At 36.9% G+C, this 60,948-nt stretch overlaps 2 protein-coding genes across 3 annotated transcripts; one reads left to right on the top strand and one right to left on the bottom strand.

Moving 5' to 3' along the window:
- Positions 1 to 1,017: 1,017 nt before the first annotated feature.
- Positions 1,018 to 1,407, bottom strand: LOC129884239 (uncharacterized). Its single transcript, XM_055958569.1, has one exon. The coding sequence runs from the start codon at positions 1,405 to 1,407 to the stop codon at positions 1,018 to 1,020; it is 390 nt and encodes a 129-aa protein (XP_055814544.1).
- A 1,268-nt stretch (positions 1,408 to 2,675) lies between these two features.
- LOC129887405 (alpha N-terminal protein methyltransferase 1) lies at positions 2,676 to 29,791 on the top strand. Of its 2 annotated transcripts, none has more exons than XM_055962486.1 (8): positions 2,676 to 2,955; positions 3,038 to 3,182; positions 4,245 to 4,303; positions 7,410 to 7,529; positions 17,307 to 17,408; positions 28,505 to 28,559; positions 28,852 to 28,949; positions 29,456 to 29,791. In XM_055962486.1, exons 1-8 carry the CDS (start codon positions 2,701 to 2,703, stop codon positions 29,579 to 29,581), a joined length of 960 nt encoding a protein of 319 aa, XP_055818461.1. In that variant the 5' UTR covers positions 2,676 to 2,700; the 3' UTR covers positions 29,582 to 29,791. The 2 variants fall into 2 exon arrangements, with proteins under 2 accessions (XP_055818461.1, XP_055818462.1); XM_055962487.1 differs by having other exon boundaries at positions 28,832 to 28,949; positions 29,456 to 29,594.
- Positions 29,792 to 60,948: the final 31,157 nt, after the last annotated feature.

Raw genomic sequence — 60,948 nt, 5'->3', positions numbered from 1 at the left:
TCAGGCATCTTAGCAGTCTTTAAAATAGCATTAAATAATTTAGTCAACCACTCCAAATCTGCCTTGTCAGTGCTCTTCCAAAAGTCCACCGGAATCTCATCGGGCATTGTCGCTCTCCCCCTCCTCATCCTGCTATCAACACATCTAACCTCCTCAACCTTAAAACACCTGCAGTACCCAAAGTTTCGAAGACTATGAGAGTATGCCAAATCTCCAGTATAATGTCTTTGTCTCCTTTTTGATTTAGAAGTCTGTGGAAGTAAGTTTGCCACTTTTTCTTGATAGAGGTTTCATCCACTAACACTTCACCTTCTACCTCCTTGATGCACTTTACTAGATCCAGATCGCGTGCTTTACTCTCTTTCACTTTGGAGAGCCTATACAATATCTTATCCCCATCTTTTCCCCCTAAATTGACATACACGCATTCAAAAGCTGTCGTTGTAGCACTGGTGACCGCCGACTTCGCTTTCGTCTTTGTCTTCTTATAGATATCTTTAAGCCTATTCTTCTCCTCCTCATCCACACACACCAACCACTCTGTATAGGCAACCTTATTGGTTTTCACTTTGCCTTGTACTTCTCCATTCCACCACCAGTCTCCTTTACGACCAATAAAGATTCCTCTCGATTCCCCCAAAACCTCGATAACTGCTTTTCTAATGCAACCAGCTGTCACGTCCCACATGTTATTCACATCCCCGCTACTACTCCAGGCCCTTAAACCATTTAACTTCTCCCTTATCTCTCGAGAAAAGGCAGGAATTAGGCCCCCATCTAATCCTCGGTCGATCATAAAGGGTCTTCTTTCTCATATCCCTCTTAATCTCCAGTCCATCACCAAAAGCTTATGTTGGGTGGTAATATTTTCACTCGGAATAACCTTCCAATCCTTACAAAGGCCTCTATCACCCTTCCGGAGGAGTAAGTAGTCAATCTGAATCCTAGCTACCGTGCAACTAAAGGTGACCAATTGATTATCCCACTTCAAAAAATACGAATTAGTAATAAACCAACTCAAAGCTTTGGCAAGAGAGAAACCCCTCCGCCATTCCTTTTCCCAAAACCAAAGCCTCCATGGACATCATCAAAACCATTAGAAGTTGTATCAATATGACCATTGAAATCTCCCCCAATAAAAATCTTTTCGGTACTAGGTATACCTCTCACTACTTCATCCAAATTCTCCCAAAAGAGCCTTTTGACTTCTTCATCCAGACTCACATGAGGTGCATACGCACTAACAACGTTCACAAAAAGCCTGCCTATAACTAGCTTAATAAATATCATCCTATCACTGATCCTCTTTACCTCTACCACACACCCCCTCAGGTCCGCGTCGACTAGAATACCTACTCCATTCCTATCCCTTGAGCCTCCTGAGTACCATAATTTAAATCCGTCCATATTCCAAGTTTTGGAACCTACCCATCTAGTCTCCTGAAGACATGCTATATTAATCTTTTTCCTCTTAAGACTCTTCACTAGCTCTATGGACTTTCCTGTAAACGACCCTATGTTCCACAATTCTACTCTCAACTTACGAAAATCCGTCTCCCACTTACCACTATTTCCCCTCCCCTTACCCCCAATTGAGGACATGACCCTAGTCCACCATCAGTAACCAAAATCACTAAAACGATATGAACTACAAAGTGAAAAAAAACTGATAATAGATAAATTAAGAGAATACAAACAACGAGATAATGATTGACAATATAGAATGTATAATAAAGAGACAACACACACTAGCTAATATGCAAATCAACAACCCTAGACACTAAGTGAAGAAGGAAAGTGAATAACAATAACTAAAACGCTAAGGGTAGGAACTAGTAAAGAAGAATAGTAATCGAACTTCAAATAATTAGTTGAGGAGAGGAAAGATAGAACTTGGTCCGGAGATATTTAGTCTCCGGAGAATTCACCGGAAATCACTAGATCTAGGTCTGATCTAAACAGATCTGAAGGTATTTCACCGGAAAACGAAACAAAGAAAGAAAGAAGAAGAAGAAAGGAAGAGAGAGAATTTCGCCGGAAAAGAATCCTGTTGTTTGCAGGATAGCCGGTGAACTTCGCCGGAATAGTGTAGCAGCTGGAGGAGATGGAACACCAACCTCATACAGGTCTTCTCGAGTATTACAGTAAAATAAAGAAATAACACCAACAAAATAAAAATTGTTTCATTGAGATAACTCCTACTTAAATGCATAAAATAGTTTTTACCACATGGCGGCAGCTAAAGGCATCCTCTCACATACAGCCGAATTGTGATTTATTCTCAATTAATAGAAATTTAAATCTTTCACATACAACCGAATTTAAAAAGTATAATAAATATTTGGTTGACCTCTTGAAATTTTAACTTAATAACATATATTGTGACTATCAAAACCAAAACAAGAATATGAGCCTGTTTGGATGGACTTATTTTAAGTAATTTATAAGTTGAAAACTGCTTATAAGTAAAAATAAATAAATAGGTGCAACTCAATTTTTTTTTTTAAACTTATAAGCTGATTAAAATAAGTCCATTCAAATAAATTCAATTATATATTGAAACTTATTTTAAGCATAAAATAATTTTAAGTTAGTTAGCCAAATACTCAAAAAAAAATTTGAATACAACTTATAAATAACTTATATACCAAATCAAATGTCCTCTGTGTAATTTTGTACATTTGAATATAGATTTTCCATATGGGCACAGCAAAAGCCCCTATTGTTCCTACTAGCCGACCAAGCTTTTGTAATATTGGGTCTCAATTTGTAGAGCCGAAATCAGAAGCAAGGAGAGCGTTTCCTTCTCGGCCAGTGACCCAAATGGAAATCGGCGGATTAGACTCAGACGGCCGTACGTTTAAAAACGCGGAGGAGATGTGGAGAGAAGAAGTAGGGGATGGTGACCCCCAGAAGAAGTTCCAGTGGTACAACAAAGGCATCAATTACTGGGAAGTAAGACCCTTTATTTTGCTTCTCTTGTGTTATTTCTACTCGTTTAAAGGTTATATCGAGGGTACTTTGTTGGTATGTGAAGGGCGTGGAAGCCACAGTGGATGGAGTGCTGGGTGGATACGGGCATGTGAATACGCCCGATATAAAGGCAAGTGAGGATTTTCTCAACGTCATTTTGGCCGAAAGGTTCCCTGATACTGGAACAGGCCACCGTCTTGTAGCTCTCGGTACTCCTTCCATTCTCTTTTATCTTTTAATCTCACTGGAAAATTAATGGGAACTCAGTATTTCATGGTATCATTTAAGTGTATTTCTTAGCAAATGCTCCCCAAATTTGGACTTCTACTCTGTTCGGCACAACAGAAAATGTTCCCTAGTAAAATATTTTTTTCAAGGAGAGTGTTTATGCAATATAAGGCTCAAACCTTGCGACACATATAATGTCGTTTGAATATTTACCTCAGAATTTTTTTTCATGGAAGAAATATCTCCACCCTAAAGTACTCAAGACTAGAACTTTATACCATTGCTATCTCTACACCATTACTAAAGGGCAGAGATGAAGTTGTCTCTTTGAGTTAAATTTGTTTCGACAAACTTGCTGCGCCCTTTGTTTCATTTTACGTGAAATGTTTTCCTTTCTAGTCTCTTTAGAAAAGAATAACACCTTTCTAAATTTGGAAAATCTTTAGCTTCAACTTCTCATTCTGCCATTGCTATCTCTAAACCATTGCTAAAGGGCCAAGTGAAGTTGTCTCTGAGTTAGAATGTTTTGACAAATTTCTTCACCCTCTGTTTAATTTTATGTGAAAATCTTCCCTTTTTATTCTATTTCAAAAAGAATAATATCTCTCAGTATTTGGAAAATCTTTAGCTTCAAACATTTCATTTTAGCCTTAATGATATGCTCTTGTAGCCATAGAAAGGTCATGACATATTTAAGATCACAAGTTCTAAGGGTACTATGCTAGGGCCTAGGTGCCAAAAGTCTCTTATTCCTTAAACACCGTGCCCAATCAAAACTTCCATAAATGGAGGTGAGTATCAGACAAATTTTACTCTGCTATAAAGGTTTCTTAAGACAATTCTTAAACTAACTTGTGCAGCCTATCTACACCTTAGTATGCAGTTTAAAAAGAACTTGAGCATTACTGAGGACTTATATGCTGATTTTAATACCTGTGGGAACTCTTTGTTTGCTTAAAATTGCAAAAGTGATAACAATTGTATACCATATTTTCAAGTTTATTGGTTTATAATGTGTGGGTAGTTTGCTTCAATTGGTGCAGATTGTGGATCTGGCATTGGAAGGGTTACTAAGAATCTTCTTATACGATATTTCAATGAGGTATATACTATCTTTTTGTGTTAGTATATTGTGTTTTACAGTCGAAGAAGATATTCTAACATTTTGATTTTCTTGAGAAGATGTTATGTTAAACTATGGTTGAAATAAATTTGGTAAACTTTCTAAGCATTCACCCAACATGAATTAACCTTCTAAAAACTATCTAGGCTGAAAACAACAGCACTATCCTATGGTCTGTGTTGTCTTTGGCTGATAAATGGTAGACTTTTCTCAGTAATTGTATTCGTGGATATAAAGTAATAAAGTCCAGATTAAGCAGAAAACTAGAAGTGCGGTAGGCGGACTCTGCGATTCACCTCAAAAATTCCTTACTATCATCCTTGAAGTGAGGTTCTTTAATGATTAATGCATTTGGTACCTACGGTATTGGGGAGAAATATCCATGATTCACCAATCAGTCGCTGCTAAATGGATTGAACACGTTGGTTGATATTGTAAAACTTGAACTAAGACAACTGATGTATCAAATAATCTTTATTCCTTTCTAAGGTGTAAGTTTATTACATCTAATGTTTTGTGAATGCAATTTTTTTGACGTAGAATTCAATTGTGCATATTATATAAGCATTATACTGCAACAACAACTGTGCCTCAACCCCAAACAAGTAGGGTCGATTATATGAATCCTCATGAACCATGTTGTTTATTTAAACTCATTTCATGCCATAATCATATCAAAGAGGGCCCAATCAAAATTCCAATTAATTCTTTAGAGCCTTTTGTAAAGAACATACGCTTACCAAAAGAGAATTCTGGTTACTCTAATTTCGTCATCTTCGAAGGAGAAGAGAGTTACGATCAAGCTCAAAAGGGTCAGAAAAACAAAGGGGTGATGGGGGTGTTCTGGTTGTCTGTGATAAACAACAACAACAACAATAACAACATACCCAGTGAAATCCCACCAAGTGGGGTCTGCGGAGGGTAGGATGTACGCAGACCTTACCACTACCTCGTGGAGATAGAGAGGACATAGAGAGGCTGTTTCCGAAAGACCCTCGGCCTGGTTGTCTGTGATAACTCAGTGAAATACGTGCAAGGAGAATCAATAGTTTCTGCTGAAGGAACAATATTGCAAGAACAGAGCATAGAGAAGGAGGATTTTTTCGAAGCCCCGGTAGGGATGTGCACTGAGGAATATCCCTCTCCTTTACATATTGATAACAGTGCATTGGAGGAGGATTTGGCGGCAAAGGCATTAGGTTGGGTGCAATCCAACATGATTGAGTTGTATCAACAGCTTGGGGTTGACATCAAAGCGTGCAAAGATGAAGCTTATGCCTTCGTGATGAAATTAGATCAGAGAAGGGAGAGGGAGATGAAGCAGGGGGGGTTGTAAGACCAATGGCAATAACAACAATGTCTCCAAAGAGGTTAGGAATTTATTTTTTGATATGAATTTCAAGGACGGAGAACCAAGATCCACTGGGAGAGCTCTACCATTGGTTATCAATGAAAGTTAAGGTTGTATCTTGGAATGTAAGGGGATTGAATGAGGATATTAAGAGGGAGGCGATCAGGAAACTATTGCATCAACGGGGGGGGGGGGGCAAACATATATGTATTAGTGGAAACAAAAATTGAAGGATCACTGGACAATCAGCTTCAAAGTATTTGGAGCAACATATGGGTGGGGGAAATTCATAAAGAGCAGCGGGGAAGTTTTAATCTTATGGGTAAGAGGTTTTGGAAGGGTGAACTGTTGGGGGTGGGAAGTCAGTGATACACTGGAAAGTTTACGGGGATAAATGAGAACTTAAGCTGGCACTTGAGTGCATTATATGCAGACTGCAATTGAGTAATAAGGAGAACACTATGGCATGAGCTGAAAGATATGAGAAACTCTTTCAATTGGCCTTGGGTAGTATGTGGGGGCTTCAATATCACCAGTTTTCCATATGAGATAACCAATTCCACCAGAAGAAGTGGAGCTATGACTGAATGTTCATCATGCATTGAAGAATTGGAGCTGGTGGATCCTCCTTTATTTGGAGGATATTTTACTTGGAGAAGAGGGGGAGGATCATGAGTGCGTATCCAGAATAGATAGATTTTTTCACTACACTAAGTGGGGAGATGTGTTTTCTCAAATAAAGCAATACAGTCTTCCTAAACTAGCATTAGATCATAATCCCATTCTTTTGACCTGTGGGAACTGGATTGGAAAATGTCCTACTTCAAATTTGAAACCTGGTGGCTTGAAGTGGATGGCTTTAAGGACAAAGTGAAAGAATGGTGGGAGTCTTTCAGGGTGAATGGCAGACCCTGGTTATATTCTTGCTGAGAAGTTTAAAATGCTTAAGGCTAAGATAAAGGAATGGAGCAAATATAACAGGGGAATTGGAAACAGAAAAAGATGATATCCTTAATCAAATATCCTATTGGGAAATTGTCCAAGAACAGAGGCTTCTCACAGATGATGAATTAGTGCAAAAGGCAAACTTGGCATTGGAGTTTGAAGAGGTAGCAGAAAAGGAAGAAATTGCTTGGCAAAGGTCTAGTAGTTGTAACCTAATTCCTTTTTGTTAGTTTGTTTCTCATGAAATATACATTTAGGAACTAGACTGCACATCGTATTTAAATATATAAAGGATTTACACACTCGCATTACATTTGGGGCCTTATCAGATACTGGGTTTCTCAAGGTAGGCATCCTTCTTCTCTATTTGTTTTATTGGAAAAATAATTTCGTAAATGCTATAGCTACTATTCGATGCAGTGAGCATTTGCAATAAGTAAGTTTTGAACTATGTTTTCGTCTATAGCCTCTTCATACTTGATTGCTTTGTCCCTGGTCGCAAAGATGCCATTTTGTAATATTTAGTTTCCTAGAATGTAATCCTTTCGTGAGTATGTGGGCTCTCTTCCACACCCACCCCATAAAGCAGTCACATGGCATATGTAAGCAACATGTATATTCTGCCCACTGTTTTGCATCATAATTTTTTGTTGGCATCTCATCTAGATGGCTGTGGTTTTTTCACAAACATGATAAACAACTTCACCTGCTTAAGAAATTATTATTCCTCTGATTTAACTTCAGTTAATATTCCTTTGAGAAGAGCTGAAATGTTTGTTTTTTTATCAGGTTGACCTCCTAGAGCCTTTATCACATTTTTTGGAATCTGCTCGGGTAAATTTGGCTCCTGAAAATTTAATGTTGTCAGAGTTGCACAAAGCTGCCAACTTTTATTGTGTCCCACTTCAGGTACTGGCTTAAATTTCATAACAGTCAGGTAGATATATCAAGTCAATTCTTACCAAGTTCAATGTGCGTGATCTGTTTTAAAAAGGTCATAGCTTGGTGATGATAAAGTGCCAAAATACAAGAGTGCAACAACATACCCAATATAATCCCACAAGTGGGGTTTGGAGGAGGGTGGTGTATACGCATACATATCCCTGCCTTGTGAAGACAGGGAGGCTATTTCAGAAAGACCCTCGGCTAAAGTAACACAATTCATAGGAGTATTAACAAAATCAAAATATTATTAAATAAAATCCTTCCCACTCAAAAATAAGTAATTTCTAAAATAAGAGATGAATAAAACACAGGTATGTGTTGTAGAAATGAAATTCATAAATAAAAGTGTCCCCTCAACATATTAAGATCTTAGATTTTTTTATATTCAATTACCCAGATTAAAGTCTGGGTCGTGTTGTATTCAGCAAAAAAGGGCAGAGGGGGACGAGCCTAACCTCAATACAACACCGTCAAGCCAAAAAAGGTGGTGATATATCACCGAAAAAACCAGAAAGCACAAAAATTATATCTTTCTGGCTCAACAACTATGTACAGACTCGCTAGTTAATGAAGAAGTTTGCCTTATAAACTTTTGTTCTAATGCTAGGCATTTGGCTCTTGTCGAGTTGAACCAATCCCTTAGCTGGTTGAAGGAGTGGAACATGCTATTCTGCGAAGATGTGGAAGCAAGTTTTGTGAGAAAGTCAACCATTTGGTTTCCCTCTCTATATCAGTGACTCACTTGCACACCATGGAGATATTTCAACTTGACAATTTTCTCTATAATCTGTTTCAGTTTCAAGTTAATGGAGCGTCTATTGTTCACAATGTTGGTAATAACCAGTGAATCAAGTTCCAAAATAAAATCAGTGTCTTTGAAGACAACACCATTTCATTTGCTCATGGTAATTGAGTAGGTAGAGGTCCTAGGTTCAAGCTCACGGCTATCCCTCAACAAAAATATTTCCATGTGCATATCTCATTATGAATTCGATCTCCTCATGAGGGCGCATGTTGTAGACATATAAAAAGAATTTTGCCCTTTTTTTAATATGGTTACATTTCATTAACATCAACAAAAACCAAATACAAATATTTCAAAGCACTATCTATCCAGTGAATTCAGTGCACAATCTGGCAGAACTAGCAGGAATCATGTGTTGCAACATGGGCTCCTTTCCAACAACTTATCTTGGGTTACCTTTAGGTGCAAAATTCAAGGCTACTGAGATCCTGTCGAAAATAATTGAGAAGTTTGAAAAAAGGCTAGCAGCATGGCAAATGCAATATCTTTCTTTTAGCGGAAGAGTAACATTGATTAACAGTTTAATGGATAACATCCCTACTTATCACATGTCCTTTTCCCTATTCCAACAGAAGTTCTCCAAGAGCTTGACAAAATTAGAAGGAATTTTCCATGGGAAGACGACAACAAGAATCATAAGTTCCATTTGGTTAAATGGGCAAAAGTGACAACCAAAATTCCTAGGGGTTCTGGGTATCAAAGATTTTGCAGCTCACAGTAAAAGCATGACGATGAAATGGTTGTGGAGGTTTGGAACTGAAGACATTGGATTGTGGAAAGAGGTGATCAAACCTAAACATGGTGAGCTTACTCACTGGTGCACAAAAACTTCAGCAGCTGCATATGGAGTTAGCCTATGGAAAATAATTATTTAACTTTGGCCTGATTATACTGAGAACATCACATTTAGAGTAACATCTAAAAGAACAAAAACAAATACTAAGATTTGTCGAATCTCTGGAGCATATAGGACGTCAAGCTACATCAAAGATCGGTCACCACGCAAGTCCACTTTGCAAGTGCCTATCCCTTTGACTCTAAGTCTAGCATTATTTCCTACATAGATCCACCTTGATCCAGGTGAAACTCGACGGAACTCTACAAACGCTTCTCGATCACGACTCACATGGTCGGTGGATCCTGAGTCTACAATCCACATAGGATATGATCTAATTGTAAATTAGTGCTAGAAACATATGTAGTACTTAGAGATGTGTTTAGAAATGCTACCTTTTTTTGGCTCGGTACATTCACGAGCAAAATATCCTGGAACTTGGCAACTGTAGCACTTCATTTTGCTCATCTTTCTTCTTGAAAAATCGTTTTCCCTTCTTGGAATTTGACTTGTTCTTTTTCGTAGAGGGTCCTTCTCCAGTTTCTTTTCCCCTTTCGTTCCTTTTCCAATTCTTCTTGTGCTTGAAACCTGAAGACTTTGTACCACTTGATTCTGCCACAAAGGCATTAGAAGCAGCTTTTGCAACACCAAGCCGCTCGTCTTCAAGTTCAACATGACGGACAACATCAGAAAAAGTCTTGATGCTATCATTGTGGGTTAAGTTAACCTTCAAATGTTCCCAACTATTGGAAAGAGACCGAATCACTGCCTGAACTTGTTGTTCATCCGAGTGAATATGACCAACACTTTTGAGTTGAGCCATCATATTTGACATTACCCTAAGGTGTTGTTTGATGTTTTTATCATGACGCTTCTTCTAAATGTCAAACTTGATAGTCAACTGTCTAAGGCGGGTCACAAATGTACCCCTATTTGTTCCTCACAAGTGTGCCCACATTGCATGAGCAGTAGGAAATACCTCACATTCATGAATGAGGTCGTCAACAATAGAGCTCACAACAATTTCATGTGCTGTGCATTAGCCTTTTTCCAAGCTTGTAAGCTTTAAGATCTCTTTTGTATTGTGCAGTTGTACTCTCTTTTGGTTGATTTAAAACATGGTTGATGCCTTCAAGAGTGTTTTGCTCTTCCAGTACATATTTTACGACTCCTGAAGTCGTAATTGTCACCATTTATTTTTCACCCTTATTTAAGTCAGTAATAATGCTCTTAGATGTCATGTCTGTCAATTAAAGCCAATTACGCAAGTACATTTATCAATATGCATGTGACTTACATATCTAAGCAAATCAATTCTTATAAAAGTTTCACATTTAGTGTAAAATCGAAAGGATACATAAGTTTCCAATCATTATCTATGAATTAAATATTTAACCGAAATTAAAATTAATTTCGTAATGTGTAACATATTATATTGAAGACTATAATCACAGATTTTTAAGTCTAAATCATTTTACAATTAAAACACACACACATGCATATACAAGATAATCAAAGTGTGTTCATAACAGAATTCGTAAAATACAAGTTACAAAATACTAGACTATATTTCTATGGGATCATGCTGTCCACCTAGCTCTAGAGCCACTGTGAACCTCCATAATGGTTTATTAGGACCTAAGTTGCGCGGGCTCTTCACTTTCGATGCTTCACCCGTGTTGGATTCTCCAAAAATACATTACTTTTGGAGAATCCTACACACCCGTTGACATTTTTGAAGAGTCCGAGCAACATAGATTAGGACCAAAGGCGTGATAGATATCAGCTAGTTCATTCATCCAATAATCTGGTAAACAACATGCCCAATCCATTCCAATCCTCAACATAAATATAATTATCATATATTTTATTTATTTTAGTGAAAATACAGTTGAGGAAATTTGGTAAATTTTCAATTGTCTGTTTTGATATTCTTAAATTCCTCAAATAATCTCCTTCCTTCTCTTTTACAAACTCTTTTCTCTCTGTTCAGATTTTGCAGCGTCCGTGAGTCATTCCTTATGACTTCAGGCTCAAAGTCTGAATCATTATCGACTCTAGTCCTCTTGCGACACACTCTTCTACAATTTCTTTTTGCTCATCCTTTAGAACCACTCCCACTTGAAGCAATTTGAGCATGTCTCCATTTAGCCATATCTGAAACGGGAACTACAAATCAGAAAAATGGTTAATACCATTTAATGCGACAACATATGTCACAATTCTAGTAGAAGACAAAAATCTATTAAAAGAACGAAAGTTTAAGGAGATAAGAAGGAAGAAAAGTGAAGTATTGAAAGTGATTTTTAGTACAATTTTTTTTGAAAAAATGTGTGTACTAAAGTGGCAGTAGTACCACATCTATATACATAAATATATATTTTGGAAACCTCTAGTACTATGGTAATCGTAATAACCTATTACCATGAACATATTTTTTTTTGAAATAGTGTATGGCTACGACAGTAATATTAATTAATTTTTGAGTGGTCAATATAAATTTTAATTTTGAGTTTAATATTCAATAAGAATATTTTCAAAGCCATGGGTTGTTATATATATATATATATATATAATTTTTTAATAAAAAGAATATTGATCTATTGTTGCGACTTGGCAGTGGGACTAGGGTTTTTATAAGTAGTATTAGAGCTAGTACATCCCCTAGTATAGTGGTGGGGAATAAACTTAGCGAGGATGCTGAGTTCCTGAGGGGAAGGGGCAGTGAACGTAATAACGCAAACCTCTATCAGTTAAACTTGAAAGGGGATTTATTGGGAGCCTTTTTTAGGCAAATCCCACATCAGAACGTGAGGGGAAAGTTAGAGACCATAGTGAGTTCATGATTCACTATTGAGACACATTTCTGATTACACTTAAGAAGAGAAAATCGTGAGACCTCAAAGGTTGAGTCAGAACGGAAAATATCTTAGGCTCGAGCTGTTACACCTATTTTTTACATCCAAGAGTCTACTGGTACATTTACAATTTGTCTTTTTTCAATGAGTGCATTTGGGGAGGTTGAACCGTCACATCCAATGTTTTCTTACATCTGATAGAGAGTACCTTAGCAATAGTGCAACACTCGTGTAGATGCTTCTTGCTACACTCATAGGTTCAAAATTCATAATGTTTGTAACTCATCCTTCCTTGATATGATTGTTACGCAAGGAGCATTTACATTCATTTCAAAATTGCCAGTGGCTTGAAAAGAATGGACTGTCTCCATAGCATTTCGCTCCCGAACTTTGACACCTCTGGAAGATAGCTCAAAGTGAAACCGTATGCACCCCTATTCACAACATAGAGCCTTATCTTGCTTAAAAGTTCCTGCGAAACTCAGCCATTGTGGACCATATAATCACGACTGTTAGAATAGGAATAGGTGTACACAATCCTACTCAGAATAGGAATAAAAATAGGAATAGTTTATAGTATCGTACTTGAAAAAAGATTGTTTTATAGTGTTGATAAATAGGATTTTTGTGTAATATTGTTCTTACACAATTCAATAATATTTCTCCTATATTTCTCATATGGTATCGGAGCATTGGCGAGAGAATTCAAAGGTAGAAACAAGTCACTGTGCGTCAATTTCAGTGACTGTTGGGACTGATTTGTGTCATCTTTTGTTTTGTGGGTGTTGTGCAAAAACCAACACCACCACGAGATTCGAAAGGCTCAGACGACCAAACCCCACTAAAACCACTAGAAAATAGCAACCCATGTGCTCTCAAGCGTTAATCAGAGGTGATAATTTTTCGGCGAGATCTGGCTCACGTGCCGGCGAGTGAGGGCTGTTTCGGTCGATTTTTTTGAGCAATTATTCTTAGTTGTGGTCGTTCAGTCATTCCGACCAGATCTGTACAGTTTTTGACCAGATTCGATCGTCGGAATTAGGGTTCCGGCGAATTCCAGGCCGTTTCTGTAATCAGTGTTTCTTGTTGTTTTCAAGACAAATTTCTCACCATGTCTTTTGGGTGTGATGCTTTTGGTTCCAAAAATATGGGAATTGGAATTTCAACCCCTATAATCACTTCAGAATCATTAATGGGAAGTTCAAATTATTAAGCTTGGGCTTCTTCGGTTGAGTTGTGGTGCAGGAGTCAATGTGTTCAGGATCACTTAACAAATAGTGCTTGTGTGGTAGATGAAAAGGGGAAGGCTAGTAAGGAAGATGCAAAAGGCAAAGCACAATGGGTGAAGGTTGATGCTCAATTATGTAGTATCCTATGGCGATCTATCGATTCCAAGTTAATGCCCTAGTTTCGCCCCTCCTAGACATGTTATTCAGTTTAGGAAAAGACTTGTGCTTTATACACTAATGACATATCTTGATTCTATGATGTGATATCTAGAATGACCAACTTAAAGAAACAAGAATCCAATATGTCTACTTACTTAGGACAGGTACAAGCAGTCATGGAGAAATTTGAAACGTTGATGCTAGTTACTACGAATGTGGAAAAACAATAAGAGCACAAACAAACGTTTCTAGTTCTTACACTTGCTGGACTTCCTACTGACCATGACTCAGTGCGTGATCAGATTTTAGCTAGTCCTGTAGTTCGTACAATTGATAAATTATTCTCTCGTCTACTTCGTCTTGCCGCGCCTCCCAGTCACAAAGTAGCCTCATCACCCACCATTGACTCCTCTGTTCTTGCATCTCAAACCATAGAAAAACGAACATATCAATCTCTGGAGAATCGACGAGGAGGAGGGCGTTTTGGGAAACCTTGATCCCAGTGTAGTCATTGTCATAAACTTGGGCACACTCGTGACGTTTGTTATATTTTGCATGGTCCACCACCCAGTTATGATCCTATTGCTCTAAAGGAATATAATGAGTTCCTTCGAAATCGTGCAAGTAAGCATACATCTCCACAAGTAGCATCTGTGGCTCAGCCTAATCAATCATCCAATAATGTTCGTACAAAATATGATGAGTTCCTCCCGTATCGAGCAAGTAAGCAAACGTCATCACAAGTAGCTTCGGTTGCACAACCTGGTGTTTCTGTTACGGATAATTCTTTTGCTTGTGTTTCACAATCCAGTACTCTTGGATCATGGGTCATGGACTTAGGCGCTTCTAATCATATCTCTGGTAATATATCACTTTTGTCTGATATTGTTTATTCACAATATCTTTCAGCTATTACTTTAGCTAATGGGATCCAAACAAAACCAAAAGGGGTTGGAAAAGCCAAACCCTTATCTTCTGTCACTCTAGACGCTGTTCTTTATGTTCCTGGCTCTCCTTTTAATTTGGCATCCATCAGTCGTTTGACGTGTGCCTTACATTGTAGCATATTTTTTTTGATGATTTTTTCTCATGCAGGACCGCAGTATGGGACAGACGATTGGCAAAGGACATGAATCACAAGGTCTTTACTATCTTACCTCTTCAAATTCCTTCACAACATGCTTCGTTACAAATCCTCCAGACCTAATTCACAAACATTTGGGACATCCGAGTCTATCCAAGCTGTAAAAGATGGTGCCTAGTTTGTCTAGTTTAGACTGTGAGTCGTGTCAACTTGGGAAACACACTCGTGCTACATTTTCACGTAGTAGTGAGGGTCATTTAGAGTCTATTTTTTCCTTAGTTCATTCTGATATCTGGGGTCTTAGTAGAGTTAGTTCACCCTTAGGATTTCGTTATTTTGTTAGTTTCATTGATGATTATTCAAGATGTACTTAGGTTTTCTTAATGAAAGATTGTTCTGAGTTATTTTCTATATTCAAAAGTTTCTTTGCTGAAATACAAAATCAATTTGGTGTTTCTATTCGTATTTTTTGTAGTGATAATGCCTTAGAATACTTATCCTCCCAGTTTCAGGAATTTATGACTCACCATGGAGTTATTTACCAAACATCTTGTCCGTACACCTCTCCACAAAATGGTGTAGCAGAAAGGAAGAATAGGCATCTCATTGAGACCGCTCGCACTCTTCTCATTGAATCTTATGTTCCATTGCGTTTTTAGGGAGATGCAGTCTTTGCATCTTGTTATTTAATTAATAGAATGCCCTCATCCTCTATTCAGAATCAAGTTCCACATTCCATACTGTTTCCTCAGTCATGTCTTTACTCTATCCTCCCTCGGTTCTTTGATAGCACATGCTTTGTTCATAACTTTGCCCTAGGGAAAGATAAATTAGCCCCTCGTGCCCTCAAATGTGTCTTTCCTGGTTACTTTCGAGTTCAAAAAGGGTATCGTTGTTATTCACCTGAACTTCATCGATACCTTATATCCGCCGATGTCAGATCCTTTGAATATCAATCTTACTATACATCTTTTTATCATCCTGATGTATCTGAGGACTTACCCATACCTCAGGTCTTACTTGTACAGACTTTGGAGGAATCTACGGTCTCTCCTACATCTCCAGTTGTAGTGCCACCACTCCTGACTTATCACCGTCGTCCGTGTCCAGTTGTAGTCCCAGATGATTCATGTCATGTGCCGAACCCTGCTTCTACTGCGGACTTGCCTCCTCCTAGCCAACTGATTGCACTTCAAAAAGGTATACGATTCACTCGAAATGTTAACCCACATTGTACTTTCTTGAGTTATCATCGTCTATCCTCACCACATTATGCCTTTGTATCGTCTTTGTCCTTTATTTCCATTCCTAAGACTACAGGTGAAACACTTTCTTATTCTAGATGGAGGTAGGCTATGATTGATGAGATGTCTGCTTTACATACGAGTGGTACTTGGGAGCTTGTTTTCCTTCCTGCGGGTAAATCTACTATTGGTTGCCATTGGGTTTATGCAGTCAAAATTGGCCCAAACGGTCAAGTGGATCGACTGAAGGCTCACCTTGTTGCCAAAGGGTATACTTAGATATTTGGGCTAGATTATAGTGACACTTTCGCTTCCGTGGCTAAAATAGCACCCGTCCGTCTTTTTCTATCTATGGTTGCAGTTTATCATTGGCCTCTTCATCAATTGGACATTAAGAATGCTTTTTTGCATGGTGATCTTGAGGAAGAAGTCTATATGGAGCAACCACCTGGTTTTGTGTAATATTGTTCTTACACAATTCAATAATATTTTTCTCTTATATTTCTCACGACGACCCCATACCCCCCTCCACGTTGTGTGGGAGACGGGATTTATTTCTATTTACTTTTAATTTCTTTTTTCCACTTTTTTCTTGAGTCGTCAAATTGGAAATGTGCTGCTTTCTATATTAATTTTCTTCTTCTTTTTCCCTAAGGGTGCGTAGGCAGCAGGTACACAATTTGCTTTAACAATTCAGCTTTTTGTTTCTCCTCATAATTACTGTTGAAATCAGGTGAAAGAAAGAAAAATTTATGGTAGGAGATATGCTCAATAAGTTTCTCCTGGAACATGGTCGTTTCAAGTAATGAAGTGCTTATTCCAGTAGTTGTCCCTTAATATTTGACACAATGATTTCTGGAAGGAGAAAACAGAGACAATAGTCCGCTGGCTTGTTACTATTGCTGAGAACAAAAATGATTCCCCACTTTGCGCTGTTACGAATGGAAACAAATATTTCCTTTTTAACTCTTCTTTTGTCTTGTTCTCCGAGAAACCATTTTCTGCGGAATTGTATTTTTTAAGAGAGATTCCTCTAGGTTCTTCCATACACATATCTCAAAATCATGTTATTTCTATTCATAGCGTGTCATCATGAGGCATTAAAAACTCATGACTGATCAGTGAGCTTAAAAGCGAATCTTGTTGGCTCACCATACCAACCTTTGGTTATATTATTTTCTCTTATATTCGAACGATCTGATTCAAACAAGCATTGATATTGATTTGGAACATTTTTCATGGTAACTAAACACACACACACACACACACACACACACATATGTATATAGGTTTCAAACTTAAAACTGAAATATTAGCTTAATTCAGTTCATAGTTCTGTCACCTGCTTAATTTTGGGTATTTTAAAGGTCTGTCTAGTGTGTTTAACCGGCTCATTTGTTCTTTAACTTTGTTTCCACATTTTTGAATTGGAAAGATTGCCATAATGTTTGTTAATTTTTTTTTATCTCTGCACTTTTAGGCTGTTGTTTACACATTGTTTTCGTTTTTCTTTTTCTTTTGTTCAAGGAATTCACTCCTGATGCTGAAAGATATGATGTTATTTGGGTTCAGTGGTGCATTGGACATCTTGCAGATGATGACTTCATTGCATTCTTCAAGAGAGCAAAGGTGAAGTGATCTTCTAAAATTGAAGTTTTAGTAGGGCTTGATTGTAATAAGTAGCTATTGGCTTAATCATATGTCCATGATCCAGTATGATATGAATATTTTGCAAGTTTTAATCAGTTTATGAAAATGCGCAGTAGTGCAAAAAAGCGACAACGTCTATGGTGCTTGAATAATAAATCAGAAGCAAAACACATGCTCCTTCAAAGTGAAGTTGACAATTTATAGAAAATTAAAAGCTACAAAGCGTACATGAATCTATTACTATTTTAATCAAATTACAATTAAAAAAGCGACAAGGTCTATGGGGCTTGAATAATAAATCAGAAGCAAAACACATGCTCCTTCAAAGTGAAGTTGACAATTTATAGAAAATTAAAAGCTACAAAGCGTACATGAATCTATTACTATTTTAATCAAATTACAATTAAAATAACAAAACTTTGCATGCCATATATATTAATGCGATGTGGATCCAACTCCATAAGGTTGAGATTAGCAGAACTGAGTGGTTGATGCAAGCTTGCAAAGGAGATGAGCTGGACATTGGGTCGTTAGGCAGTTAGCATGTCAAAGTCTGTTAGCACTGTTCACGGAAGTTAGTCAATACTGGTCCTTACTTCCTTTCAGTTAGTTAGCTCAAAGTTAGTTACTTGATTAGATTCTTTCATTCATTTCAATTGTGTATAAGTACAGGTTGTACTCGTACTCATGCACTCATGTTATGAAATACAAATCTCTCCTCTCTTCTCTATATTTCCTCTCAAGTAACATCTCGGTTTCCCTGAGTGAGTTCCCATCTTCCTGGAGTATTAAGCTCCTGGTTAATTCTCCTAGTCACGATTATCTTGTTGCATCAATTTGTATCAGAGCAACTGATTTTCGGCTTCGATCATGGTGGCCAGCAATAAGAATTCAGACAAATCTTCTGAGGAAGTTGAAGGCAAGCTTCCTCAGGTTCAAGATCAGCTGTAGAAACTTATGGAGGATATGACCTGTATGAATGATAGAAATATTCAGACCGATAAAAAAATGATGGAGATCAAGCAGGCCATTGGTGGGATGAAACAGAAGGATACAGAGGTGGAGCATTGGAGCAGAATTTTCTGTGGGAGGTGACTGTTCGAGGGACACAAGACGGATGAGTCCAGCTAAAGAATTTCAAGCAGGGCATGCTGTGAATGGTAACTATTTCACTCGATATTCTAAGCTAGATTTTCCTCGATTTTCTGTCACGATTTGAGGACATGGTTGTCAAGGTGGATCAATATTTTTTAATGGATGAGATTCCCTTTGACCAAAGAGTGTGGGTAACTTATATTCATTTGGAAGGTGAGACTGTTGCTTGGCACAGATCCTACATTAGGTCTAGGAATTCAGCTGTCGAAAATACTTGGACCGAGTAGGTCTTGGTTTTAAATGAGAGGTTTGGGGATGGGTTTGAAGATGCAATGGAAGCAGTTAGGAATCTACAACAAACTGGTTGTGTGGGGAATTATCAAGCCAAATTTGATAGACTATTAACTGGGGTTAATCTCTCCAATGAGAATGCTAATAGTTGCTTCTTGGGAGGGTTGAAACCTGAACTGAACAAGTCTGTTCGAATCCAAGCACCTAGAACACTAATGCCGACCTACAATATTACGAAGCTGCAAAGAGAAGTCTTTGAAGCACAGGCACAATCTTGGGGAACTAGACCTTCTGGTAAAAACCACAATCCCATTTCACCAAATCCTCCTAAATATCAGAATTATCAAAGACTATTTTCTTTCAACAATTAATTCAAGAAGCCTTTTGAATCATCTCATAACAGACCCAATAAATTCCAAAATGGCAATTCTGGTGGGAAATTGCTCACTGCAGAGATGGATGAGAAAGGGCAAAAGGACTATGTTTTATGTGTGATGAGAATGAGGAAGGTGAAGCTGCATATGAGGAGGAATTTGATCAGACTCAGGTCATGAAGGAACGAACTATCAATTTTGATTCTGTGGATGAGTGTATGACTATATCCTTGCAAGTATTTACTGGTGTTAGTGGATAACAGACTATCAGTCACTGGTTATCATGAGAAACAACCTTTGCAAGTTCTTATTGATACAGGGAGCATGATTAGTCCTATAATGGAGCTATCTCTGACTGTTGCAGATGGAAGGAAAGTGTAAAGTGCTTCAGATTGCAAGAATCTTCAATGGTTGTTACAAGGAGTGACATCCTCTTCTGATTTCCTATTCCTTCATCTGGGAAATGTTGATATAGTCCTAGGAGTGCAATGGCTGAACACATTGGGCATAATCCTTTTTGATTTTAGAAACAGGTATATTGAGTTTATGCGTCAAGGGAAGAAACATGTATTGAGGGGAGCAACTACTCAATTCAAGACAACTAAAGCTAAGGCATTGAGCAACACGCCAGAGGACCAAAGCCAGTTTTATATGATACACTCATCACAACCACAAACATAGACACAGATCTTCAATGTAACAATATTCATGCTGCACAAGGTACTGATTTGTCTCCTGCTCTGGTTGCCTTGATAGAGCAGTACAACTGTATCTTTGAAGTTCCCACTACATTACCTCCCCACAGAGGTCCTTTTTGATCATAGGATCCCATTCATAGATTCTTCCACACCTGTAATTAAAAGACCCTATAGATATTTTGGTGTAAAGAAAGACATAATTGATAAGTTGGTAGATGAGATGTTAGACCAAGGAATGATTGAACATAGCACCAGTCTATATGCTTCACCAGTTGTATTGCTTGGCAAAAAAATGGTAGTTTGGAGACTTTGTATTGATTATTGAGATTTCAATCAGTTAACTATTAAGGATAAATTTCCTATTCCAATTATTGAAGATTTGTTAGATGAGTTGGGAGGGGCAAAATCTTAGAGCTGGATATCACCAATTGAGAATGCTGAATCTGATACACACAAGACAGCCTTTAAGGCTTATGAAGGACACTATGAATTCTTGGTTATGCCCTTTGGGTTAATCAATGCTCCATCATCATTCCAAAGCCTTATGAATTCTGTTTTGAAAACCTCTCCTTAGGAAGTCAGTATTGGTTTTCTTGATGATATACTGATTTACAGTAATGACATGACTGCACACTGGGATCATTTGAAGGCTGTGTTTGTGATTGTGAAGTATCACAGGTTGTATGCCAAGGCTTCTAAGTGTGCTTTTGGTGTACCTGAAGTAGAGTACTTGGGACATTTTATCAGTGCAAAGGGAGTAGCTACCAACCCCAAGAAGATCTCAGCTGTCCAAGCTTGGGCTGTGCTTGCAACCATTACACAATTGAGGGGTTCCTTGGTTTAGCAGGGCATTATAGGAGGTTTATCAAACGCATTGGGTCATCTGCAAGCCACTACATGAGTTACTCAAGAAGGATAATTTTGGCTGGAATGAAGAAGCTACTGCAGCTTTTCTCAAACTCAAGGAGGCATTGGTGACTGCACAAGTCTTGGCTATGCCAAATTATTTTAAGCCATTTATCATTGAGACAGATGCAAGTGGAATGGGTATTGATGTTGTCCTGATGCAGCAAGGGCGTCCTTTTGCTTATATCAGTAAGTCCTTAGCTCCCAGACATCAAGTTATGTGTGTGTATGACGTAGAGCTACTAGCATTAATATTTGCTGTGACAAATGGTCTCATACTTGTTGGGTAGACATTTTGTTATGAGAACTTATCAAAAAGCCTTGAAACATCTGCTTGACCAAAACATACAAACTGTTTTCCAAGTGGCTGGAATTACCAAGCTTATGGGTTTTGACTTTTTCATTGAATTCAAGAAGGCTACTGATACTAAGGCTGCTGATTCCTTGTCTAGAAATCAGGGTGGGGGAGCTATTGGCTATCTCCTTATTGGGTCCTCATGATGCTTTATATGACCAGATTCAACAATCTTGGTTGTCTGATGCCACTTTATATGGGTTGACCACTTAACTCTAGGTGCATACATACAAGTCCTTTACTTGGATCAATTCTCAGTTCAGGTGGAAGGGCAGGCTAATTGTAGGAGCTGATTTCATTTTGAGACTTACTATCCTCCATCTTTGGCATTCTACTCCTCAAGGACATTCAAAAGGTTACACTCTTTTTTCCTGGAAGACTATGGCTCAGGATATCAAGACTCCATTAATAAGTGTGATGTATGTCAGCCACAAATATGATGCAACAACATACTGATCTTATTTAGCCTTTTCCCATTCCTGATGGTGTATGGACTGATATTAGCTTGGACTTTATAGAGGGCCTTCCTAAGTCTAGAAGCAAGGATGTAATCCTTGTAGTGGTCAATGAACTGAGTAAATATGGTCATTTCATGAGCTTGCAACGTCCATATACAACTTAGACAATAGCTCAATGTTTCTTAGATAATGTGTTCAAGTTACATGGTATGCCCTCAACCATGATTAGTGACAAGGGACCCTATATGCTTAAGTTCCTTCTTAGACAATAGCTCAATGTTTCTTAGATAATGTGTTCAAGTTACATGGTATGCCCTCAACCATGATTAGTGACAAGGGACCCTATATGCTTAAGTTCCTTCTGGCAGGTATGGAGTGGTTGACTAAGTTGTTTAATATTATTTTTAAGATGACAAAAATGCTCGACAAATGGAGGTGGAGTTCTATAGTTCCATTGTACAAGAACAAGGGTGATATCCAAAACTGTAACAATTATAGAGGTATCAAATTGCTAAGCCACATTATGAAGGTCTGGGAGAGAGTGGTGGAGTTGAGGGTGAGGAGAGGGGTGTCCATTTTCGAGAATCAATTTAGATTCATGTTGGGGCGATCGACTACTGAAGCAACCCATCTTATGTGGAGACTGGTGGAGAAATATAGGGAAAGAAAGAGGGACCTACATATGGTGTTCATTGATCTTGAAAAGGTGTATGAAAAAGTTCCATCATACATGTCCTTTATCGCCCTAATATAAATCATCGGAACTCCTTTAGCCTCCAGACACGGAGTAGAGAGTGAGGAAAGGGTGGTCCATTTTCGAGAATTAATTTGGATTCACGCCGGGGTGATTGACTATTGAAGCAATTCATCTTATGAGGAGACTGATGGAGAAATATAGAGAAGGAAGAGGGACCTACATATGGTGTTCATTAATCTTGAAAAAGCCAATAATAAAGTTTCGAGGGATGTCCTATGGAGGTGTTTGGTGGCTATAGGTGTTCCGATGATTTATATTAGGACGATAAATGACATGTATGATGGAGTCAAGACTCGAATTAGAACGGTAGGAGGAAACCCAAAGCACTTCCCAGTTGAGATAGAGCGACATCAGGGATCAATTCTTAGCCATTTCCTAGCTTTGGTGATGGATGAGCCGACACGGTCTATTCAGGAGGAGATTCCATGGTGTATGTTATTTGTGGACGACATAATACTTATTGATGAGACACGGAAAAGAGCTAATGATAGATTGAAGGTTTGGAGACAAACTCTAGAGTCCAAAGGTATCAGGTTGAGCAGGAGCAAAATAAAATATTTGGAGTGCAAATTTAGTGTTGCATTGGATGAAGTGGACGTGGAAGAAAGACTTGCCACGCAGACTATTCCCAAGAGTGAGTTTTAAATATCTTGGGTCCGTCATCTAGGGTAGTGGGGACATCGACAATGATGTCATACATCGCATTGGGATGACTTGGATGAAATGGAGGCTTGCCTCTGGAGTCTTGTATGATAAGAAGGTACCACCTAAACTTAAATGTAACTTTTACATGAGTGGTGGTTAGACCGCCCTTGTTATATGGGGTGGAGTGCTGGTCAGTCAAGAACCACATGTTGAGAAGATGCATGGTGTGAAGATGATGATGTTAAGATGGATGTGTGGCATACTAGGAGTGACAAGATCAGGAATGAGGTTATTCGGAAGAAGATGGGAGTGGCCCATATGGCAGACAAGATGAGGTAAGCAAGATTGAGATGGTTTGGACATGTGCAGAGGAGGTGCGCCGACGCCCTAGTGAGGAGGTGCGAGGGGCTAGTTGTAGGGATACCCGGAGGGGCAGGCCAAGTGATTAGACAGGACATGACACAACTTCATGTTATCAAGGATGTGATTTTAGATAGAAAAGATTGGAGGTCGCAAATTAGGGTAGACTGTTGTCTTGCCTTATGTAGGTCTAGTGCCGGTCGTAGGACTAGTTGTACCCTGTAGTTTTTGCCGTATGTAGTTTAGTGTATTTGTTTTTTCTCACTATTTTGATGTTATTATTGTTTTTCTCTTGTAGACTTTACATTGCTTTTCTTATTAATCACTATGCTTTCTTCCATTGTTTTCTTCTACTTTTACTGGAGTTTGATGCACTTGAACTGAGAATCTTTCAAAAACAACCTTCCTACCTCCACAAGGTAGTGGTAAGGTCTGCGTACACTCTATCCTCCCCAGACCCCACTTAGTGGGATTTCACTAGTCATGTTGTTGTCTTCTGAAAGGAGATTTTCTCCTTACAGGGTGTTCAGTTACACAGGTCTACAACATATCACCCTCAGACAACTGGTCAAACTGAGGTGTTGAATAGAACATTGGAGACTTATCTTAGATGCTTTTTTGTGACAATCCATTGGAATAGGCTGCTTATGTGCCACTTGCTGAATGGTGGTACAATACCACTCGTCATTCTGCCATCAAGTGCACCCCTTATGAGGTCTTTTATGAGCAGAAGCCTCCTATTCATCTTCCTTACCTAGCTAGGTAAGCACACAATGAGATGGTTCAAAGAACCTTGGAGGCTAGGGAAGCTTTCATTGAGTTACCAAAGTTTCATTTATCAAGGGCTCAGCAGAGGATGAGGGACATGGCCAATAAGCATAGATCAGACAAGTCATTTGCTGTTGGTGATCGGGTTTACTTGAAGTTACAGCCTTATAGGTAGGTTTCTGTGGCTACTAAACCATTTAACAAATTGGTAGCCAAGTACTTTGGTGCTTATATGATTGTTGCTAAAGTTAGGGCAGTTATGTATAAGCTGTTGTTACCTACTGATATGCTCATGCATCATACATTCCATGTTTCCCAACTCAAAAGGTTTCATGTGGTTCTTGCTGTTATGAATCACCCCCCTCCTTCAAATATCTAGCCTTATTGTCCCTTGACTGATCTGTTTTGGAGAGAAGAATAGTGAAAAGAAGTAATAGGGTTGTGATGGCCCAACCCCTAATGATATTATCTTCTGGGCCTAGACTAAACCTGCATGACTTTAAAATGCGTCACTAGTGTGTAAGACCCACTTATATATATCTAACATCTCTATTGTGTTTTGTCGATGTGGGACTGCTTATTCTAAGTTGGAGTGTCACATAGGTCTAGGCCCAGAATGGACAATATCACTAGCGGGTTGGGCCATTATAGATGGTATCAGAGTCACTCTTGTGTCAATTTTGTCAATGTGGGCCAAAGTTCAACTTAGTTTAGGAAAATCCCAATAAGGTGGGGGCAAACCTCCAGTATTGAGTTTAGGCAAATCCCATACGGTGGGAGAACCTCAGCTAGGACGCTAAGTTCATAAGAGGTGTGTATGTGACAGCCCAACTTGGATAAGAAGTCCAAAGGAGAGATGTTAGGTATATAAGTAAGCAGGCCTTACACACTAATGACGTGTTTTAAAGCCGTGCGAGTCTAGGCCAGAGCAGACAATATCACTTGTGGGTTGGGCTGCTACAAGGGTTGTTTGTCAGGTGTTGGTCAAGTGGCTTGTGTCGATGTTGCTCAGGCAACTTGGGAGTTCCTCTCTTGACTTACAACACAGGTTCCTTGAGGTCAAAGGTGGTCTTCAGTAGGGGTATTGATGCAAGATTGCAAAGGAAATGAGCTGGCCATTTGGTGGTTAGGCAATTAGGCAGCGAAAGTCTGATAGCACCGTTCACGAAAGATAGTTACTATTGTTCCTTTCAGTTAGCTAGCTCAATATCAGTTACTTGATTACAAATTGTAATTGTACTCGTGAGCTCATGTTATGAAATACAAATCTCTCCTCTATATTTCCTCTCAACTAATAGCTCGGTTGCCCTAAGTTAGTTCCCATCTTCCTCCAGTATTAAGCTCCTGGATTCATTCTTTTAGTCGCAATTATCTTGTCGCATCAGCTCTTTATGTTTGGATCACTCTGTGCTTTATTGTTTTAAAAGCACACACTTCTCTGAAGTGCATGGCTGCACTGATGAAGCGATTCAAACCACTAAAAATATTGGCTTTTAATAGCCACTAAATATGAGTTTTCTTTTTGAATTTTGTTCAAACTATGCAACATCTTAGTTTCATTCTTTATAAGAAAACTATTTTGCTGACAAGAAAATTTTCAACCACCCTAACCACTACCAACACTTCCACCATTACAACTACCACCGTCGCTCAACCACCATTGCCAACCATCACTGTTACCACTTGGACAACCACTATCATCATCCGCCACCACGAACCACTACCTTACTACCTAATAATTGTGGAAAATATTATATTTATCAACTTCTTAATAAAGAAATATTATAAACATTCAAATGTTAAAGAATTCAAAGTCAGGTGGTAGAGAATTCAAGTAGTATTCATCATTCAGATCTAAATACATCTTAATAGTCAAATATATATTTAGATTCAGAAATCTTAATAATGTAGGATATATATTCCATGTGATTAAGTTGGGTTTGATAAATAAAGGGGCTAATTAAAGAATATTGGTCAAAACTTATGGGGTAATTTCTAAGGCAATTAAGTAACTTCCTAGTTCCCACTTTGATGGAAAGTGGAGAATTAAGTGGCTATTTTAGTATTGTGGGGTATCCATATATGATAGAGTGGATGAGAATCATTACACGTGTCACGTCATGTGACATGTGTCAAACATGGTGGACATGTGTTACACATGTAAGGTTTTTTTTTGCATGGTTGACACTTGTCAAAGAGGCATAAAGTGGTGGCCACGTATGTTAGACACTTGTCGCACATGTATGAAAGGTCCACACATGTAAAACACGTGGAACACTTGCGTCATGCTTGCATACATCATCCTCCATCTATAAATAGTTCATTGTGACATATCAAGTAAAAGAGTATCTTAGTCAAATATATCTACTCTATACAATTGGAGTATAAATTAGCCTTAAGAAACTGATCCTCTCGCAACTGCAATTCACGGTTATTCCCATCAAATAACATAAGAAAGAGAGCAGTGCAAAAGAGAGGAATCAATTTCTCTTAAAGTTCAATCACTTCCGCCGAAGATAATTTAAGAAAACATTGTGTATTCGGTATGCTTTCTTGATTAAAGCAAATGTTATATGATGTCATGTGAAAAGCATAAAGTCCGTATCCTAAAGTCATGTCGGATTTTTAATTAGATTGTTTATGTTTCACAATCTATAACCGAGAAAATCCTTACATGTGGTATCCAAACGTGGTTTAGGAACTAATAATTTTCCCTTAAATTTTTTTCCAACTTATATGAATTTTGATTGTGAGATTGAGTTGGCTACGACATCATATCATTGATACTGGTGTGGAAAACGACCAATTCATTATTACCGTTTTGCTAGTTTGGATGGATTTCTTTAGAATTGTAATATATGGTTTGTTAACCACCAAAGTGGTCAAATCTTTATGAACAAATAATTCCAAAAATAAGGGGTAGATTTATATTCAATTACCCATAATCCTGATGCTAATAAACAAATTTATTGATAAATTGAAGGTCGTGATTATTATAAGATATTTCTGGAGCGCCAAAGCTTGACTACTTGTTCTTGTAATTGTTGAACATTATGTCGATAATTTAGATGTGCCATTAGTTTTATTTATATATTCAAAGATAATAAATATTACTGATCGACACATTGAAGATTATCAAATCATGTTCTTTCTAAAGCATCATTATGTTTTCTTTCTGAGTCATCATTATATTTAATGTTGAGTCATTATGTTTAATGTTGTAGTTTTTATGTTTCGCCCAAAGAAGCACATCAAGAGTACATAGGTTTCATATATATGTTATGAGCTTTCGATGCCAACCATTTGTTTTTTAGTTGTTTAGTGGACTGGTGTATTTAGTTGGAATATGAAACCAGAATCTTTCTGTAATCATTTATTGTCATAGTTATGCCTGGGATAGAGAATAAAGCGTAGCTTCTTCTGTGTTGCAAACACCATAGATCTGTTATGACAGGCATAATTGACCTGCATCGACATTGAAATGAAAAAACAACTATTCTTTGGCTATAACTTACACTTTTAAGTAATGAAGCTCGTGCTCCTCTCTCTACCTCTTAGTAGAATGTATTTGTTATGTACTATGAAAGCGCTGCTTGATCATATCGGATACCTGATAACTCCCATAGGTTTATCCAATAGCTTGGTTGAACTTCATCTTAAAGATTTTTATCTCAGATATTGGTACTCATCCTTTATAAAGACCAAAATGTGTTATGCAAAAGAGTTGCCCCATTGGAAAAATACAAAGTGAAATACGAAAGAGTTTTACTTGTTATTTTTCTTTATCTTTGGGTGTGTTTTGTATGGAGGAAAAATGTTTTTCAATCTTCCCATGTTTGGTTGGTAAAAATATTTTGTAAATTATTTTCCATAGGAAAACAAACTCCTTAAAAAAAAATGAGGAAAATGACTTTGGAAGTAGCGAAAAAAGTTTCATAAGTAACTTTCAAGTTCATTGCCTCCTCTCCATCCACCCAACGTCCCCAACCCCAATCTCTTGACACCTCACTCCCCACCCCATCCAACCGTCATACTATTTTGCTAGCTTACATATAAGTGTTCTTGGGATATTATTTTTTACTAATTTAACAAACACTGGAAAATAAGTAAGAAACAGACTTGTTTTCTAATAAAATATTTTGTAGGAATACATTTTCCTTCCTACCAAACACACGTCTTTATCTATTTTCTATTTTGGTTGCTTTTTTCTATAGTTGACACATGTGTGTAGGACAGGGATTTTCTGAACTCTAGATTTTAAGAGAATACCTGATATGTTCAGTTGTTCTCTATTAAACAACTTGTGCTTTTATTGTTTCTCCAATAAAGCAGTTAAACATCTTGTGTTTATTCTAATTCTTTTTCTAGGTTGGCTTGAAACCTGGTGGACTTTTTGTTCTAAAAGAGAACATTGCAAGAACAGGTAGCTTCTCTTTGATTACTCTACCTTGTGATATATGGAAATTAATTTCACCTAATTCTGTTAATCCATGTTTTCTGTCATATCATGGTCCATATTGATTTTTCCTGTGGCATCAAACAGTTTCCATTTGTTTATCATGTTGAGCATTAATTTTTTCTTGATATGATGATTGATGATTTCTGTTTAGAGCTGAGTAAGTTTTCGACTCCGCTATTCCGTTGCAATACAATGTACGTATAATGATTGAGCTGTAACGTTATGCAAGTTAACAGAAGTATATACATTTTTCAAGGATTTGTGTTGGACAAAGAAGATAAGAGTATCACAAGATCAGATTTATATTTTAAGGAGCTGTTCAAGCAATGTGGACTATATATCTACAAGATGAAGGTACAGATAAACCTTTACTTCTAATATATGTGCCATAGGGAAGTCTTGAGAAAAAGGAACAAAGAAAAGAAAAAGGAAAGCTTATGTGTTGTAACTTTCAGGAACAGAATGTTCCTTCTAATGATTTTTGCACATCATTTTGTTTCACTGTCATTTCGTCCCTCTTTCTACTGTATGGAGGTTACAAACACAGAATTACTTCCATATTTCTTGTCATCATGATAGAGAAACATGGGGCATACATATACCATCTTCCATGGTTGCTGTGATTTTTCTTACTTGGTCTTAGTAGTGCATGACGTTTTAACTGCATTACAAGATGATAAATTTCTTCAGAATATTTCAGAGCATGATCGTGATCACTATATCTTTTTTCTCTTGAGTAATCCTCATCTTAGATAAAATAGTAGTATTGGCTAAATTGTACTTTGAAGTGTGTAAGCTTCTAATACTCCCTGAAGGGTGCAATTCTTCTTTGCTTTAACAATAGACATTCTCTTTGTTAGGATCAAAAGGAGTTTCCTGATGAATTATTTGCTGTGAAGATGTATGCATTGACGACTGAGATGTCAAGGCAAGGTAATAGACCTAGACCTAAACGGGCAACTAATAGACCTGCTATCATCAGATAATGAATCACATTGGTCTGTAAATCATTGTGTGGTATCTTTGGAGGAAGTCATTCATAGGTTGTTGTTTTTAGGTCACATGTATTCAAGTTGGTCAATGTACTCCTTGTTTAGGTCATTGCTTTTGAATTTCAGCTGTATACACTGATAGTGTAAGGACTTTAAGGCGATAAATGTACTTCTAAGTGATTATAGATTGTCGCTTATGGTGAATTACCTGTGAAACTGCTTTCAGTCTTAATGCTTTTTTTTTCTTTCAAAAAAACTAATATTCCACCAAGCAGATTACCTAGTGGTTAATTTAATAGATAATAAATTCAAAGGGTCATTACCTAGTGCCTGTTTTCTTTGTTCTTTCCTGTATGCTCCCTTTGAACAGTTTTATTTCTCTGCTCCTCTTATCCTCCATGTATTTGCTTCTCCTCTTCATCCATACCGTCTTCTCTGCACATTACCAATAACCTTTCCACTGCTTAGAACTCTTGTTTGTTTAGTCGTTGTACCAACTTATACTTTCCATAAACTGTTTCTTCACTTCAGGATGTAAGTCTCTATACCTAGTCATTTGTGATTTTGTAACTTTGGAAAGATGGTCATATTGAATTATAATGCACTTAAATTTTATCTCTCTTCTAATTTCATCCTTTATAACAATCCTGATTCTCTTAGGGTGTTGAGCTAGCAAATATACTCCCACTTTCTTTAGCATAACTAAGCGTTATTTTATTGTGTGTGGCCATGTCCACAGTCAAAGGCCTTCCCACAACAGAGGCTAATGAAAACATTCCCTCCCTTGCAAAGAATTAGGAGGTAAATATGGAAAACTCACACATGCTATTGCAGTTAGAGGTTTTTTCTTCAAGAACAAAATCAAGGATCTCACGTTAACGTTCACATCTGTCAATGTGTTCTGAAATTTCAAATAACAAGCCGGAGTCAACATCATCTACACAATCTTCCAACAACAATCTAATCAAAAGATGCCTAGTTTCTATGATCTATATTGTATGGCACCTTAATCTCGCATTGAGTAGGAACTATTTTGCAAAGTTCATGTATATCTTGTTTGCGAGAATTTTCCCAATACAACATTGTAAATTCTTCCGTATGATTTAACTTCTGCATTTTTGAAGATTTCCAATTCACTTGAGGCACACCTTGAAAGTAGACTCTTGATTTTCGGGGAACACTTTGCATGGGGAGTTGTTCAGGCATGACTTCATTAGGTCTGCATATTTGAACGTTTGTGGGGATGGCAGGGATATTGAGGGTAGTTAAGCAACCTCTGGAAGAGGTTGCCTGCCGATTGCGAAGGCCATACGAGGTCAGAGATGGCTAGGGTGTCAAGTTAGGCTTTGGTAGAGAGATTTTTTGCGCATCTAACTTACTGATTGGGATGTCTGTCAATGGATGAACTCATTTTCCAGTGTACTTTGTTATCACTATTAAGGTTAAAAGACCCAAAGCAAAAAAGAAAGAAATTGGTGTGCTTTTAAAAAAAAATATAATTCAACACTTAAAATCCAATTGCTAGTGTGTATATGCAGAAGTAATTGTTGGGAGGCCTTTGGGCTATTTCTTTATTATAGGTTCTTGTTAATTGCTTTAATCTTATCCTATGTCCTAAATCCCAATCAAGTTAGGCTTTGGTAGAGAGATTTTTTGCCCGTATCTGACTTACTGATTGGGATGTCTGTCAATGGATGAACGCATTTTCCAGTATACTTTTTTATCACTATTAAGGTTAAAAGACCCAAAGCAAAAAAGAAAGAAATTGGTGTGCTTTTAAACAAAAAATATAATTCAACACTTAAAATCCAATTGCTAGTTTGTATATGCAGAAGTATTTGTTGGGAGGCCTTTGGGCTATTTCTTTATTATAGGTTCTTGTTAATTGCTTTAATCTTATCCTATGCCCCAAGTCCCAACATTTATTGCCATTTTGCTTTAAACATTTCGGATGTTATAAAATAAATGAAAGTAGCAAACTTGTAAATTTAACCAAAGAAGAGAGGAGTGAACTCTGTGTTATTTTTTTTTCTTCATCCATTTGTTAAGGCTATATATATATATAGCCAAAGCATAAGGTACAATTTTCTTTTTTAGTCATAGGCAAACACATGGACATTCAAAGTTGATTGGCCAATTTAAAGGCATGCCACAGGTCCACACATTGACATTCAACATTTTTCAACACTCACCCATGAATGTCCATGTAATCAAAAGAAGGTTTTTAGTGAAAGGACAAATATGCAATACACATTGTTTGCTGGTTCATTTAAAACCTTACTAAGAACGAAAAATCTAGTGAGAAAAAAAATTGGTTAAAGAAAAAAGAGTACAACGCATATTTTCTCCCCCTAATGAAAATCACGATCCAAAAAGTGGAGCTTTCGCATTCCAATCCTGTATACTATCTTCTCAAAAGTTGAAGTTGGTAAAGATTTGGTGAGTAAGTTAGCTGGATTATCAATATCATCATTCTTTTGGAGATCATGTTTGAATAATAATTTTGGTGAAATGTGCTTTGTTCTATCTCCTTTTATGAAGCGTCCTTTTAATTGAATTATGCACGCAACATTGTCTTCAAACATGATCATGGGTACTTTGATATTATACTCCAGGCCACATCTTTCTTTGATGAATTGTATAATTGATCTCAAGCACACACATTCTCTACGTGTTTCATGAATCGCTATTATCTCAGCATGATTTAAAAAAATAGCAATAATGAATTGTTTTGTAGATTGTCATGATATAGCAGTTCCTCTGTATGTGAACAAATAACCTGTATGAGATCGAGTTTTATGTGGGTTCGATAAATAACCCACATCTGCATGACCAACAAGTTCTGCACAACCTGTAAAATAGTCCCCTTTAGGTATCGAAAAATATGCTTGACGTCGTTCCAATGTCTTCGTGTTGGGAAAGAACTATACCTTGTTAGAAAATTAAAAGAAAAAGTTATATCAGGTTGGGTTGCATTAGCAACGTACATAAGTGCACCAATAGCACTGAGATATGATACTTCAGGACCAAGAAGTTCTTGTCACGGCCCAAGCCTAGGTCCTAGACGTGACACTGCGAATGAGGAACCCAGAGGTACTTAACTCAAACTTCTTAGCATTCAACAATACCTCTAACATTTAAATTTAACGGGGCTAAGACAAGTCCCTAGCTCACCCTCAATTAAAAATAGAATGAAATGCCATAGTAAGTATCTAAACTCTCAACATATCATAAGCTAGAAAGATAAAAGAGTATTTTTCCCGAAACATGGGAACTCACCAAAATTAACCTTTAAATAAAATCTCAACTATCCACCTAGAGGAGAAAGAGAAGGAGCATTGGTCCCTACATGGTGATATCATGTAGGCAAAAAAATATGCATTAGTACTTTGAATGTACTAAGTTTGTAGGCATGCAATACAATGTAAAACATTTAGGACATTTATAAGGTAAAGTACATAAATCAGTGTATGCATGAGTAATCAAGTAGATAGCATTTAAATCATACATATGTGGGAAGATGACCATAATCGACATTAAGACCATGCGAGCTATCACATGGAATCCAACATAACCCCCTACGTTGGCATGGGGAGACTACTTGCCGGATGGGACTCTATTCAAACTTTATATTCATTTTTTAACTTTAACTTTAAGGGTTTTTATGGATCCACTAGCCTAAGTCTACATAGGCTCCTATGTTGACACATAGTTAATGAAACAAGGGGTTGCTACTAGGATTCCCTTACCAAATTCCACCTCAATGCCCTATTCAGTGCTAAGTACAATTCCATGGAATAGTATATCATAGTAACATAAGCATACATATAGTTTGAGACATCAAATCATCATGCGGTAGAATAGCTCCTAAAAACCTTTAGTGATTCAAGTATGCAAGAATTGTCCTTATCACATAAGAATCCATTATTCACATCATTTCATCATTTTTTTATTTCATAAGATTCACTTTTTGATTATAGACATTACTTTCATAAACATTCGTCTGGAGTCAAAAGCTTTCAAGTCAAACTTCATTGAAAAAATAGTAAAACTAGGTGGGTTTCATTCAATTCAATTTTCAAATCGTTAAAATCAATGGTAGCATGCACGAGAGTAATGGAATACATCGCTTAAAACATACTTGAAACAACCCACCAATTCACTTTAAAACCCTTTCATGCCTTCATATACGGACCTTTGATAAATCAACAATTTAATGTATTTAAGAGCCAATATAAGCTAAGATAAATAAATAAACTTTGAATACTCAATAGTCTATGCATTTGGAAACATGATATGAAAATCCATAAAAATTCATACTTGCATTAAATAGAAGACTTAAGAATTTATTTGGGCTTCATGGATGAATAGAACCATGAATCAATACCCACATATCTTGGGGAATAAATCCCTAATGCAAGCTTGAAAATGGAGACTTGAGGGATCTTGAAATGAAACCCTAGACTTGGCTTGAAACCCTTGGGAGAACTTATAGAGGAATGAATTTTGCATGTTTGAGTCTAAGTGTGAGAATGAGGGGTTTGGGATAGTTAGGGTCTTTAGATAGGCTAGACATTTTCCTCAAAACAACCTCATTTTAATGTTAAAACATAAGAAAAGACCAAAATACTCATCTTTAAAACCTTTCAGAATTGACCCTATGTCTCGTCCTTACGACTCGTAGGAGTTTCTACAAATCGTAGAGAGGACTCGTCCTGTAGATTCTGAGGAAGACCTTGAGAATTGACCCTTAGGACTTCCTCTACGGCTCGTCTCTACGAGTCATAGACTTGACGACGAGTTGTAGACTCGAGTCGTCCTTTAGGGTTCAGAAAGCCTGCAAATCTATGACTTTGAAGTTTCTTGACGAGTTATTTCTACGACTTGTCTAAACTTCTACGAGTCGTCAAAGGGACTCATCCTGCAGGGTTTGAGAAACCCTGAGGACTGAGCCTCTGAACCTCCTCATGACTCATTTCTATGAGTCGTCATCACCTCTACGAGTCATCAACCGACTCATAGACCCACTTCTTCCCTTAGCCAAATTCCCAACCTCCATCATCACTTCATCGAGTCAGTCCTACGACTCATAGAAGTACCTACGACTCGTAGGTTGAGTCATAGGAGCTCTTTCAATGCATTTTCTAAAATTTGTTCCTTCGTTTCAACTTTTCAATTTATGGGGTCTTGCAATATCACCCCCTTGGGAACATTGGTCCTCAAATGAGATTCACTATCATAGAAAAGACACGGAACGAGGACTAGCAATCCATCATGAACACAATGACACATAAACATACATAAACCTTGAGATTCTCATACTTTAACATAAAACATGTCTTTACAACCACTTCATGAACATGCATACATATGGAGACTTAGGAAAAACTGGAACGTAGGAGTCTTAAACAAATTGAGCATGAATAATGTAGTACCTTAGGCTTGAGTAGAATGAAAGAGATGAGGGTATCGCTTCATCATATCCGCTTCCGCTTCCCATGTAGCACTTTTGACTTGTTGATTTCTTCAAAGGACTTCGACGGATGCAACTTCTTTGTTCCTCAATCTCTTGCTTGCCGGTCCAAAATCTCAATCGGAACCTCTTCATAGGTCAAATTTTCTTCGACATTCACTACTTCCAATGGCACAATGGAACTAGGATCACCCACACATTTCCTCAACATAGACACATGGAATACCGGATAAGCCATAGTCATTTCTAATGGAAATTCCAACTTGTAAGCAACCTTTTCAACACGTCTCAAGATTCTATAAGACCCTATATACCTAGGGCTCAACTTCCCCTTTTTACCAAACCGAACTATGCCCTTAATGGGTGAAACCTTCAAGTATACCCAATCATCCACATTAAACTCAAGATATCCTCTCCTTGTATCGAAATAGGACTTTTGGCGACTTTGATTCGTCTTCAAACTTTCTCTAATGACTCTCACCTTTTCCAAATCGTCAAGTACCAAATTAGGACCCAACAAGTTCATCTCACCCACTTCAAACCAACCAACCGGAGACCTACATCATCTCCTATACAATGCCTCACATGTCTCCATCTCAATACTTGAGAGGTAACTATTGTTGTAGGCGAACTCAATAAGTGGTAGATGATCATCCCAACTCCCTTTGAACTCTAACACACAAGCCCTTAGCATATCTTCTAGTGTTTGAATTGACCGCTTGGCTTGCCCGTCGATTTGTTGATGGAATGCGGTACTTAGCTTCACCTTAGTACCCAACCCCCTTTGAAACAATCTCCAAAAGTGAGAAGTGAATTGGGTACCACGATCCGAAATAATTGACAAAGGCACACCATGCAACATTACGAATTTCTGAATATACAACTTAGAATAATCCTTAGCACTATAGGAAGTCTTGATCGGTAGAAAGTGAGACGTCTTCGTTATTCTATCAACAATCACCCAAATCGAGTCATGATGCTTTCGAGTACGAGGTAAAACCACTATGAAGTCCATGTTCAAATCTTTCCACTTCCAAGTAGGGATTTCAATGTCTTGTGTGAGGCCACTCGACTTTGATGTTCGGCCCTAACTTGTTGGCAATTCGGACATTCAGCCACAAACCTTGCAATGTCCTTTTTCATGCCACCCCACCAATAAAGCTCCTTTAAGTCTCAGTACATTTTTGTCGAACCGGGATGAATAGAGTATGAAGAATTATGAGCCTCCTTCAAGATCAATCCCCTTAGGCCATCAACATCCAAAACACATAACCGACCTTGGTAGTGAAGTACCCTATCTCCCTATTGTGAAAAGACCTCTACTTTCTTTTCTTTCACCAACTTCTTTAACTCCACAATGTCGGGTAAAGGTCTTGTTTTGATTTAACATCCATCCTCAAAGATGATTCGGACCCGTTATGAACAAACATACCACCATCATCGGAACCACTCAAGTTCACCCCTAACCAAGCCAACCAGTGAACATCCCTTACCAAGTTGCCCTCTTCCCTTCATCAATATGAGTCACGCTCCCCATAGACACCCTACTAAGCACTCCGGCCCCAACCTTGGCCTTAGCTGGATAAGAATGCACAATCATGTCATAAACTCATTAACCACGAAAGCCGACTCAAGAGAAGAATTTTCAGAGTTGACATCCCTAACCCTCACAATATGATAAATGCAACCCTTAGAATCAACTTCCAAGACTTAAAACAAGAAATGAATCTACCCTTAACTACTAAATCATGAACCTTCCACTCGATAATTAGGCTCATTTAGTAATTAAAACTTTAATCTACGAGTTGTACAATATATAGAAACATATGATGCATGCAACCAATCAATCCTAAGTATAACATCCAAAATCTACCATGTCAAGCTCAACAAGATCACAAGGGACAACTTTGTGCAAGATAGACACAGGACAAATCTTATAAACCCTTCTAGAAACAATCGACTCATCAATGGGGTAGGCACAAAAAAAAGGTTTCCAATAACATTTTGGGAGATACATCAAACCTATTAGCAAGAAATGAAGTAACAAACAAAAAGTTGGCATCCAAATCTAATATACACATCAAAATCAAATACCTTTAACTTACCAGAAGAAGCAGCCCAAGCCATCTCCCTTCCTCTTCTGGTAGCCACCGGACAATCCCTCATCTTATGCCCCATATCACCACACTTGTAGCAACCCTCCTTACCGACCATGCATTCTCCTTGGTGGGTCCTACCACACATCTTGCAAGGGGGAAAGAGACGTCCTTTCTTATTAGGCCTAGACACCGGAGCATTAGCAAAACATGAGCCATTATCGGTCCGCACCCTTTTGAAGTCCCTAGATTTTCCCTCATAACATTCCTTTTGCTCACCCTTTTTCTTTTCTTTCTACATGCATTCACAGGAGTCACCTTTTTTTGATTCAACTGAGTGGTCACAGTTCGAGCCAATAACAGGATGACATTACAAAATTCTCCATTAGTCACTTGTTCGGCTAGAGGATCATTAGGGAATTGTTCCTCATTAGCATCAACCCCTCCTTGAATTGGAGCCTCAGGAACCGGATGAACTTGGTCCTCGATAGCATCCATTCTTCTAGGTGGAGATACTCTTCTTCGAGGCATTTTCTAGAGAACACAAAACGATTCATTAGATAAGGGAAGTATTGGGACAACTCTAAGGCACGACATGAATCATGAAAGAAAGGAAAACTTTTCTAAATACCTCATAGTCTCCTATTCATAATTGTGGTGCATTTCACAACTATGAACAAGACCCTATTCAATGCGGTATGTTGGACTCCAAGGACCATTCAAAACCTTGGGCTCTGATGCCAAGTTTTGTCATGACCCAAGCCTGGACCTAGACGTGAAGCAACGAATGAGGAACCTGGAGGTACCTCACCCGGGCCTCTACGCATTCAATTAGCCTTTTATAGGTAATGACGTCGAGTAATAAGAGGAAGTAAGAGGAAGAATGAGACTAAGGGAGAATGTCATAGAATAAAAATCATCATCAACCTTAGGTCATCATACATTTGTGTCCAAAATACCTCTACTAATAGACTTAGCGAGGGCTAAGATAAGTCCCTAGCTCATCCTCAATTCAAAATAGAATGAAATGCCATAATAAGTGTCTAAACGTCTCAACATATCATAAGATAGAAAGATAAAGGAGTATTGTTCCCGAAACATGGGAACTCACCAAAATTAACCTTTAAATAAAATCTCAACTATCCACCTAGAGGAGAAAGAGAAGGAGCATTGGTCCCTACATGGTGATATCATGTAGGCAAAAAAATATGCATTAGTACTTTGAATGTACTAAGTATGTAGGAATGCAATACAATGTAAAACATGTAGGACAATTATAAGGTAAAGCACATAAATGAGTGCATGCATGAGGAATCAAGTAGATAGTATTTAAATTAAACATATGTGGGAAGATAACCATAATCGACATTAAGACCATGCGAGCTATCACATGGAATCCAACATAACCCCCTACGTTGGCATGGGGAGACTACTTGCCGGATGGGACTCTATTCAAACTTTATATTCATTTTTTAACTTTAACTTTAAGGGTTTTTATGGATCCACTAGCCTAAGTCTACATAGGCTCCTATGTTGACACATAGTTAATGAAACAAGGGGTTGCTACTAGGATTCCCTTACCAAATTCCACCTCAATGTCCCATTCGGTGCTAAGTCAAATCCCACGAAATAGTATATCATAGTAACATAAGCATGCATATAGTTTGAGACATCAAATCATCATGTGGTAGAATAACTCCTAAAAACCTTTAGTGATTCAAGTATGCAAGAATTATCCTTATCGCATAAGAATCCATTATTTACATCATTTCATTATTCTTTCATTTCATAAGACTTTCTATTTCGAGGGTCTTTCGGAAACAGCCGTCCTACATTGGTAGGAGTCAGGTCTGCGTACACTCTACCCTCCCCAGACCCCACGATGTGGGATTTCACTGGGTTGTTGTTGTTGTTAATAAGACTTTCTATTTGATCATAGACATTACTTTTATAAACATTCATTTGTAGTCAAAATTTTTCAAGTCAAACTTCATTGAAAACATAGTAAAACTATGTGAGTTCCATTCAATTCAACTTTGAAATCATCAAAATCAATGCTAGCATGCATGAGAGTAATGGAATACATCGCTAAAAACATACTTAAAACAACCCACCAATTCACTTTAAAACTCTTCCATGCCTTCATATAAGGACCTTTGATAAATCAACAATTCAATATATTTAAGACCCAGTATAAACTAAGATAAATAAATAAAATTTGAATACTGAATAGTCTATGCATTTGGAATCATGATATAAAAATCCATAAAATTTCATACTTACATTAAATAGAAGAGAATTTATTTGTACTTCATGGATGAATAGAACCATGAATTAATACCCATATACCTTGGGGAATAAAGACCTAATGCATGCTTGAAAACGGAGACTTGAGGGATCTTGAAATGAAACCCTAGACTTGGCTTTAAACCCTTGGAAGAACTTGGAGAGGAATAAATTTTGTGTATTTGAGTCTAAGTGTGAGAATGAGGGGTTTGGGATAATTAGGTTCCTTAGTTAGGATAGATTTTGTCATCAAAACGATCTTACTTTAATTTTATAACATAGGAAAGACCAAAATACCCCTCTTTAAAACCTTTCAGAATTGACCCTAGTTCTTGTCCTTATGACTCGTAGGACTTTCTATGAGTCATAGAGAGGAATCATCCTACACGATCTGAGGAAGACCCTGAGAACTGACCCTAAGGACTTGAAATTTTTCTCAAAGTCGGGGAATTTCTCTGTATGACTCATCTTTACAAGTTGTAGACTTAACAATGAGTCGTAGACTCGAGTCATTCTGCAAGGTTTGGAAAGCCTGCAAATCTACAACTCGTAGACCCACTTCTTCCCTTAGCCAAATTCCCAACCTCCATCATCACTTTTACGAGTCAGTACTACGACTCGTAGGTTGAGTCGTAGGAGCTCTTTCAGCCCATTTTCCAAAATTTTTTCCTTTGTTTTGACTTTTTGATTTATGAGATCTTACTGTTCTTCATTTCTTCTAGAGGTCGGAATGGATCTTTATTCACTTCAAGTAATCGAACAATCATTAGCGTATTTAATGGATGTGTTTTGTCCATGTAGAATTGTTTTAAAATTTTCTCAGTGTAGGCAGATTGGTGGATGAAGACCTCGTTTGCTAAATGTTCAAGTTGCATACCAAGAAAATGTTTTGTCTTTCCAAGTTCTTTCATCTCAAATTCTTTGTTTAACTATTCAATTGCCTTTTGGACCTATTAAGGGGTTCCAATGAGGTTTATGTCATCATCATAAATGACAAGTATAACTAATGCCATTTTCTTAATAAAAATACAAGAACAAATAGTATCATTTATATAACTTGCATTTATCAAGTACTCACTAAGATAATTATATCACATACGCCCTGATTGTTTTAGACCATATAATGATCTTTGTAATTTAATTGAGAATATCTCCCGAGACTTAGAATTACATTCTTCAGGCAATTTGAATCTTTTTGGGATTTTTATATAAATTTCATTATCAAGTGAGCCATAAAGATAAGTTGTAACCACATTCATTAGATGTATTTCAAGATTTTTATGTACAACTAAATCAATGAGATATTGAAAAGTTATTGCATCCATAAAAGATGAATATGTTTCTTCAATAATCGACGCCAGATCTTTGAGAGACTCCTTGGGCAACAAGGCATGCCTTGTATCTTACAATTTAATTTCTCTCATTTCATTTTCGCAAAAAATTCCATTTATAGCCAACTGATTTTACATCATCAGGGGTTTAGACTACAGATTTAAAAACCTCACGTTTAACGAGTGAGTCTAATTCTGATTGAATTGCCTAATGCCATTTTGGCCAATCACATCTTCATTGACATTCTTCGATAAATTTAGACTTAAGATCCTCATTGTCTTGCATAAGATTAATTGCAATATTATATGCAAAAACATTAACCACAATAATTTTTGATCGATCTAAATTTATCCCATCACCACTAGAATTCATTAAAAGTTCTTCATTCACATGAGTCTCGGATGAACTGATTTCTTCAGGAATATCAGATTAATTAGATATTGAACTTCTTTATGAGATTCTTTTATAGTGCCATCTTTATTATTTCTTGCACTTTTTTTTCTAGGATTTTTATCCTTTGAACCCAATAGTCTACCACACTTCAGACGTGTTTAGGATTCAGAAGCTATGACACTAGTAGATGATCCTGTTGGGGAATCAATTCGGATAGGCACATTCAATGCAGGGATATGTGACTTAGTTGTCCGTATCAAATAAGTAAATGCATCTGTTATTTGATTTGCTATTTTCTGTAAGTGGATGATCTTTTGGACCTCCTGCTCACATGTAGGGGCACGTAGATCAAAATGAGATAGTGATGAAACTTTTCACTCAATTTCCCTTTTGGATCCCTTTTTCTCTTCCCCTAATTTTGGGAAATTTGTTTTATCAAATTGATAATATGCAAATCGGGCAATGAATAAATCTCCTGTCTACCCCTCCCCCGGTACGGTGGAGGTTCCGTAGCACGTCATGCGGTTCAAGGTAGCTAATTATGAAGGGTGAGTCAAACTCAATATATATGCCTAACCTTCGATCAGGGCCCATCTTAATACGCTGTGGTGGTGCTACGGGCACGTATACCACACAACCAAAGATTCGTAGATGAGCTATATTTGGCTCATTACCAAATACTAATTGTGACGGAGAATATTTATTATAATTAGTCGGTCTGAGTCAAACGGGTGCTGCTTCAGGTAAGATAGCATGACCCAAACAGTAGTGGAAAATTTTATTTTCATAAGTAGTGGTCTCGCTATCAATTGTAGGCACTTAATAAATGACTCTGTGAGGCCATTTTGAGTATGAATATGGGCAACAAGTTGTTCAATTCTTACCCCAATTGATAAGAAATAATCATCAAAAGCTTGAGATGTAAATTCTCCAGCATTATCAAGGCGAATAGTTTTAATATGATAATCTGGAAATTGTGCCCTTAATCTTATCATTTATGTCAATAACTTTGCAAACACTAGGTTGCGAGATAATAAGAGGAACACATGAGACTATATTGAAGATGCATCTATTAGGACCATAAAATATCTAAACAACCCTCTAGGTGGATGAATATATCAACATATATCCCCATGTGTACATTCTAAAAAGCCATAGGATTCGATGCCAACCTTCAGTAATGATGGCCTGACAATTAATTTGACTTGATAAGAAGCAACACATGAAAAATCATCATTTGTAAGAATCTTCAGGTTCTTTAATGGATGTCCAATTGAATTTTTAAGAATTCGTCTTATCATTATTGATCCAAGATGACCTATTCGGTCATGTCATCACACAAAAACATTTAAATCAGTAAACTTCTGGTTTATAATTGAGTTACGATTATACTAATTTATGCATAATATAGGTCAGAAGACAAGGTTCGTAATTTCTCCAAAACATATTTCTGACCCGAGACACTCTTGGTTATACCGTTGTATTCAATATTCATTTCATTTAGTGTCTCAATATACGGATATATTTGAAACTTAACAAGTTTTTTGGGGTTTCAGAAGAGAACAACACATCTTTTATAACAAGTTTTGTCCCCTTAGGCAGAAATATAGTATGTCTTCTAGAGCCTTCAATCAATTTCAAATTACCAGAAATTATTATAACATTTGCTTTTCTTTTAAGGAAATAAGAAAATTATTTCTTATCTTTAAATATGGAATGTGTTGTTCCATTATCAATCACACAAATATCTTAATGATTGATTATTGATCCAAACAAAATTTGAGGCATATCCATATTTTCTTCAAAAAGAAGACACAAACAAAGTAAACATTTCTATTAAACAGGGCTATTATGCAAACTTTATTTATTTACAGGAATTAGAAAAGCATAAACATGCCAACTAGCACACACGAACAAAAAAGAAAATTATCTAGATTATAGCGGACTCATCGCTGATCATTTTTCCTTCAGGGATTTCAAAGAAATCAGCTACATCTAGATGCATGGGCTCAACATTATCTTTAGAGATAAAATTTTCTTTTGCATCATTATCCACCCTATGTGTGGGTCAGGATTATCTTCAGTGATAAAGTTTACTTCAGTATTATTCTCATCCTTTTTCAAGGATGCCTGATAGAGATGAACCATACGTTTTAATGATCGACATGTACGTGACCAGTGCCTCATTCCTCCACATCTATGACACATTTTCTAAATTTTTCTTTTGCATAGCTTGCTATTTTTCACCCATTGTTTTTATACTGGTGATCATTTTTTGATGCAAGATGACCATCACGATTATAATTTCTTTTACAGTCACGTCCATGACCACGAATGGGGCCACGACCTCTTCCTCGCTGGTGATAATTTATTCGATTCACTTTAGGGAGTGACATAGAACCAACGGGCCGACTTTCATGATTTTTATATATAGGTCTTCATGTTGTTCAGCAATAAGAAGACGTGAGAGTAATTTAGAATATTTTTTAAAGCCCATTTCGTGATATTGTTCTTGTAGGAGCATATTCGCAGTATGGAATGTAGAGTATGTTTCCTAAAGCTTAGCATGATCAGTGACCTATTCTCCGCATAAATTTAACTGTGCTATAATTCTATATACATGGAAGAATTATATTCGGTTATACTTTTAAATTCTAGTAACCTCAAGTTAAATCAATCATGATGCGTTTGTGGAAGAATGACCAACTTCAGAAGGTCATATCTATCTTTCAAATTATTCCACAATAGAAGGGCGTTTTTGATGGTGAGGTGTTGTATTTTCAACTCCTCATCAAAATAGTGACGGAGAAATATCATAGCTTTGACACGATTTTGGCTAGATGCCTGATTTTTATCTTTGATGATGCCTATTAGATCCATTAAATCAAAGGTGGATTTCAGTATCTAGTGCCCATGACGAATAGCCTTTGCCTGATATATCCAGGGAAACAAATTCAAGTTTAGAACTATTAGATATTTTAGAAAAATAAACTCCTTTCCCTTTTTACCTATTTAGAGTTCAAAATGACAAAGTCTCGTGTTGATAATGTGTTATAAAATAAATGAAAATAGCAAACTTATAAATTTAACCCAAGAAGAGAGGAGTGAACTGTGTGTTATTTTTTTTCTTATCCTTTTCTTCATTCATTTAAACGCTATATGTAGCAAAAACTTAAGGTACAATTGTCTTTCTTAGCCATAGGCAAACACATGGACATTCAAAGTTGATTGACCAATTTAAAGGCAGGCCATAGGTCCACACATGGACATTCAACATTTTCCAACATCGGAGACCTTGTTTTTGATTGAGGAATTATGACAAATTTTCCTAAGGCATTTAATGCAATTAGGCTATAAAATACTTTTAATATTCATCTACATAATAATCGAAGACAAATTACTTTTTATCTAGTGTAAATTATTTTAAAATAATGTTCAAGTTTTAGGTTATGATAATTAAACCTCTTTTTACAACCTTGTTTTGATATTTTCTGGCTTTTATAGTGACAACATGTTATAAACCAATAACATTTAACATTCAAATCTTGTTTGATTGTTTTAACAAAAAGAGATACAAAAAAGTCAATCTAATGCTATATATATTAATTAAAAAGGCAAAAATTTATAAAAATCAATAAATATCTAAACAAAAAAGGCCCAAATAAAAAAAAATCAGAAATCAAGAAAGTGGATTTCAACTAGCACAAAAACCTAAACCTAAAAATATATCAAATAAAAACAAATAAGGAAAAATCACCCCACATATGTATTTAAGAGTTGATTGACATCTTTTAGATATACTTTTATATAATTACTACTAATAAAGTTTTAATTACAAGTCTTAACAGATTTGTATTAATTTATAAATTAATTATTTTTTAAGATATTAAATCTGATCATAATTATTAGGAGAAATAAAAATAATGGCACATTAATTGTGATTATCAATAAGTACAATTAAGGGATCCTTTTTACTTACACACGCAACCCCATCCCCTCGTATTTCTATTACAACCGTCTCCATCACTTTCTCTTTCTCTTTCTCCATTTCTCTTCAACATCAATCAAACAAAACTACTTTCTTCTCCACGATTTCAAAATTTCATATTCATCAGTGTATAAAACAATTCTTATGACACAGAAAAATCAAAAAGTTAGCCATACACCTAGAAAGAGTCCCAGGTTTGTCAAAAATGAAACTAGTAACAGATTGAGCCACAAAGCTTTCAAATTTTAACTCACACATGTTTCAAGAAGAATGTCACCTCCGTCTCCTTGAAGAAGAATTTCACTACTTTGAAGAGGAATCAAAATGGTAACACCCTGTACTATGTTAACTTAGATTATTCCGAGAACCAAGAGAAGACTTGAGAAAAATGAAGCTAGGGAAACGGACCTGGGAAGTTATTTTGGCTTTGGGTGAAATTTTGAGACAGTGAAGTGCGCGATGTGCCCGCATCGCGGAGAAGAATAAAATATTTGAAACTGAAATAGAAATCAGGTCCGTGTCGCGGACCTGGGAGTTAGAATTTAGCCAATACATTTTGGGACCAAAATCCGTCCCGTATCAATATCCAATGGGTTTTTTCTCTCATTAACACCTAAAATCTTTGGAGAGCAAGAATTACAGAGAAGAGGAGAAGCTAGGGTTCAAGTTTTCAAGCCTAATCTTCAATTTTTGCTTTAAAAAATCTTTGTTCCATGTATGTAAGGTTATCACAACGTTGAACTAAAATTTTCCTCGTGCTCTACATATTCATAAATTCTTATTGAGTGTCAAGTTTGAGTTTTCAATTCCTATAATGCGAATTCTTGAGTTATCTATATAAATTTCATTGAGTTCTTATATATATATATATATATATATATATATATATATATATATATATATACACACACCCCTTTATAATTTTCATGAGTTGAGTTCTTAAGTTTTTGGCTTTATGTTTGCATTCACATGAATCCTAGTTGACGTTTGCATCTACTATTTTATGCATCCTTTGAGTTAAAAAATTATGTATTTTCATCATTTAATTGAGAAACAGTTTGAGCATGAATTGAGTTTGAGAAGTTTCTTAATTATTATTTTGAGCATGAGTATCATTGAGCTTAAATGAGTTGAGTTGAGAAGTCTCTTTGTTATTATTTTGAGGATGAGTATTAATACATTTAAACATCTATTTTTGAGATTGAGTTGAGAAGTTAAATTACGCTTTTAAATGCATTTATTGAGTTGAGTTTATATCTATTTTTAAAGAGAAAGGATGAGTTGAGAAGAGTTGTGTTTCAACTAAGTTCAAAAGAGACTAAATGAGTTAATTGAGTAAGTATACTCGCTTGAGTGATGAGCATAATAAATTATATTTTGGGAGTAGTTTTGAGTACCGATTTGGGTAAGAATATAGCACAAAGAGAACCCAGTAAACTACATAGCCAGCATAGAATAGGATCATACCATTTATTCAGATGACTCCTCATTGTCCCAAAAAGGGACTTTTATTTGACTTTCATAATTTATGGCAAAGAGCATTAAATTGCATGTTTCATTCTGCCCATCTGAGTTCATTTATGAGTTTAAGTCTTTTTCTAAGTGAGTTAGCCAGGTAAAGTGGTTCGCTTGAGACCAAAAATAATTTTTGAGTGCCGGCCACGTCCACAGTGTAAGTTCAGTGCTTGATAAAAACCATTCAAGAAGAATCAAACCTTAGTCAAGAATAAAGAAATCATGGTGAAGGGTCAAAAAAGAAAGGAAAAAATAGTGAAATTTCCTTCCTTTGATTGTTCGAATTTCGATTTTGATTTTGTAAGTCAAAATAAATTAAAAAAGTCAAAGACTGTTCTTAAGGGTGAGCCATCATAACTCTCAAGAAAAAGATCTTGTCCAACATTGAAAGGAAATTCAAAAATCCTCAAGTCATAAGAGGTCAAATCTGTTGTGAAAGTATTGTTTGATAAATTATTTTTACATATTTCTTTTAATTTTTTTATGCATTCCCTATAATGAAATTGATATGAAATTACTATGCAATTGGTATAATTTATGTATTGGACTGCTACTTATGTATTGACATGAAAAATGATATAATTTGTGTATTGTACTGCTACCTTGTATATATTTGTGTTTATAGTGGCCCTAAATTGGTATAATTTGAACTTGACAAAATGTGTATTTTGTGTTTATAAGTTACTATTAATTACTATGAAATTGATATACTATGTTTTATATATAAGCTATATAAAGTTTGTATTTTTTTATATGAAACTATCATAATGTGTTAACATTAAATATGAAATTGGCCTAAATTTCATGTATTTTTTGTAATTGTCATGAATTCGTAGTTGTCATAAATTGGTCTTAAATGTGTACTCTGTGCATATAAGTGGCATGTAATTGGTATGAAATTGACATAATGTGTTAAGATATAATTATTTTTTACAGTTTGTACTAGATTGATAAGAAGTTGCTTTATTGTGTTTATAATTGGCATGAAGTTCGTATTAATTTACAATAAAATTAGTATGAATTTATAGTTGTCATAAACTGTTATGCAATGTGAACTTTGTGTATATAAGTGACATAAAATTAATATGAAAATTGACATACTGTGCTAAGATATATATTTGTTTACAGTTAGTATTAAATTTGGTGTGATGTTTATATAGTGTGTGTATAATTGATATGACTTTGATATAAATTTGACATACCATTGTGTTGTCTCTCATTCTCTATAGTTGTTATCTAATAATAATTATATTTCAGGAATTTGCTATGAATTAATAGTTGTCATAAATTGGTATTCAATGTGAACTTCGATAAAAATTTAATATAAACCTGACATTTTCATAACTGTCATTAAACTTATATACTTTTGATATATTTGTAGTTTTCATAAATTGGTATGCAATGTGTATTCTCTTTATAAGTGACATGTAATTGGTATGGAATTAACATAATGTGGTAAGATATAAATTTTCTTTACAGTTGTACTAAATTGATATGAAAGTTGTTATACTGTGTTTATAATTGACATGAAGTTGATATTAATTTGCAATGAAATTGGTATGAATTTATAGTTGTCATAAATTGTTATGCAATGTGTACTTCTTATAATAAGTGACATGGAATTTTTTTACTTTTTATTAAATGGACCTAACCCAAGGATCTCATCCCTCGTGGCGGCCAGGGATTGATTCACACACCCCTAAGCCTTAACATAAGTAAAACAAAAATTACAAGGAAGGGGACATAAACATTACCTTAGATCCTATATTAACAAATGAAAACTAGAAACTATGCACCTAAAAAAGAGGACTTCTCTTGATACAAATATTCTAGGAAAACATAAATAAGAGATACTCTCCCCTTACATAGTAAGAAAAGAAATAAAAGCTAATTCCTATTCAAAAAAATTATAGGTTAAAATAAGGAAATAGCCAACTAGAAAAGGATGTAAGCATCCAAAAAAGGTTTAGAGAAATCCATACCAATCAACTGATTATAACTAAGACCTGTATAGTGATCAGATCAAAGATGTATCATCCATTAGAGAGGTATTTTGATTCTGTTCAACTTTCTTCTTCTCATATTTGCCATTCCCCATTTCTCAAGTAAATAGGTTCCTTTAGCTTCTAGTGGTAGGTGTTGATGAATGTAAAAGTGTTGTGGGATGTCAAAGTTATGGCTCTATTTTGAAAGATAATCAGCTGTGTTTTTGGCTTCTCTGTATGTATGTCCACATTGGAAGAATTCCATCAGACATCCTGGAGTTCTTTGATGAACTGCTGAAGCTTCAAAGGTGGTTTAGTATCTGTCTTGAGCCATTTAGTGAGAAGTTCTATCACGATCCGATTTCTCAGGTCATGATGGTTCCTACTATAACCCACCAATAGGCAAGCCGACCCATATCCTAGAACTGTATGTAATGGAATGTCAGGATAAAAGACCAACAAATCTATCTAAAACAGTAACAAAAAATAACAGGATCATACATGAATGGCGGAAGCAGCTAAATATATATACAAATCAAAATGAATCCCTTCCAGAACCTGGAAGTCACCTGTAAAGAGCTACTAGTAAAAGAGTACAAGTCCCAAAAGTGGATCACGGAGACGAAGCTATCTCAAAAAGTAAAAGACAAGAAAAATATATATACAGAAGGAGATGGGTAAATCCAGGATGCAATGTGCTCACCCTCGCCTCCGAACACGACTGCAGCTGGCTCAAACTCAATGCCAGTAGCTAGTACTCGGACCTGAATCGCAAAAACAGATACAGAGTGTAGTATGAGTACCAAAACAACATGTACCAAGTAGGCATCATAGGCTGACTGAGCAAGATAAGAAAAAGTTGACTAAAATGCGAGTAAAAGATCACAACCAAAGACAGAACAAGAAGTAAATGTGGGTATGTACACGAGCATACAAGAAAATAAAGAGAAGAAATCTAACTAACTCCACAGGGTTCCCATAAACCCGACGAGTACGTTTGTGCATAAATAAGGAGTAACCACTAGTACGGACTTCCATAAGCCTGACAGATGCAAGAATAGTTGACGGAGAAAAAGAACGGAGCTAAAGTAAATCCATTAATATCACCATTTCCCAGACTTGAACCGGACCATATCCAACTCTAAAACTTTAATCCACAACTGAGACTAGACAAAGACTTAACCGAAGATTCATCAAGAAATCAGGAATTTAACTATGTGCAAGCTGGACCACGTAATAAACCCGGGTAACTGTAGCTAATAAGTCGACATGAGTGGGCTGGACCACGAACTAGGACCGAGTAACTATAGCCAAGGGTCGAGCACAAGTAAGTTAGACCACGGCATGTAACCGGATAACTGTAGCTAGAGCCTGAACACAAGTAGGTTAGACCATGAACTGGAACTGGGTAACTATAGCCAAACATGAACACTAGTAAGATGGACCACGGATTGGAACCGGATATCTGTAGCTAAGGAATCAATCACAAGTAAGCTGGACCACAGACTGAAACCGGGTATCTGTAGCTAAGCCTGAACACTAGTAAGCTGGACTACATACTAGAATTAGGTATATGTAACTAAGGAACTGATCACAAGTAAGTTGGACAAAGAAATGGAACCAAATTAGAATCAACGTCCAACCGTGTGTCATGGGGAGTACCCCCAAATCGAGTGCCATCAATATATCATTCCAGCCCGAACAAAATATAACCTAAATCACCGAGGAAATTTCCAAAATCTAAGAGCTGAGTGACACCAGACCGATAAGAGAATAGGGTGTTATGGAGGCAAGGTCACAGGCTGTATTACTACCTTTCTATGGCTCAGACTATCAGACTCAAGTCTGTTATATCAGTCTACAGGGAGCTAGCCGTCCGAAATGATGTTTGAAAAGCTCTAAGGCCCAACGACATCAAAATTGCGCAAGTCTAAGGCAACATTAGTCTAAGAATAGACTAAGGCCAAACATGCTTCCAAACATATAACCATAGGCGCAGTATTCACTATAAAGCATGGATGATCAACAATATCAGGAGTCATACTTACATAGTCCAGTAATTTCCTGAAATAAGGCCTAGGACATGGATTCTAAGAAATTAGCATGCTCGACACACAAATCAATGTACATGCTCCAACTCATACAAATCAATGTACAATCGCCAAAACATGCTCAGTCTTATGAGGGGGAAACCGTAGCCTATCTGAAAGCTGATCATATGGGCTCTAACTCAGGAAACTAGAGCTTTTCCCTTTCGAGTGGCCTCCGAACGCTGCCACGCTATCAATAATAGAATCTCAACATTAATATAATTATCATGACACTAAAATCATCAAATTCGAAGATGGGCCAATTTCAAAGTCAAAAATCGAGAATTGTGGAATCCGCTCCGTAATTTATAAAATTGACTCCGAGAATAAGCTCTAACTATTACTCCCAGCTCATGCTCCAAGAAGGAACAAAATTCACACACCAAAACAGCCCCTATACTAAACATGCATTAGTGATCAATCTCCAACTTTAAGAACTTAGAAATGCTGGAAATGGAGAAATTACCTCAAGGGAAGCCTCAAATCCTAAATCTGAACACACCACTGGATTCTCCTTGAAAATCTACGCAAGATAGGCTTTTGAATCGCCCAAGAATTAAAGAAGAAATCACACTTTGAAGTTTAATTCGAAATATGAAAATCAAGACTTAAAAACGACCCTCAGTTGTCTCTTTAGTGATTGCCTGGGATCGCTTAAGCGACACCCACCTAAAAGGTGGGCCTCGCTTAAGTGACTACTGGTCGCTTAAGCGATCAGTCGCTTTGGCGACATGGTTGGTCGCTTTAGAGAGCTCTTGACCACTTAAAAGACACTCGCTTTAGCAACCAGGGGTCTCTTAAGAGGAGGCACAAGATATAGCTGGTGCAAAAATAAGCTTAGTATGCTAAATCCTCCGATGGGTTGCTCGAAATTCGTTAGGAACACCCGATGCATAAATTAGATATGCTATCTCAACAAATTCGATATTTTGGACTGAATGACATAGTCAAAATTTCCATACGAGGTCATTATGACTCAAAGTGGGTCCCACACCTAAAGGCCATTTTAAGCCAACTTCCACAATGGGCCTCGATATTATATGGGAAGCCTCGAAAAGCAAACAAAGGGTTGTTCTAGACCAAACTCGATATTTTGGAACTAACCGCGCTGTCAGAAATTTCATCTGAGTGTGTTTTCCAAGAAGGTTGACCAAAGTCAACAGTAGGCCAAATTTCAAGGGCAAAAGTGGTAAATAGTCCTAAAATTACACTAATTGCCTTGGTACTCGTGTCAATCATGCTACTAGCCTAATTTTGCCATTCCAGAGTTGATGAAACCATCATAATGCTGTTTTGAGGTTATTTTCCTGAATTTATGACCGAACTCAACTTTTTAAGTTATAAAAGCTCCAAAATAGGAAAATAGGGGTAAAACCCAAACGGACGATCAGGCGACCGAACAGACAGTGCTAGTAAGTCATAAATAACTTGGGGTCGCTATAAGTAGGGGTGTTCATAATTCGGTTTGGGTCAGTTATTGATTAAAACCATAACCAAACCAATTTAATTAGTTATTAAATGTCTAAAACCATAACCAAACCAAGTAAAATAATAACCACGGATTTGGTTATTGTCAGTTTGGTTCGGTTTGGTTCGGTTATTCGGTTTATGACTAGCCGAGATAATTCAAATATTCTCTCTCTACATTCTTCAAATTCTTACGAACCTCTTTTTTCCTCACGGCCCACAGAGGTTCGAAACAGAAAAGGAAACAACTTAAACATTCGAAAGAAAAAAGAAAACAACTTAAAATCAATTTAAAATTTGAAAAAATTCTTACAAACCTTCTCAAAATTTGACAATCTTGTACTTGGGATTGAGGAGTTGAGGTTGCTCTTGAGCCTTCACTGTTAGTGTATGACTATGAATCTGTGACTTTGTGAGAAACCAACGTGAGAGGAACAGAAATATAAAAGGAAAACAGATACTAGGGTTTTAAAGTTTTAACTTTTACCTTATGTTGCTGCCTGCTGCTTAAGTGCTTATTAGGAATTTAGGATTTAGAATTGGGCTTGAGAGTTGGGCTAATGGGCTTGGATTGTTGGACTTGGACTGTTGTTTAGTGTTTATTAGAATTTATAATTAAGCTTGAGAGTTGAACTTGGATTGTTGGGCCTTAAAAATAAGTAGATTAATATTAAATTAATAATTAAAAGGTATAAAATATCTTTAATTATTTATGAAAAACTAATATTATACATATAAATAATTATAAATTTTATGTATATAATTATCGGTTTGGTTCGGTTATTTATTCGGTTATTTTTTCCTATAACCATAACCAAACCAAATATTATCGGTTATTCAAATTTAAAACCAAACCAAATCAAACCAAACCAAATGTCGGTTTTTTTATTCGGTTTGGTTAAATTTTCGGTTTGGTTTTGGTTTTAACCAAAATTATGAACAGCCCTAGCTACAAGAGTAATTTAAACGATGGAATGAATGCTTAAATTCAAAAATGACCTAGAGGGTCATTACAAGTTTAGAGTTTACTTCTAAAATGATCCTCCTGAATCCATGCTGAAAGCACCAGTGAATTCCAAAAGTGGGTGCCTGAATTTCTACTTGGTTGTTAGTTCCATTACCTAATGGAACAGTAAATGCATAGATAAGATTTCCTTGATGATCTCTCAGGATTTCTCCTCCCCCTATTCTACCCGGATTAGTTAACGCACTACCATATGTGTTGAGCTTGTAGATATTGGGAGGTGGTTTAATATAAATAACAATATTGGCCCTTATTTCCTGACTACAATTCTCCATCATAGTCATCAAGTCTCTCCATTTGTTAGGTCATACTAAATAAGGGAACACAATTATGAGCAACTGAGTAATGTCCCTAAAAATGGCATATAAAACTCTGGACATATTAGATTGTTTACCTCCGTATCTAACTGCAAATCTATTTTTCCATAAATTCCAAGTGAGAAAGATAGGAAGAGAGTGTATCATGAGTTTGTGAACTTCATTCCTGGCCTTTAAGCTCCACCACCTCAACATAACATTCTTCAGAGAGGTATGGTAAAGCAGAATCCTAAAAAAGCTCCCAAAGTATTTCCAGATATAGTTGGCAAAGTGCCTTGTGACAAAGACATGATCAATGTTGTCCACCCAGGTTTAATGTAGCAGTAACACTTCACAGGTTCCACCTCAAAAGTTTTGAGTTTCTCATTAGTAAGAATTTACCCTCTTAAGGTTCTCCACAGAAGAAAACAGACCTTAAATGGTATACTTTTGTGCCAGCTATAGGAGTTGATCATAGTTTTCTCACCTTTTTTTTGATAATTTTCCATGCAGAGGCACATGTAAATATCTTATTTTTTGTAGGTCTCTAAATAGCCTCATCAGATGTTACTTCTTGATAATGAAATCTAAAGTTTAGAATCTTTGGAATCTGCAGTGGAGTTATATGTTATCTCAGTAGAATTTCATCCCACTCTCCATTGACAATGAACTGGGAAACTCTAGTGTTGTTACGACTAGAAATATTAGGGATGTAGTTAGCTAAAGCTCCATCCCCTAACCAATCATTCCACCAGAACAAGCTGCTACTGGAATTGATCTTTCATTTAATATGAGCTTCCACATTTTGCTTGTTTCTCATCATGTATTTCCATATCAAGGATTGACCTGTGCCCCAATTTTTGGAAATAGGATTAGCCCTTTGGCAATATTTAGCTCTCAAAAATTGACCCTACATAGAAGCTTTAGCCCTGAAATTCCAGCACTGTTTATATTAAAAAATATTGCATATATCCACCAAGTGTCTTACCCCTATGCCACCTTCATCATAGAGGAAGCTGAGTGTCTCCCAAGAGGCCCAATGATACTTTCTCCTTTCCTTGTCCCACCCTCAAAAGAAGTCTACAATAGCATTCTTAATGTACTTGATAGTTGTTTTGGGAGGTGAGATGGAAGATAATATGTATATTGTGATGGACTATAAAATATGTTTAATCAAAGTAACCATGCCTCCAAAACTTAGTATCTTTGATTGGCACCCACTGATTTTCTTCAATACTTTGTCTACTAGTTCAGAATAATAGATTATTCTTTGGCCTCCAATAAATAGGAGACAACCAAGATAGGTAATAGGAATAACTTTCTGAGTGAAGCTTGTCACCTCTTTGATCATCTCAACTATGTCAACAGGAGTCTTAGTAGGAACCATGAAGTGGCTTTTATCTTTAAGAATAAGCTGATCAGAAACATTCTCATAATTAGATAATGTTCCCATAATCAGTTGTAAGGATATTCTATTACTAGAGGTAAAAATGATAATGTCATCTGAAAAACTAAGGTGATTACTTTGAGGACCCCTCTTCTCCATCTGGAAACCTCGATAGATTTGATTATGATATAACAGGTTTAACCTTTTGGACAATACCTCAACCCCCAATATAAAAAAAATAGGGGATAAGGGGTTGCTTTTCTTCAGACCCCTAGTGGAATGAAAGAACCCATGACTTGTACCATTAATGATGATGGAGTACCAATTGTTGCTCATGATCCTCCATACCACGTCAATAAAAACTTCACCAAATCCCATTTTCCTTAAAAAACTAAATAAGTGTATGACCCTGTCATAGGCCTTTGCCATGCCCAGTTTTATAACCACATTAGAACCTTCTGTAGGATTTTTAATTGCATGAGTGATCTCCTGTTCTAGTATGATGTTCTCAGAAATTATCCTCCCCTTAACAAAGCCCGATTGGTTAGGAGATATAAGCTGGGGAAGAATAGGTGCTAATCTTAGGCATATAAGTTTGGAGATAATTTTATTGGTGAAATTACTGAGGCTGATGGTCTAAATTCTATAAGCTTGTTAGGATGATCAACTTTGGGTAACAAAACAAGAAACGCATGTGACATATATTTGGGCATAACTTGACCATAGAATAAAGCTTGTACTGCAGCTAGGAGGTCAACTTTGATGATATCCCAACAACTTTGAAAGAATTTGTCATTCATTCCGTCAGGACCAACAACAAAATTGGGATCCATGGAGAATATTGTATGATAAAGCTCCTCCATTTCAGGAGTTATTTGAAGAACCTGATTTTGTTCATCTGTAACCAACCTAGGGATGCATTGAATGATCTCTTCACTGATTCTATTCTCATGTCCTGTGAAGATATTCTGAAAATGCTCACAAACTGCTTTGGTAATATTTTCCTCCCCTTGTATTCAATCCTCAGTATCAGTGCAAATCTGGTGAATAAATGTTACACCCCACCCTTTTTTAAACTCAGAATGTCTCATAAGTTCCTTGGACATTATCATGTGAGCCGGATACGCTACGACACTATCAAACGGCTCTAAGGAAGGGAGAATGTGATACCCCATACTAGAGAAGGTTAGAAGGGGAATCATAAGAATCCGGAAGGAATCGGAGGCCAAGTAACGAGTCGTAGGACTCGACTTATCTACGTAAGCTACTAATTTAGAAATCTTACATACATGAGTTACTTGATTACATACCAAGCTTACGTAGAAAGGGTTTCATAGGCTCTTAAAGTGAAACGAGATTACGAACCTACGAGAGGGAGCAAAAACTAGTTTCCGAACTTACGAAAGTGAAGCAAGCAGGTGACAAGCAGGCAGGTGACTCACCTACTTGGGATGGACCCCACGCTGCCACGTGGCAGTTTCGTGTTGGAAGCTTGGACGAGGTGTCACCCTAGGAGGCTGCCACGTGTCACCTCCTAAGGAGGTGTATATATACATGTTGGCTGACTCTTTAACTCATTTTCCATCCAAAAACATCAGCCAAATGAGAGGAAAAACGTGAAGAACCAAAAGGAACAAGGCAGCAACATTTTTGAAGAATTAAAGGTGAGTTTTCCAATTTTCTTCCGTGAATTAATTATATACGGTGTACCTTAAGTATGTGGATACGTATATATGTATTTTAAGACCTTCATGGAAGTAAAACTCCAGCTTTTCAATTGGAATTTGGAAGAGAAAATAAGAGAAAGTCGAAGGAGAAAATGTTAAGAATTAATTAACCAACCCGTTTTTGAAAGGGACAGTGGTTAGTAATATTGGTATAACTTCTTGTGTACAGATTCGTTTCGAGTGATTTAATATGTTTTGGAAAGGTATTTCGTGGTTCTATAACGTTCATTCAGACTCCAAAATCCAGTTCTACTTTTATCAGCTTCAAAAGCGGTGATGAAGTGTAGAGGAGGTACTGCCCAGATTTGGTTTTGGAAATTCTACACGGACAGCTGTAAGTATTTTGGTCATATCTTTTTGTACAAAATTGATGTAGGGATGATTCGAAATTGTTTGCGACCCTAAGACATATGTATATAACTTTCATTAAGGGCGTAAATCCTGTTTCCCTCCATTACCCCTTCGAAACGAAGCGACAAGGTGAAACAGTAAACTGTCCAGATTTCACATTTTGGATAGTTTTGGCGAGTTTGACAAGTTTAACGTAAGGTAAGGTTTCTTCTTTAAATTTGAGCTTTATGTGTTCTGATGGAGCATGTTACACGCCCTATTGGTGGCTGGAAATATGAAAATGGTTTAGAAATACTTGGCGTTCGGAATAAACTAATTTGTAGTCGTTATAGTTGAATTGTTGTCGAAACAAAGTGTTGTTCTTGTGAGTTGCTCTGCAGGGGTGTGGCTTGTTGTTGCAGGGCCTGAATATGTCCTAATGTGGGTTAGGGTGCTTCTAGTCGAAGCCACATGACCCCTCGTTATGTATAATTAAAGGCGTCACAAAATAAAGGCTAGACGCCCTATTTTGATATCGTATTTTTGAATAAGTCGTTTGGAGTGTATGTTGTATATTGTTGGTATGAATTGCTGCAGGTTGTTGTTGTTGGTTGGATGTAGGTATTAGGTACCTAATTGTAAATTTGGATAGGGCACATTATAGGGGAGGTGCTGCCCAATTTTCGTTAACGCCTTAACAAACTAAAGAACTAGTCGAGGAAACGACTAAGGGAATAGATTCCATTAGCATTAAGGCGTAACCTCAGATACTGAAAAGTTAAGAGTAGTTGATATTCGTATTACTTTATATTGAATAGGTTCAGAAGACGACGAGGCGAGCAGGATAAAGGGTAACTCCCAAGAGGTATGTAAAGCTTTCTTGTGGCATGCTTTGGTATAAGCACGTACAATTATCTTTCTTTCCTTTTGGCAAGTTTTAGCCTTAAGTGAATTGTATGTGGAATGTGGGAATAATTCCATTCCCGGAACTCCAGGTATGCCCCATAATCCCTAACTACAGTTAAGTGTTAACGCCCCTACAAGGATTGAGTATTACCTGTTAAGACTTCTACGTGCTAAAAGAATAGTGTATGGGAAACTATCTTTCCCTTCTCTTGATATGTATTTGGTAGTGGCTCACCGAGCCCTATAATGGGTCGGGTATGAAATATGTGTATGAAGGTCATCTGAAACAAAGTACAGACTACATAAAGCTTATTCTCTTTCTTCTTTTGGGCATGCCTTTGTCTTAGTTGTAAGTTAAATATGATCTGAGCTCTAGGGTAACTCTATTCTCAAATATCTCTTATTTACTTCTGAATATTGAACTCCTACAGTAGTCGAACTATTTCCCTGGAAACTGTTATATGCTATAGAGATAACAAATATACAAGCTCCAAGTCTTACAGACTATATGTTAACAAATGTTTCTGGTTCCATAAGCAATTTGGCTTTACTTTAGTATGTGTCTAAGGACCCCAAAACACTAGCTAATATAGCCCCTAATGGCATTTAAAGGGCATTTAAGGTGATTACATTACAATCCTGATTCTCAGACAATAGCTTAATTTTCTTCTACGGTTGAGTCTTCGATAATGATTTAAATTGCATATAGTTGCTCATTACTCTACTCGTGTATACTGTGACCCATCTTTCCCTGAGTCCCGGGCCAGGATATGTTCTCGTGCACAGTTCACTGCATTATTCACTGAGTCCCTCAATAGAGGGCCAGGATACGTGTATAAATATATGATGATGTGTTGTAATAACGTGGTGATGGCACTGGGGCCATGATGGTTTTACAGAGATGATTTACAGAGATGATTCACCGGACCCCCAAAAGGGCCGGCTATATCATATGACTCGAACATGCATGTTTTTGTAATTCATAAAGTACAGGTACAGGTTTCTGAATTGATATCTTATCCCCTGATTCTCTATCTCAGATATGTTTCCAGTTGTATTATATTATGTTTTACATACTCAGTACACATATCGTACTGACCCCCTTTCTCGGGGGGCTGCGTTCATGCCCGCAGGTACAGATACAAATTTTGGGAGTCCGTCAGCTTAGGATTCCATGCAGCTCAGCTGGAAGAGGCTCCATTGTATCGGAGCCTAGTTTTTGATACTGTCCACGGATGTATAGAAATTGTTTTATCCATTCAGGGGTACGGCGGGGGCCCTGTCCCTCCATATGTTGTCATTTATATGTTTAGAGGTCTGCAGACATGTATATGTGGGTTGTGTATGTCAGTTTGATTAAGCTGGGTCTACATGATATATGATATATGTTATTATGTTATGGCAGCCTTGTCGGCTTGCGTGCCCTGTCATGTTGTGATACAAACGAAAAGGGCTACAGTTTATGAAAATGTTATCGCCTAGTGGGGCTCTGTTACATGATATTGTCTTATTCACGATTCAATGTGACCTCAGCTAATAGATATGTGTACGGGGGGGGGTCCAGGTCGGACCCCAGTCGCGGCCTACGGGGTTGGGTCGTGACAGAAGTGGTATCAGAGCAGTTCGTCCTCGGAGTGTCTGCAGATCGTGTCTAGTAGAGTCTTGTTTATCGGTGTGTTGCGCGCCACATCTATAAACAGGAAGCTATAGGACATTTAGGATGTTACCTTCCTTCTACATCTGAGATCGTGCTTTAGATCTGAGTCATAGGAAAAATTCCTTATACTAACCTTGGATCTTAACAGAAGGACGACACCAATAGAAGAAAGTAATTGATGACATGGAAAGTTACAAAGCATGCAAGTAAGTGAAGTAAAGCCACAGAAGATATCCATCGGGTAAGGTATTGAAATATAAAGTTGAAACCTGAAAGAAAAGCAGACAAAAAGTGCAACAGATGTAGTTTGGAGTTGGACATATGAGGTAAGTCTAGTATTTTTATATTATTGTTAACGTTGAAAGCCCTGTGTGGTTGCGATATGAGATGACATTGAAAGCCCTGTGTGGCTATGATATGATATGTATATATATATATGTTGGCCCTGTGAGGCATTGTTGGTATTTTCTGCGTGCAGGTTTTGGCATAAGTAAGAAATGTAGAGGAAACTTTGTCGAAATTTTCCCAGAACAAGGAAAAGGGAATGAAACATAGATTTTTAGGATGTCCTGGAGATTGATATCAAGTACCCTTATTATGTTTAATTAAAACTATAAGAGGTACTCTTCATGTCGTCAATAAGGGATACTTTTCTTACTCGAGGAAATTATTTTGAAGAAACAAAAGTCTGTCTGAGCAGTACAGTTCAGACCGTAGTATCTCCAACCGTAATTGTGTTGTAAAAAAAAAAAGAGGCTCAGGATGAAGGATAAGATGTCACGCGAACGAGTATCACTCTTTTTGGAAAAAAAGTACCAAACCTCCAATTCCTAATTGTAAATCAGATGAGTTGTTTATAGCTTGAGGATAAACTCAGAAGGAGACCAGGTAGGTCAAGTATTAGAAGAAGTACTGTGATGTTTAAGAGGTTCTAATTTCTTCCAACAATAGTTGGAAAATGATGTACGATAATAGTTTATAATTTGCCACCGATTAATTGGGGAAAGAACTTCTAATAAAAGCACCTCAAAGAGATGTCAGGAACCAAATATATATACGAGTTAAAAGGGGGATAGGTAAGTATGAACTGAACAGTGTGATATGAGTATGCAGGGATAAATTGGAGCCACTAGTAAGACACACTTAGTACGCGTTGCCTAAGTTAAAGGCCTGCATTGAGAACGCAGTAAGAGCATGGGGCTTAAGATACAAAGAAATGACGCGAGTACACCACGTCGCCCCAAAAATAGTGGAACCCTCAAGGGACGAGGATGGCAAACTTAAGGAATAATTGGCACAACTTGTATTCATCCCAAGAAACAAAGGATATAGGTTGGGACAAAGCCACTACCTTAAGAAAACCTGGAATAGTTATTCCCAGAATACTAGTACCGCCTAATTGAAATTGG

This window comes from Solanum dulcamara, chromosome 4 (assembly GCF_947179165.1).
Source record: "Solanum dulcamara chromosome 4, daSolDulc1.2, whole genome shotgun sequence".
Classification (NCBI taxonomy): domain Eukaryota; kingdom Viridiplantae; phylum Streptophyta; class Magnoliopsida; order Solanales; family Solanaceae; genus Solanum; species Solanum dulcamara.
Note: the sequence above shows the minus strand (reverse complement) of the source record. Positions and strands in the feature narration are given on the sequence as shown.

Excerpts from the sequence above, each read along its gene's own strand:
- LOC129884239 (XM_055958569.1), bottom strand. The coding sequence starts at position 1,407 with ATGGACGGATTTAAATTATGGTACTCAGGAGGCTCAAGGGATAGGAAT.
- LOC129887405 (XM_055962486.1), top strand. The coding sequence starts at position 2,701 with ATGGGCACAGCAAAAGCCCCTATTGTTCCTACTAGCCGACCAAGCTTT. Across the intron at positions 7,530-17,306 it reads TTTATTGTGTCCCACTTCAG|GAATTCACTCCTGATGCTGA; the intron begins GTACTGGCTTAA and ends CTTTTGTTCAAG. Across the intron at positions 28,560-28,851 it reads AGAGAACATTGCAAGAACAG|GATTTGTGTTGGACAAAGAA; the intron begins GTAGCTTCTCTT and ends ACATTTTTCAAG.